Source organism: Cavia porcellus, unplaced genomic scaffold (genome assembly GCF_034190915.1).
Source record: "Cavia porcellus strain 051 isolate PalLab524CR breed Dunkin Hartley unplaced genomic scaffold, mCavPor4.1 scaffold_3, whole genome shotgun sequence".
Classification (NCBI taxonomy): Eukaryota; Metazoa; Chordata; class Mammalia; order Rodentia; family Caviidae; genus Cavia; species Cavia porcellus.
The window spans coordinates 102,103,780-102,164,054 of record NW_026947486.1 but is presented as its reverse complement, the minus strand read 5'-3'; the positions used below and the strand labels follow the sequence as shown (position 1 = coordinate 102,164,054).

The window sequence follows — 60,275 nt, the reverse complement described above, 5'->3', positions numbered from 1 at the left end:
AGCAGTCTACCGACTGTCTCCAGGTGAGTCCTGCTCACTCCCCTATCTCCAGTGGCTCCAACTCAGTCACAGTAGCATAGTCTGGGTCCCACATGTGACACGCTGAGTTCCTCCAAAGCGTTTCTGCCATGACGGGAGTTCAGTTTTATCTAAGAGATCATTACTGTGGAAATAGGCATTTGTTCCTTTTCACACAACTGGAAGGACGCTGGGCCAGAACACAAACCCAGGTCTGTCCCACCCCCACCCTAGTTTGGGAGCCACACAAGTGTGGCCTGTAAGGTAGGTCAGGCACCAGAAGAGTGTGTTCGGAGCTGGGGACAAAATCCTTGCCAATGTTGACTGAACGTTTTAAGACCCATTTGACAAGTGAAGAAACAATGTCAGAGAGGTTAGGAAACTTGCCCAAGGTCTCATTGCTAGAGAACGGCAGAGGAGCCAGGATTCAAACCTGGGCAGTCTGGTTCCAGACACTACCATGTTAGCCACGTGTTAATACGGTCTTGAGACTAATCTTTGAGGAGGAAAATGATTCTGACAATATGGTAAGGAAATCACTCTGCAAACACAAATACCCTTCTGTCCCGAGTACCTTGCGTGACAGCGTTCCGCAGTGACATGCACAAGGTGTGTGCCCGGGGTGCAGCTCGTCAGTTACTAGCTGTGTGAACTCCGGCAAACTTCTTAACCCCTTTGAACTTCCATCTCCTCACCCAGAAGAATGGGACCGCTGGCCCTCTCAGCTCGCTATGAGGATTAGAGCCCACGTGTCGCAAGGGCTGGCTTCTGAGGATGCTGAAGTGTTTAGGGCAAGCATCAGGCATCGAATGGCAGGTGATAGCTGGAGGCAGATGCCGGATGGGCCTGTTTCCTGGGCAGGAAGGTGGCAGCCACCACCTGTTGGAAACATGGGGTGGGCGGCAGAGTGGTAGTGCAGGAGATGTTAGCAGTGGGGCTTTCTTCAGCAGCCAGGGCAACTGCAAAAGGCACCCCAAGGGGTACCAAGGCAGAGGAAGAGTGGCGAGACACAGGGCAGATGTAGGGGAGGCCAGGAAGGAGTGGCTGAGAGGACGGTAGGGCGAGCTCTGGGAGAGGCCAGCACCGAGGTCAGAGCTCCCAGGAGGGAAGGTGCACCGCCTGCAGGAGGACATCTGGGTGAGGAAGAGGCCCAGGGCTGCTCCCAGGAGAGCAGCACAGAGTCTTAAGGTGCTGGCACAGGCTCTTTTGGCAAGAGCAGAAGCCAGGTGCCATCCCCTTTGGGGTCCTTTCCTAGCTGCCATCTCAGGAACCTGATCTCAGTACAGCGGCTCTCAGGATTGCAGCCACCCTGCTCCCGGCGCAGCCCAGAACACTGGCTAGACTCTTGTCTTCTCTAGAGGAACACATACAAGGGGCTGCCCGTGTTCTTAAACGTGCTCGTGGTGATGTGAGGCCCTGGATTCAATAATGGCAGGGGAGGGGGCGGATCCTGCGCTGTAGCTCATAGCTCCCAATTCCCCAATGACAGGCTTCAATTCCTTTCCAAGAAGGTAAACACTAGCATACGGGGCTCCGCCCTGGCCAAGGGCGCCCACTGAAGCCTAACACCTCCACTCTGATATCCATGCCTTCCAGCATGGCTCCTGTAGAGAGCAGGCAGCTCTACTACCACCTGTCACCCTGGGCCTCTGAGGCCATTTGGAAGTAACCAGTGGGGGTGGGTGGACGCCTGAAAACAAGAGCCGCAGGTGAGCTAATAAGGCTGTGTGACAGTCCAGAAGCTGCCACCAGCCCGGTTCCCTCTGCCTGCAGCTCCTCACCTTCTGCCTAACTGGAGACATGAGCCAAAAGCACAGGGGCAGCAAGGGTCCTCTAGGGCAGAGGGCACAGGCAGCCACAGCTGAGGGTATGGTAGTGCGCAGCACGAATGCAGAGCCCAGCAGGAGAGAGCCACGGGGAAGCTCGAAGCCAATAGCGCCCATGAGGACTTCTCAGTGAAGCGCTTCATCTGAGATTCCTCCCCCTGGCCTCACCATCCTGGCCAAATAAAATCAGTTTATCTCTTTTAAAGCAGATGCAAGTCTCAGAAACACTATCTTCGGTCAGAATGAGCTCCCAGTTTTTCCTTAACCTGGATCAAAACTGTGTTTTCGATCTGTCTTATGTATATATAGTTCCTCTGTTCCATGTGACTGCACTGAACTGAGTACTTCCTTGAATTAGGGGGAAAAGAGTGCCCAAGTTTCTGAGTCAGCAGTATCACCTATGGGGGTTATTCTGGGCAGAACACAAAGACAAGAGGCAAGTTATTTCTATGCTGCTTTATTTCTGTAAGGATACACTGAAACATTAGATGATAAGAGCTAATGACAAAATGTAGAAATGAGGCCTCGGCTTCTACAACCACTCCTACAGAACGTTAATATGTACTGAGTTACATGTTTACTTTGGATACTGGCTTGTGATACTGTGTAATATAATAATGGAGAGTACAGGAAGGAGGTGATCCCGCATCTCAGGGAAGCAGGAGGTGGAAATCTAGTTCCGCTTGTGAGGACGGTGGCCTCCCCGCTCCCCCAGGGAGCCCACTAAGCCCTTGAGGGGAAGTCCTAGGAATCACAACAGAAGGAACTCTGCAGCCCTCTTGAACACACAGAGGAAGAGCAGACAACTACTATGTTACAAGGGATGAGACTCATGACGGTTTCGAAATGTCAGATCCACATTAATGACAGCCCTGGTGCCTGCTCAGCTACCACCCCTCTAGTCACTTCCGAAGGATGACTCTCAAAACTGCAGGGCTGTCTGAGGGGCTCAAATATTGTCATGCAAGTTTCCAAACCCATAAACTATTACTATTAATGAAAACAAAAATATCATTAATTAAAAAAAAAATAAAAAAGACAGCAGGGTTAGTTTTGTTAAGCTTCCAGAAGAAGTATTCACTGTGACAATGCTGTTCTGAAACAGGCTCGTTTTCTCAGATCTGCTCACAGACTTGCAATCACCTGCGTGTCCCACGCTGGGAAGCGGGAACCCTCAGAACACACGCCACACAGGCAAAGCAAACGTCGGTGTAGGGGAACAGTCAGTTGAGAATTACAGCTAAGTCCAAATGTTAATTTTCCGAAAATTCTTGTTAGTCATATAAAAACACAAAAGAACAGAAAGAAGGTGAGCGTTCAACTAGGAAGCTAAACTATGCGTTCCAGCAAGTTCTTTTTCTGCCCACAGAAGAGGGTGAGCAGTGAGTTGGAGCAGCCGCTGCAACTCTTGCGTGTCTTCTGGTTACATGGTGGGGCCCAGCTGAGCCCTAAGAGGCGTCTCAGTGGGGCCTTTGTCGCTTATGCTCTTGCTTACATCATGAAGTGGCTACATGGTTAGCACTTTTCTGCTCTATGGTAAACATGCAGAAGAGTCAGTCTATCTAAATTTTCATTTCTTTGTTGCAGCGATAGAGAAATTAACTTTGCTGCAACTTTGCTTTTGGCTAAATACTAGTATGATTCACTGTGTGCCCTTATTTGAGTAATACTGTAAAATGGGAGAAAAGACAGAAGGAACAACTTTAAGAGGTAAAAGACCACTCTTGTCCTATTGATGGTGTAGGGCAGAGAGAGCAAGGACACGAAGAACATGATGCAAACTCCATTTTACAGGACAGGAGCCCCTGTCAGTTTACAGCTTTTTGGCACAGTCGGGACAATACACCTGCTCCTGGTGATAAACAAAGCGCTTGTTGGCCAGATTCACGGAGCATTTTTTGCAGTGGAAGCAGTAGTCGTGCCAGGATTGTCCTTCATAGGCCACCACACTGGAGCCTTTACCAAAGCCTGTGGAAAAACAAAAGAAAATGGAGGGAGACAGTTGAATGAACACAGGTGAGGAAGCTGTGATTCAGAGCTAAATGACGACTTGCCCCATTCAGAGCCAACAATGCAAGGAGCCAGTGTCTTTCTGGCTCCCAGTCCTCCCTCCACCACACACTGTCCCCCATGCTGCCACTGTGCCCCATGCTGCCACCAGCCTGCTACGGCTCTCAAGGACCTGAGAGGATGCCAGAGCTCAGCCGAGGGCGTCTCAAGGTTAAGGAACCCGCATTCCCATGCCACCGCTATCACCCTGTGACGCGCACAGACCTCCCACCATAACCACTTTCTTTGATTTAGGTCAAGGCCATGGCATCAAAGTGGCCACCAGGAGGCAAACTTGGGCTGTTCGTGAGGTCTGCACTTACCGGGCCTCGAGGAGCTGCTAAGCTTCGATTTTTTCTATAAAGAACCACCACCCATGAGGGACAAGTCCTTTCTCCACCCGGATGCCTGCCCCGGAGGTTGGCGCTGGGAAACAGGGTGAGAGGCAAGCGTTTCCCGTGGCACACTGGGGGCTTCCTAGCTTTAGAGACTGGGTGGCTCACTCTTGACACAGTCCTTTTCCCTGAGGATGGCAAAAGTCTTCTCAAATGTACATTTCAAGACTCCCCGGGGAAATGGGAAAGTTGGAGGCAGGGGAAGGGGCCCAGGGCACGTGGATCGCGGCCGCGAGATGAGGAATGAAGTGATTAGCTTTGCTTCTGATCGCAAAAAAGTAAATAAAAATAAAATAAAAAACCCCAAAACACTCCCTGCCAGCAGGCACCTCCACACTAGCCCTCAGTTATGGGTTGTTATGACAGCAGGTTATGGTTCTCCGGCCTCCCCGGCCCGCCCCCTCCCTCCCTCCCCTCTCCCCCCACCCTCCTCCCTTTCAGTCCCCTCCCCACCCCTCAATCCCCCCAGTCCCTCTTTCCAGTGCCTGCCTGTGGCCCAAAGGTCTCAGGCTTGTGAACTCCTGGCATTGTTAGTCAGTAGTAGTCATGAAGTGTTCTGTATTGCAAAAGCCAGACTGGCCTGCAGGAGAATCCAAACTACTGGGCGGGCCTTTAGGACCATATTGGCAGGGACAGTAGGGCATTCTCTGGGGGTCTTTGTGGATGAAACCGACGACACAGGAAAATGAGAGATGGTTATCATGCGCAACACCTAGCCTGGCAGACTTAGCAAGGACTCTTTAAGCCTACCAGTGATGGGGTTCTTGCATCCAGCACACTTCTTGGCCACAAAGTTCTTGTAGCAATCCACGCAGTAATACTGGTCCTCCACAGCGGTGAAACGCTGCCCAGCCAGCTTCTTAGAGCAGGTAACACACACAAAGCAATCGGCATGCCAGGGCTGATCCTGGTAAGTGATTCCTCCAGATGTGATGGCCTAGACCAGGGAGTGTAGCACCGGATTCAGATTCAACAACCATTTTGTTGAATGCCTACAACGTGCCAGGCACTGTGCTGGGCGCTTTGGTTTGCAGTATCTCATTTAATCTCCACCACGGCCATGGGAGGCAGGTGCCATTATTATCCCCAATTTACAGATGAAGACACCAAGGCCCGAGGAAGGTGAGACCCTCGGCAAGGTAACACAGCAACTGAGTGGCAGAGGCTGGCCTCAAGAGCCAGGGCTGCCCTCACTACCGCTATCAGACAGCCTGCTTTCTCATCCCATGTCTCCTCATCTGTAAAATAGGCATAATAATTCCCACGTCACAGGGCTGTCATGAGGACGTAATGGGATAGTGTGTGTGCAAGTGCTCTGCAAACTGTCCACACTTTTAGAAACAGCAGTCAATACGCAACTCCCTTGCCAAAGTACCTTGTTGCACTTGACACAGTGCTTGGCAAACTTGGTCTCGTGGCAAGTCACGCAGTAGAAGTCCTCCCCTTTCGGGAAGAAGCTTCCGGTCCCAATGACTTGCTTGCAGTTGCTGCAGGTGAAGCAGTCTTTGTGCCAGACGGTGCCCTTGTACTCCACATTCTGGTCTCCTGCAGGGGAAAGCAGGCCGATAGCCCCACTGACAGGCTCTGCAGGGGGCTGCATCCACTCAGCCCCTCCCGCAGGCCCTCCAGAGGTGAGGGATGCAGGCCCTGCAGTCACTGGCCTCACGCCTCCAACTAACCCTAACCGCGTGCTCCTTGCAGTGATGTCCACCCAGGACTCCTGGGGGTGGGGCCCCGCAGCAGGATTTCCTATGAGATGCTGAATCTCCACGCCCCCACCTCGACCCGCTGCCTGGACTAAGACAGTCACCTGGGGGTGCTGCTTGATCCCTGAGCCCCAATTACACCCGGAGGGGAAAGCATGCCTGGATCACTCACTACACCCAAATGAGAAAGCGCTACATACTGTTCACTTCATTCTCCTGCCACAGGCTCTTTTCACCAGTGTTCTTTAGTCTCCAAGTGTGTGCGTGTGTGCGAGCATATATGTGTACGATATATACGTGTATGTATATGTGTACATATATATGCTAAGTTTCAAAGCAGCTCACAGCAACATTAGCCCCTCAGTGACAAGCAAGCCCATGTCATGTCTGCCCTCAGGGCTCTACCCTGGCCGCCTGGGGTGGGAGGGGGACAGTACCTGCCACAATGGCCTTGAAGCACCCTTTGCACTTGGGGGAGTCCTCTCGAGTGGCACACTTGTTGCACAGTATCTTGTTGTCCTTGGACACAAAGGTCTCGCTGGCCAGGGGGTGAAGGCACTTGGCACAGCGGAAGCAGGTGTCGTGCCAGTAGCGGTTCTTGTAGTGCACCTCCTGGGGAGCGATAAGTGGGCAGCCCTGTGATGGGCACCGAGGTAGGGACAGCCGGCTTCCCTGGGCTCACTACCGAGTGACACACTGGCCCATACCTAGGGCACCCTGAGGCGAGTTTTCCTCAGCGTAGTAAGAGGGACAACTGGACCAAGGAGGAAACCTCACAATCCCCAGGGTAATGAGGACTGCGGGCTGGTAAGTCTCTAATCCCCAAATCCAAATCCAAAATCTGAAACTTTCTGAGTGGCACCATGGTGCCTATGTGGAAAATTCCACACCTGACCACAGCTAAAACCCATGCACACGAGACCCAGGTTACTCAGTGTCCCCCAAAGGGAAATAAAAGACTCTCCTAGCCCCTTCAGCTGTGATGCATAAACTTTACTTCAGGCACACAATTATTAAAACAGTGCTTAAAATTTCCTCCAGCCTATGTAGATAAGGTATACATATGACGTAAATGAATTTCCTGTTTAGTTTTGTATCTTTCCCCCAAAATGTCTCATTATGTGTATGTAAACTATTCCATAATATTTTTTTAAATCCAGAATCTGAAGCGCTTCTGCTCCCAAGCATTTCACATAAGGGAATTCAGCCAACACAACCAAAACAGCTGACCAAGGCGTGGCGGGCTATCTAGTCCAAGGCCCATATTAAACGGCAGAGAGAGGGCACCAGGAATGCCCTTTGGGAGCAGAGACTGCCTCCGGGCCTCCAGGTGGCTGCTGAGAGGAGCAGAACTCAAAAAGGTGCCTACTGCTGTCATGGCAGCAGAAAGCCTATACCCCGAAGCCCAGCCCACACTGCTCACACATGGGGACAACTAGTACCTTGGAGTCTGCGCCAATGGGCTTGCGGCACTCCACACAGGTGTTGGCGCAGAACTTGTCAAAGCACTTCAGGCAGCAGTGGTGGCCGTCCTTCTGCACATACTTCTTCCCCTGCAAAGGGTCCCTGCAGTAGTGGCAGTCGAACTTCTCAGCCATGGTGCCCACCTTATAACTGGAGGGACCTGAAGGCACAAGCAGAAAGAACAAATGACAACGGAAGCACCAGGGCACCCTGCCGCAGCAGACAGTGCCTCACATGGCCGAGGAAACACTCCGAGTCCATGGGCTCTGGGCACCAGGGTTCAGCTTGCACTCGACCCGGGCTGGCCGCCAGCCCCCCTCCCGTCCACCCGGCAACCGATACCCAGCAAGACACTGCCTCGGCACTGGGCTCCTCAAGGGCCAGAGGCCAAGGACCAGTGCCTCCCTGAAGAGATGGCCCAAGTCCCTGCCTGGATGCACCACTGAGCTGACTCACAAAGGACTCTGGGAGAGGCAAGGGGGCCAGAGCTCACAATGATTGGGTCACTACAGAGACTCTGGGGAGCAGATGATTGTGAGCAGTGACCTGATACAGTAGAGGGCTGGGGCAGCACAGGCAAGAGAGAGCAAACTGCTTTACACAAAAGAAGCCCTGGGCCGCAGGCAGGCTTCTCACAGGAACCAGGAGGGTGGCCCTCTGCTCTGAGGGCTGCCTGCCTGCCAGCTTTTGCCCCTTTCTGTCACTTCTGCAGGGGAAAAATTATTCTCTGGAGGCCTCACTTTCCTCCTACCTGAACAATTCTAGGCATCTGAACAAAACCTTATCAGCTGACCCTATACTGCCAGACACACAAACAATCCTCTCACTTATTAAAAATGCTTAAATTTACTTGAAATCAGTAAGAAACAAGTCTACTCCCTGGAGATCCCAAACAGTTTTGTTCCAGATAGTGCACTGACTTTTGAGGGCTGAGCAGTTGGGCCAAGGAGCATTTCTACGTAAATAGCCTTCTTGATTGGCACCAGCATATTTTGAAAATGGGTTATCTGTCATAGTGACACATAGTTCTGTGACGGATCAAAAACAAACCCTTGGATCAAGAGAGGAAGGATCAGTTAGATTCACTTTGGACATTTGTTGCTTTAAAACACTGCAAGTTTAAAGTACGCTCTGGAAACAAGTGACTGATAAAGGGTTAAGCTGACTGTTTCAAGCACCCCCAATTCTCTGCCTCTGTCTAACCCTGTCACTTCCCTACCCAAGACTGCTAAGGCCCTCCGAGGTCCCTCTGCCAAGTCACTGTCCACTGAACCTTGCCACCAACAAACGTGCCAAATGTGAGCTTCTAATAGCTCTCAACTTCTTTCCATGCTAATTCTATTAATTTTTCTCCTCTCTCTGAGAAAGAAAATTTACAAAAGTAGGTAGAAATGATTTAAACTGTGAAGGAAACACAAGAGCTGAGACTGCTGAATGCAAACCATCCCACAGCCAGGGTTCCCCAACACCCTGAGCGAGTGTCCCCTCAGAGAAAGGGTGAGGGGACATAACGAGCGGTTAGTTGCCTGCTACTCACCGGCACTGCAGCTCTTCCGCCAACGGAACAGCCCCAACTCCTGCTCTGGGTTCCATTCCCAGCTTTTTTATACAAGCACATGTCCAGGCTGTTTAGGCCCTGTTGCCCAAGCAACCAAACAGCAGAGTGTGAGCTAAGGAAACCACACCCTGTGTGTGGGAACCCGCCTGGGCCAGGGCTGCCGAAGCCTCACTCAAACCCACGCCAGTCTCTGCAGCCAACGCCAAACAGGTGAAACCAGGCCCCCAGTGCGCACACTTGCTGCCTCCCGCTGACACGCATGCAGACCCTTCCTCTCCAGAGAGCTGGCTCGAGAAGAAAGTGAGTGGCATTCTTCACGAGAACAGTTGCTGGAGACAGTTGTACCAGTCAGGAGACTAAGGAAGACCAGAGAATAGCTCTGACTTGACTTTTCCCTAAAGAAAAAACCGGGATGTTCCTTTACATGACACAGTCAGAAACCAACATACACAATGAACCCAGGGCCACGCTCCCTGGAACTCTGTGCAGTGTATGTGAAGCAGTTGTTCAGCCGTCCGTGGCCTCCACGCCAAGCACAAAGTACCTGTCACTGTGAGACTGTGGGGAAGCGCCTCTCCCCTGCAGCTCTTTCCCAGGTCAAGTATGAGCCTTGCCTTGCCTATGCCATATTGAAAGTGCGCCCTTTCCAATGATTTGCTTTCTTGTTAAGAGCTCAGTTAGGAAACCAAATAAATCTCCAGTAAGAGTAAATGCCAGGAACTCAAAGTATCAGTGGCCCCAAAATGCCATCTGGCAGGAAAACAGAATTTATAAGATTAGACAGCACTGGCTTGCTGTGTGGCTAGTAATCAGAAACAGTCTTCAGACCATATATGAATATTCCTGTTTCCTGCACTGAGATCTCTGTTTAAAACACAACTTTGAGCCTACTCACTTCAGTGTCGCTCTCTTTTGATGACTATCAAGGCAGAAATGGCTCCTAAATATTTCTGTATTCAAGTATTAGAATCTCACCTAAGGAGAGTCTCACTTTTTGATATTCTGAATCCTAGCTTTATTGTTAAAAAACAGGTATTAGTGTCATACACAAGAACAAATAATTCTAGAAAACACAATGAATTCCATTTAGAGCTAACCAGAGATATTGAAGAAAGGCAAAGTCTACCATGGGTCTCATACCAAACAGATCTTTTCTGCCATATCTTTCTGACTTCAAATGCACAGACCTGCAGAACTGTTAGCTTGTTTTCTTAGTCCTAGGACATGAATTGCTCAGTCTCTACACATCCAGATGATAAAATAATCCAGGGTTCACCAATGAGCATGGACATACCAAAGTGTAAAGAAATGAAGCCACATGTTACTATTCTGTTCCTGTAATACAGGATCCAAGCAAAAAGCACATTAACAACCCCAAGTTAGCGGTAAAGAAGGGTTCTTGGCATTTTGAGTCTTAGTTTTAGGACTATTCTCCAAGTTTATGAATTCCAGGGTCTCTTTATATTCCCCACGTCTGTATACCTACACCCAGACTGCATCTGGATGGAGAAACAGATTTCAAAGGCTTATTTTATAACTGATTTCGACAGTTGATGTAAATCATTTTTATGTATGTGGAAACACATATTAATCAAGATAGAATAGGCTGTTCTAGATCTGCTGGCTTTATTGCCTAATAAGTTAACAGGCTAGAAATACTTCAAGTATGTTAACAATGTCTGTCGAATTCATGAACTTTAGTACTTTTTTTTTTTTTTACAAGAAATCAAATTTGGTAGAACTTTGGGCAACCTGAACTACCCCACCTCCTATTTTTCTAACTTTATTTTTTTTTTTTTGTCTTTTTTTTTTTTTTTTTTTTTTTTTTAGACAGGGTCTCGCTATGCAGTTCAGGCTGGCCTTGAGCGCTCACTTTGAAGCCCAGGCTGGTCTTGAACTCGCAATGATCCTCCCACCTCAGCCTCCCCAGTGCTGGGATTAAACTTTGATTATTTGATATAAAACCTTTTAAATGCCTGGCAAATACAAGGTCCTGAGTTCAATTCCCAGTACCAAAAAAAATTTTTTTTAAATCCTCATGCCACGTGCTTTGGAAGTTAGAGCAATATATTCCTTCTGATGAGACATCATATCAAAACTGTGCATAAAATACAAATGATCTATATAAGATATTTTGCTAGTACTTATCTTCTAGGGAATAACAACACTAAGAACCCAGCTGATAAATGACAATGCTGACACAGAGTTTTGTGAAGGACAGCAAATATCGCAATGGTTGACACCCAGGAGAATAGGCCACAGCTCAAGTTTGGCTGCATGAGGGGAAGAAAAGCTTGCACTTTCGTCTCTCTCTTGCTCTTTGTTAGAAACAATTAGAGAAGAGAAAAAGTAGAAATGGTATTTGGCCCTTTTGGGGGCTCACTTTACTCTTACTGAATCATACTCTTAAGTATTTATCCCTTGATTAATATTTCATATTCCTTTTGTAAAGTCTAAGAGCATGAAACATGAAGGCTTTTAACATTTTAAACCTCTGTTTGCCTTGACTTACTGCTGTCATCCTCGACGGGATATGTCACCCATCATTACATGAAACATCTACCACATACAACTACATGCCACTTCCCCTATCACTTGTTTTTGTAGACAGCTTTGCCCTAGGCTGGCTTGTTTTAGCATCTTGCTGGGGCCCTCATCTGTACCTAGTAATGAGAATTTTCTATCATACAAAGTTCTGCCACTACACTTGGAGCCCCAGGTGTCCAATCCAGGATGATGTATAAAGGTGTTACTAAGCACATCCTGCTAACTGACAGATGGAGATAAGTCACCACCACCAAGTTTCTGAAACTTCAGTGTGGAAGGTCACTCAACATGGTTTGTGGTCAAAAGATCAAAGCTTCTATTTGAACTTTACAAAGCCCATTTCAGTGCAACACTGATTTTCCTTCTGTGATGTCTTCTCTCTTTTTAAGGGACCTGTTTTTTTGTGTGTGTTTTCATGAACCAGTGACTTAATACAAAACAATATACTACTTCCTGGTTTTAAAAATGAAATCATGTGATGCTAAGGTGCCAAATTCTAACCTATACATTACAGTTACCTCAGCTGTCCCCGGATTCTTTAAGACAGACATTTTTCACACAGATGTATTTAATAAAAGCATTCTAGAAGCTTAGTTAGATGCAGTTGAAATTGTGGCTGGTTGATCACATTTAGGTTATCTATTCTAACATGATAGCATGGCTTTTTATGCCTGCTTCAAAAGAAACATTTTTCATTTAACAATCTTCTTCTTTTGGAAGAAAATTTCCTGATTTACATCTGACATGCTAAGAGGTCCCTACAGAAACCTCAGTATCTCAATAAAAAGTTTTGGACCTCAATTTAATCATGTACACATACAAGTAACACAACCTTTGTTTTCTACTGTAAATCTTTCATTAGAGAAGATTCAATTTGTATGTAGTAAGTCTTGTTCATATTTTTATATGTACTTTCTCATGTGTTTCTTGATAATATTCCTTTTTTCTTTCTTCATGCCTACATGGCTCAAAATAAGAATATTCAAAGAGAAAGTGAACATTTTGACTAGTATTTTTCCAACCACGCACTTTCCCTGAGTACTATAAGGTATAGTATAAACAATGAACAGTAATCCAAATGAAAAGACAATTCCGATTTTTTTCTAGTCTACTAATTGCCAAGTCTAATATACCAGTACAATACTGACCCTATATATAAATGCTGTCTTCCAAAGAGAGGGTATGTTGCCTTCCTGAGAACATTTAACAAATGCAAGGAAGCACTGACTACTAACAAGAGGCTTGTGTCACAGACATGCTAATGCACCTAGAGGTGTCAACAGACATTTGGGAATAAACACCTAAATAGCTGCAATGAGACGGAGCTCATGAGTCACAGCTAAAATGCAGTCTTTCACAGAATTTCATACAAAAATCAACAAATGTTTCCTTTCCTTAAAATCAGACTGTACAGAATGATTCAATGTTATTAACAACTTCACTGGAATGCTGCATTTTAAAAAACCCATAAATCCCTTTTGATTGATAACACTATTTTAGACTATGCCTGGTATCAAAAGATTACTAAATGAAGAATTACATGCTTCTAAAGTCCCACTAGGGTAGACTCTACCCTAGTACCAGACAGTCCACATAGGAGGTTTTGCTTTATGTCCTACATACTACACATACCATGTCCTTTCATACTGGAAAGACACTTGGGACCTGACAGCAATCGAACATGTGTTCCTGGTTTCTCCAGTTGCAGACAGTCATTTGGCGGTTATTAAAAGTATGAAACATTCAGTTTTATTCTTGACCAAATTGTCAGAGTAGCATTTTGCAGTTATTTTAAGAAATCGATCCAGTTTGATTATGTCCCTTTCAACTCAGCCTCTCATATTCCACCCCTGATCTGAGATAGGACTGTCGAGCATTGGAGCTTACTGGATAGTAGCTCGTGAAAGGACTCACGGCAATACAATACACCAAATGGTCTTCCTTCCCCTACCAACTCATCCTGGCCTTTGACTCGAACAGCCAAGGAATAAAGGAACTGAGTTTATCTACTTTTGCCCACAATGTGTTCGATGTCAAAATTATACACTTTTGTCTTTGAAATGCCCTCTCAGTGTGTGGACAGTCACTAAAAAATGGATTCTGATCCAATGATCTGAAGCTCTTAAACCAATTCAGGGCAATACTGATTATCCTTCTGTGAGAACCTCTCTCTCTTTCATAGACCTAGTTATTATTCTCTAATTTAACAAACTAATGAGCCAAATGCAATACAAAATGCTATTTCTCAATTTTTAAAATCATCTGTAAGATATAGGTAAATTGTTTTAATTTAATCACAGTTACAGCTCTCATATTCAGAGATGCAAGAATAATCTAAAGATTTGATGTGATTTAAAATCTGAGGTTGGGTGCACCCATAAAAATTTCAACTTTTAAACATACTGTCTTATGTGTCAATTACTGAATAGGATGCAAAGTTACTCTACCGGTTAATGTGCATTCAAGGTTCATTAGGACAAACTGCATGGCTGACCAGTTCGCCTACACCCAGACTGTGTGTGTGTGTGTGTGTGTGTGTGTGTGTGTGTGTGTGTCTGCCAATAAGCACAATCACAGGCATGTGGTAGCATCTTTGTAGAACAGTTCTTGGAGGCTGCGGAAAAAATCAGGCAGCTTTCAAACACATACAAGTAAATAAAACATTACATACTAATTAATTAAAGTAGGGAATTTCATAGCAGCATATATGCTTCAAAACATCAAAAGAAAATTTTCCAAAAGTATTTCCACTGTGAAATATCGACAGGCAATTAAGTTTTCAAAAACCTACCAGCAATAATTACTTTGTCCCTTAACCTGAAAGCTGGCACACAGGACAGAGTGCTTGGTTTCTGTCTAATTTCTTACTTCACCAGCTCCAAGAAAGGAAACTGTTACTTGGGCAGAGGGCAACAGCGCACAGCCACATTCCTTGCTTCAGGGAGAGACACAGGCAGCAGGCTGACTTCAGAGATCGGGGCTTCCCTCCTTGTGCCCCTTTTCACAGGCTTCCTCAATGTCAGGTTACAAAGCAAGATCAGGACTGTCATAGTCATGACGATCTAGGACAGTGGTGGTGAATCTATGGCACGTGTGTCACAGCAGCATGTCTGTATCATTGAAAGCTCTAAAAAGTTCACCATCCCTGGTCTAGGGTATCCAAAACCTTGGCCCTTCTTCCAGTAAGAACATCTAATGCTGTACTTGTCATATCAAAAGTATCCATGATTGTATCTTCAGAGAAATAAAAAAAAATTGTTTAAAAAACGAAGCTATCATAAGTCATTATGGATTTCTTAATTATAAATTATTCCTCCCTCCTGTTCTATATCATTTTCGTTTGCAAACACTTTAAGTTAGATTTCTGGCATGATTAAAATGAAGAGTTATATTCTACAAGTATCCAAAACTTCCTAAGCAAAAAATCTATCTTTCTTCTCATAACTTTTTAAGTTTCATAAGACATCCTGAAAAATGTAATAAGTCATATATTTATATATGTATATGTATATATGTATGTATGCACATACAATCATTCAACTGCTAATTTTACTTGAGTAAAAATAGTCTTTTGCCTTTCAAAGAGCATTAGAGGACAAGAACAAAACAGAGACAAACTATGACTTATGTACTATTTAGACAAGACTAAAATCATTCAATCAAAAATTTTCTGTTGGTCAGGTCAAATGACAGACTGCCCCCAACAAAACTGTACTCAAGAGAAGGAACATAAAGGTTTTACCTGAGTGTCTATGAGAAGCCATGGCTCAGAGACCAAGTTCAGGAGCAGCACCTAGACCAGTGTTTCCTCAACCCCAGATGATAAGGCTATGGCTCATTTGTGAACATACATTTAAGGGGAAGCAGCTCACACAAAAATAACCAAGAGCAGATGTCTCACCCCTCCCCAGAGATCACAACCTTAATCCCACTAGAAAATTCTTAACCATTTTAGGTGATCCAAGGGAGAAGAATAGGACCCAGTAAAAATACCAAATGCTACATATAAATACCTGTGGGGCTACTCAGCATCCAAATTAGCTCCAGAGCCAGAGAGGCCACATAGAAAGTCATCCCTGTACCGGAATAAAATTTGGACTCAGCTCTCACATAGCTTAACGGTGAGCCAACCTTATTAATCCACTTTATGTGCCTCAAGAGCTTGCATTCAGTCCTATAAACAACACATTTTTATGCTATTAATGATAAAAGTAACTATAAGACATAGACTTTTGTTACCACAACTATGGAGATTAAGGGCATTACAGTGTCCTCCTTGGTATGTACCAGAGATCAGGAGAGTGCTGCAAACGAGAGCAATTCTAGCCACCCATTTCCCCAGCGTAAGATCAGAACAGGCACACATACACACCCCCAGAAGACATACAAGATGACACTTTGTCTCACCAACTCAACCACTTGCATTTTACCCTCTCGGATAACAAAAGTAAAAACATGAATGAAAACGAAGACAACAACCTTATATGTTCTAGCAGCTCCACAGGCCATCACTGGCTGGAGACTGACAACCAGCAAGTTCTAGGAAAAGCCTCCAGGACCCCGTAGGGCCGCACCCTTGTTCCTCCTCTGGCCTCACCCCTGGCCCTCTTGTCCTGGCTCCTGCCGCACTGGTCTCACTGTCCCGTGTACCCTCTCAGCACAGAGCCTTTCATGGTTGTTCCTCTATTCCCTTAAAGTCTCCGCTCCAACCACTTTGTCAGTGAAGCCTTCTCTGACCACCTACATGGCTCAAATGGCAGCCACAGTCCCCACACTACACTCTTCCTACCGCGCTCCCCCAATTTGTCATTCTCCACAGTACTTGGGCCCTTCTAACAAAGTAATCATCACACTGACTTCTCTTACTTTTCTAATTTTCTCTTCTGCTTCATGAGGGCAGGGACCAGCACCTAGAGTATAGCTCAGCTCCTAGGAGGAGCCCAAAAATCATGTGTTGAAAAATGAATTAAAAGGACATAAACATGTCGATTATGCCCCCAATAAAGTAGTTCTACCCAGAATCCTGAAACTGGCTTGGGGTACTGAACTTCAGGGAAGTCAGGCACCTTTCATACCGGGAGAGGCCCTGGGCCATGTAACTTTACAGCCACTGATTGTCTAATGGTGCGTGGCGCTGCTGTTGTCCTTACTCTTGCCTACCTGGCTGAAGGCTGGGATGATGCTTTGCGTGTCTTTGTGTTCTCACAGCACACCACGGTAAAAGCTTCACGGAAAAACGAATGAATGAGTTTTCTAATGTTATACTCTTTAAACAATGAAGCAAAAGTTATCCTAAAAAATATCTGATATTGTCCCTAACTCCTAGTGAGGTGGAGAATGGCATCACAATAAAAGCCAGGATATTTCAAGCAAATATATTACATTTTAGGGTCAAAAACAAAGCCTAGAAAAAAAGGAAGTGGCACCACGCACTTCCTCTTCACCTTTTTAGCCTTTTCCCTGTCCAGACTGATTACATTACAGCAGAGACATTGGCCAGTTACAATATTGCACCAGTAAAATAAACTTAAGACTTTTCACCCAGGAGAAATACTTTTATTTTATTATATGACTGACCTTTACAAACACTAACTTTGAGATTGTGATAAAGCATACTTTCAGGTAAAATATATTTTAAATGTCCCCTTATAGTTCTGCAAAAAATAAGCAAAGTGTACCAAATGCTTTTCCTTAGCATGTCAATTCTAGTTTCAAGTTATGCATCGGGAGGTAGACTCTTGTAGCAAAAATGTAGATTTTTTTATGTCTGAAAACCACAGATTATGGGTACCCATATAGCTTTTAAATGTCTGTTTTGCTTGAAATATAAGATAAAATTCAACGACAAGAGAACTACTCTCTGACCACTAATTAGTCAACTATGACAAATGAGTATGAGCTGGGAGTTTGGCTCCACAACTACTGTACTGTTCCAGCTGTAACTTGTATCATCTAGGTAACTCTGTCTTCCTAAAACTCCACGAAGCATGAAGCACTGTCTGCTCAGACACTGGTCCCCACTGTTGATACCCTCAAGTGACAAAACCAGAACTTCTCAAAAAATAAAAGGAAAGAAAAAGAAAATGCCCTCTGCAATGTGAAAGACACAATAATGATAGTTGGTAACTTTGTTCCATCCTGGGTCAGTGGTTCAGGAACCTTGATGTTATTAACAGACAACCCAACAGTCACTGGCTTCATTAGTGTCAGAGCTGATCCTGTTATGTGTTAACAGTATGGTTTCATAATATCCTCTATAATCATTGCACTGTTTACAAAGCGCTTTTATATACTATTGTGAGGCTGCCCGGTGTTTAGTGAAGCAAAGAGAAAAAGGACACATCTCAGAGGAAGAGTCTGGAGGCAGAGAAACAGTTCAGAAGAACACTGCATCTGTCTAGCTGAGGTGGAGGGGAAAGCTGAGGGGGTGATAAGCAGTGACAATGGGCACAGGAAGGAAATACTGGGTAGGAGGGACACTACAGGACCGGACTGGGAGGACAGCCTAAACAGAAAGGTGGAACGGAGCCAAAGATCCCTCTGTGGCTGAAATTCTGTGAATGTGGCAGGCAATGCCAGTGGCAAAGAATCCCCCTTATTTTGGACTTTACAATGCAGCTCTTCTCAGAGGTCCATAATGAATCCCCTTAAACAGGATCCTATTGTTGAGTAAAAGGAATAGTAAGATTATGGTGGATCCCATTTGTGGGGATTCACACACTTCAGTCTAATCCAAACTCGGCCTCCGAATCACCACTGGGAAGACCACACTTCGAAGTGGTGTATCAAAACACCCAAACGTGGTAAATTCAGTGACCCACTTGGCCCATACACATCCTCGAGAGTTCCTCCTTCACGGCATGCCTCACAATCTCCCTTCTCCTGAATTCTATTTTTCTTTAAAGACATTCCCAAATAGAATTACTAGCCATTAGTAAGGCCAGAAGCAAGTTTGGCAACAACCTGCAATGAATCTTCGCGGATTGATCAAAGATTTCATCTTCATTTTCTTGCATTACTCTTCTCCCTTTTCCTACCAGTAGGAAATTAATATGCTACAAGTCTTTTCTCAATATAATTTTGTCAGGTTGCTAGTCCCTACGCCAACAATTTCTCCTGAGTGACTCCAACTGCAAGATTAAGGCATCTAGTCATGTACTATGATATGATGTGATTCAATGCTGAACTCTCCAGAGTATGTCTTGTTCTATGTACTCTTGCCAGAAAAAGTCCAGGACATCTTTGCCCATCTCAGGTTCCTGTCAATCTTTAAGGCGGGAAGAGTACTTTTTCCTATTGACATGTCCAGTTTTGCAAAGTCACTGCTTAAATGTCGTGCTTATCAGAAAGCAGATGAGGGAGCACCTCTAGAAACTCAAGAGGGCTAATTTCATCGTGCAAGTGCCAAATTAAAGTATTGTGCTTCCCCAAACAGTATCTAAATCTCAGAGCAAAGGCAAAGGTGCTATGAAAAGGGGAAGAGCTGTTACAAAAAGAGGCACGTGGAATAAAAGACCCTGCAAACAGTGAGGTGCCATGAAAATGCTCATGAAATCCATTTCACAACTGACCAGGGTTTTTAGGTGGTTTCTTCATAATATTCATTCAGGGATTAGTAATTGCAACATGTGCCACATGGCCTCTGTCATTTGGTTTTTGGAAATGTCATTCCATGATTAGTAACAGTCTTAAATGTCTCCTGTCCCCAAAGTCTGCCCCTTCCTGTATTGTTACTAGACCCTCACCAAGATGTAGAAATTATCCCAATCATACCGTACATTTATTTTATGGACTTCTAACCAAAATCATTTCTTAGGACAACGCTGAACAAGTGACTTTCAAGGCAAGTCAATATGGTTTATCTTGGATTTTAAAAAATACAGGTGGCACTTAAAAGAGAAAAGTAGAACAAGAAAATAAATAGAAATCTTTAAGAATTTTAGAAGCAAATATATACTGCAAATACAGAATCTCTGATCGAGGGAAAATAAATGTTTCATGAAACCAAGAAGCGGGTAAGGATAAATCCTTGTCATATTTTTGGTGTTAAAATTCTCTTCCAGTCTATTTCTACCACCCACTTGTGATATATCTGTTTTATTTCCATGTTGCCATGTGCCATGACTCCAAACACCCTTTCAATCATGCTAAATCCTGGCGTTCACCAACCCCACCTGTTATGAACATTTCAAGCCTCTGATAGATGCTTGAGGGCTAAACATTCCATGAGCCCATTCTGTAATTCACCCAGCTGATTAAAATCCATAACAGGAAAGAACGGCACATCAAAATCGCTCCCATCCATACATGGACCCTTAATGCTGATAACTATGACTGACTGCATGATACAAAGAGATCATGATCCCTGATTCCTACTGTGAAATTGTAAGACTAGTAACATATAATCTGTCTTCACTTATGGTAGGACTATAAGAAATACATTACTTCATTCTGCAGTGGTGCTTTCAAACATTAGAAGACAGTCCAAGGTCAAGGTTGAAGAAACTCACAAGTAGTTGTGTGGGTTTTGCTTGGCAGAACATCTGAACTTAACGTGGTGCACAAAAGTGGGAGTGTGAACATGGCAAATTGGTAACCTCTATGTCACTTAGGCAGTCCATATTTTGTTAGGCACTTGAGTTGACTATTTGGATAGCATGGTGAATCTGGATTCTGGAGGACTGAACAAATACAGAAGGTGAAAGCTTCTTCCTTCTCTGAACAAATACAGAGGGTGAAAGCTTACTTGGCCATCTTCCTTGTTTCCCAGGGGTCCTTATTTGTCTGCTCCAGCAGTGTCTTAATCCAGATTCCACCCAGTAGTTCTTATGGACAGATCCAGGTGGGTGGTGGCCCACAATGATCGTGTTGAGATGGCAAACACAAAAAATTCCATGTAGAAAGAGCTCTTCTGTTATGCCAGGACAGACACTACAACATGAAAACTGCAAGACCACAATAATTGCAACCTGTGGCGTGCCAATAAATTACTGTCTCAAAGGTAGCTTGAATTTCCTGTTGGTCAGTCTGCATGGCAAGAACTATAGGTCCCTCCAAAAGCCAGAGATTCTAGGAAGACCTGAAGATGAAGTGAGCTGCTCTGCTCTGCATGTATTTCCACCTCTATTATGATTGCCTAATGATAAGAGCTGAAAATCATCTTCAATCCAGTATAGTCCAATTGTTTCATTTCAGAAATGTGAAAACTGCCACCCCAAATGAAGAGGTAACTTGCCTCCCTGAGTTAGGTGCAACTCATGTCTACTTCCTGGATGTCCACACTCTCAAAGCGCTGATCTTTGCTCCTTCTCATGCTTCTTCCAGCAAATGGTAATTACTTGTGACAATGCAAAATGCAGGAACATGGTGTATAGGAAATGAGATTCATGTTCCCTTGGTTTGGTAGTCATCAGCAGAAGCTGCTCCAGGTCACACACCCTGAGACTAAGAATAGTTACGTGACTTGTGGATGGAACCATATAGATTCCTTCATGCTACTGCAAAAGTCTAGTCAAAGAGAACATGAAATTTAGCTGTGATAACTTGGAAGTGACAGCTGAGACAAGCAAGGACTCATTTGAATAGAGTAGCAGAAATCCACCCAACACAACTGACACTTAAGAACAAGTGTGTGATTTCAAAGCTCTCCAAGTCAAGCAATATGTTCACTTTTCAGGCATCAAGTACGTGAAAGAGAATGAGATGAACCCAAAGATCAGTAAACAGGCCGTGTTAAAAGGAAGGTCTCGGCACTGAGGGTGTAGCTCAGTTTCACAGCAAGCATTCAGCATACACAAGGTCCTGGATTCAATTTCTAACATCAAAAGGCAGGGGCACTCTGTACCTAGAGCTAGAGTGGCAGTAACCACCAAAGAACACGCACATTATGTCACACTTACCTTATGTCACACTTATCTTAACCTCAGCCCTTCTTGTTAGCTTTCAAGCAGTGTGATAATCAGAGAGAACTAATACATGAACTATGTACCCAGTATAAATCAGACCAGACTGTCTAAGGTATAGAAAAGGAAACAGAAATAACAATGATTCTTCTATTGCATTCATGAACTTCAATAAACTGGTTTACACTGCATCCCAAGTTATTATCAGGAGCTAAAAGAAATTCAAGGCTTCATTTCTTATGAGATTGGCTGAACAATTAACATTGTTAGTTCTCACACAAATGATGTGGAATTTTCCCTGAGCTTCATATATTTATTTTATAGTTTCCAGACATGATAGTGCAGAGGCTAAATACTCTGGAGCCTTTCTGATTATAAGACATAAGTGAACTTCACTTCTCTGTGACTCAATCTACTCAACTGTAAAATGGAGCTAATAATAGTACTGATGTAATAGGGTCACTGTGAGAAATACAGTAGTATTAATAACATTTAGACCAGTGTCTGGCACACAGTAAGCACTACATATTATTAGTAAGCAACACTCTTTAAACTAGCTGTCCCGAGCAAAGCAGATTCTTGCAAATACAATTTATCTTCAAGTTTATCAGTTCACATGACATATGTGGAAAAGAGTTAAGAGTTCAAGGTCTTGGCCAAGAGCCCAACTGCAAGGGCCATGGGCCTGACAAAGGCAGGAGCCTCACAGAGCAAATCTTAAAGTTTTATAGGCTCAGAGGAATTGGCCTCTCCAGCAGCAGGATGATGCAGTAGGGAGAGATGTGTATCTAACATCAATAAGAAGTGTTTATGAACAGACGTTGGAGACCTAGAGAGAACAAACCTCTTTGATCCTCTAGTGAAAAGCCCAATAAATAGGCCTCAGCCATTTGTTGAGTCTTGAGGTAGGCAATTCTTTCCTACTGTTGCCTTATCAAGACAGGGCCCAGTTAGCCCAATGGATGATTAGACTTTTCTGGCTGGAGTTAACACTTTCCAACACACCAAAAAAAGTTTGCTTTCATGAGTGCTAATTAATAAGGCAAACTATCCTTGCTTGACATTTTAGAGTTTATGTTACTCCACAAAAACCAACATCAAAAAGAGGCTTCTTATATCTACTAGACAGCTCCAACTAGAATGCAGACTACTTTTGAATTTGGTATGTTTATCCTGCATAAATGTCAAAGGCCTAAATCTGAAAGAACCAGTCATGTCAGACTGCTTACAGCATGGACTCAACAGCTCAGAGGAAATATGGCTGCTTGTGTTGAGATATCACTTGGGTGAGTACAGCAATACCAAAGGTCTCAGGTCTGAGACTTTTGCACCATCCGCCCCACACTTGACCAACCATCCACTGCTCAGTCCCCCACGCCCACCCCACGATGAGTTCAGGTTAAAGCATCCAGAGTAGGGAAGAGTCTGGGAAGACTACTATCTAACTAACATGTGGGCAGGCCAGATGCTATGGTGCCACTTGTACCTCTGGACAACAATGCACAATGACCTAACACCTATGAACAAACAGTCACTGAGGAAAAGCTGTATTTTCTGAGCCACAGATCTCAAAGCAGACTCCAAATGATCCCCTCCTGTCAGGAAGGGCTGCTTAAACCTGTGACTCAGCTCACCCCAGCAGAATGCCATGTGGGGCCGCGCATACTCTGGCGCTTGGGAAGCAGTAGTACAGGGCAGGAACAGCTCTGGATTCAGCTATGAGGAAAGCACAGATGGACCCCAAAGACTCTCAAGCTCTTCTGAAAACTCCAGTGACCTCTTGTAGTGGCAGGGATTGGGGAGGACCTGCAGTCACAAGATCATAACCCTGTATCATTCCAAGTCATTTAGTCATGCTACTTAAAATTCTACCAGTCAGGGCTTCAACTGAGTTAACAGTACCATCCTATAAAGTGCAAAGATTACTGGTGAGTGCTTATGAAGGTAGCTAAATGACAAACTCTCCTGGCATGATCAGAGATAAGATGTGCAACATTTCAGAATGGAAATATTTCTTGGGTGGAAATTCCGAAAAGCTGCTCCCCACTTTATATGTTCACGGTGACTCTTGAAGTGTCCATGCTCCTCACTTTACCAGGCTGTTCCCTCAGTGATATCATTTATATACCACAAAACCCACCCTTTTAAAGTGTATGATTCAACGATTTTCATACAGTTAGAAAGTTGTACAATCACCACTAATTCCAGAACATTTTCACCCTCCTGAAAGAAATCCTAACCTTTCTTTTCAAATCCATTTTATGTCAAGTAGAAAAGGAAAAGAGAAGAAGAAAAAGAAATCCTAACCTTCTCTGCAGTCACCCTCCCCCTTCTCCATCCCTGCCCTCCTAATCCAGAACTCAGACACCAGTAATCCACTTTGTGTCTCCTTCGATTTGTTTATCCTAAATATTTCATATGAATACAATCATGCAATACATGGCCTTTCCTGCCTGAATTTTCCCATTTAGCATGGTTTCAAGGATAATTCATGTTATACCATTTATCTGTCATTCTCTTTTATGGCTGTGTAATACTCCATTTTATCAATATCCCACTTATTTTTTGTGCATTTATCAACTGAGGAGACTTCTGGGTTGTTCTGCTTTTTAGCTATTATGATAATGCTGCTGTGAATATTGTGTGTGTGTGTGTGTGTGTGTGTGTGTGTGTGTGTGTGTAAGTATGCACAGTATACATAGTGAAAAGTCTTCCTCCCCTTGTATGTCACCAGACATCCACTTCCCCTCATTCATAACCAATGATCCCGCTGTCTTCTTTATTTGTCCACAGGCACGGGGTATGTAACAAGTAGATAGCTCCATATATATTTGTATTCTCTTTTCTTTTAAAAAAAAAACATATAGTGGTACTTATATAATCGCCTCTGCACCTTGCCTTTTCTATTTATTTTCTACTGATATATGTATTTATTTGGAGAACTTTCCATGTCAGTACAGAAAGAGCTTCTACCTTTTTAATATGCACATAGTATTCATGTGCAGGCATACGATGATTTACTTGGTTCATTATTTTTTTCACTTGGTCCGTTATTGACAGATGTTTGTTCCCAGTCCTCTAGTGTAAGGAGTATGCACATATGTTTTAAAATCAGGTGCAGTGGCACACATCAGGAATCACAACTAATTGGGAGACTGAGGGAAAAGGATCACAAGTTCAAGGCCAGTCCCGGAACTTGGCAAGATCTTATGACAAAGTAAAAAAATGACAAGAGGATGTAGTTCAGAGATAGCATGCCTACCCGTGGGAGGGGGGAGAACCAAAGAGAAAGTGGGAGGAAAAGGGAAAACGAAATATCGTTGCTTTTAAAAGGTGGAGTGTAGCAATTTTAAAAAGTAATTTAATCAGAGTGCCTTCCTCTACAACTCGGACATTTAAATGAAGGTGAGTTCCGATTCACCAGGAGAGGGAGAGAAAAAGGAAGAGGATGAGAGATCTCAAGCGGGTCTGGGAGCACCCACTGAAGCTTACTGAAATGGCAGATTATTTCTGCTCATGCAGAGAAGATGCCATCTGGAAATCCCATGCCAACTACGCTAAGGTTACGTTTTAGCTAATAAGCTGCCCAGCGAGGAAGTGGCTTTGGATTCCAAGCCTAGTGTGCTTCGCACCAAATCACAATGCCTCGCCTGGGAATTTAAACACAATAAACTTAGTAAAACACTTACAGTGACAACGCACACATATTCATGACACACTGCGCCACAGTACTGTGTTCTATCAGTAGCAACGAAGGATCTACTTGTCAAAATTGAAGGGGTATCTCACTATTCCTCAAAGCTTCAGGTTAAAAAGCTGAAAAGCACATGTGGTAGTTGACTTTCAAATGTTCGTGTTGCCTTCATCTATTTTAAAAAATAAAAGGTGGCTGATTCCTCAGCTGGGGATTATAATGGAGCAATCTCAGCTGGGCGCAGGCCCTCTTGGATGCTCAGACTGGCAACATGTCACTGAGGCACAGGGCCCTGAGTCACAGGCTGACCTTAAAGCTGAATGCTGGGAAAACAAGACTACTATCGTGATACAAGTCTGTCAGGGATTTTTCAACGATATCTGTGTGAGGATGTTCAATTCACCCTTTAATTGTTCCTCCTTTGAGGCAGAAGAATAGTGCATGGCTTACAGCCTCAAAGGTCAGTGGTTTCTGAAATGGGCACTTGGATTTGTAAAGGTCACATAACTCACTGAAGCCAGGTGTCTTGTGCTCTGTGGCTATTTGTCACTGACTTACCAATTTAGATTATACCTGTCTGCTTCTACAAAAAAGAAAAAAAAAAGCACTCTCTTTCTAATCTCATTGTGAACATTTAAAAAAAATTAACTGGATTTCAGGAAAAGGGTTGATGTTTATAAATTGGGTTAAATATATGCAACACGTTTTTAAAGTATGTATTCGGGCTATTTGTTAGATGTTAACACGGGGTTCCCAAGTTGTGGTAGTGTGATAATTCAGTATGGCAAACCAGGAATATATACAAATGTCAAAACCTAATTTCTAATTCCCTTCAAACTGTCAATAATAATGTTAAAATTTTGACCAGGAAGTGTAGAGAAAAAGAGATGAATTCAGAAGTTGTTAAAAGAGGATATCTGACTTTCAAACACATTTAACAAGCTCAAAATCAAGTTAACTCTAATGTTAACCTAAGATAACAGTATAAACATTAAATTAATTCAAACGTTTCATTTAATCAAAAGCACAGTGAATGTTCTTGTGATGTTACCGTGTTGCAACTCAAGAAAAGAGCACTGGACTTGGAATCAGAAACCCTGGATACAGTCTCCGAGTACTGAATTGCTGACTAGCCAAATTAACTTTCTTTCTGCATCTATGAAATGGAGATACTAATACCTCTCCTTCTTTCCCTTAGAATCATTTTACGAACAAAATTGAGTAATATGTCTCCCAGTAATGTATAAACTGAAAATACTATAAAATACTTGGAAAAGAAAAAAATCTATAGCTAGGCATGATGGTGCCCACCTGTAATCGCAACACTTTGGGAGACTAAGAAGGAAGACCAAGTTTGAGGTCAGTCTGGGCAACTTAGCAATTTAAGTTGCCCAGACTGTCTGGGCAACTTAAGGAGACCCTGTCTCAAAATCAGGTTTTGTACATAGGGCAGTAGGGTCTTCCAATTTCTTAAGTGGACTTAATTTTTCACATGACTGATGTAATTTTCTCAATAAAAACACACACTTATCATGCATTTTAAAAATCTAAAGGCACATCATTGTGAAAAGATTGGCAATTCCTGTGACAGATTCTCTTTCACATTAACCTAAATTTGCAAGGATGTAAAATTTAGAAAATAGTAATATGGGTATTTTAGTTTTGCTTCATCAAGCTATTTAATCCCCTAGTGTTTAGTAATATTTAGTTCTTTGAGAAGGCACAAGTAGCTGGGAACAAATGCATAAGCAAGCTCTACCTAATCTTATTTCTTTGCTTTGATGTAAAAATCAAAAGCATACTCATCTACATATTTGTAAAGGGTATTTTTAGTTGTTCTAAGTAACCAACATGGTTCATCCTTCATTCTTTATATTGAAAATGACAAGTTCTTACCAAAATCCTGCTGTTTTTTAAGAAAAAGTAAAATGAGGAATACTTTGACTTCGTGTTGTTTAAAGGGATGGAACTTTAGTAACGACTTGAAGAAGTGAGTTAATCCCTTTGTAACACAGCCAGGATAGGGTTTATTTTCCTACTGTTATGATGGTAACTTAGAACACACAGCACAACAATATCAAATATCAATTCCCTCCCGAGTTGTAACTTTCTAAATGTAGTAATTAGTAATTTGTCAAGATTATCATTCAACATAAAAAAATACTCTCTACATAGTAATTTGGACATTCATGACACTTTCTGCATCAAGTCTTTAAATGCTATCAGATTTAAACCGGGTACTGTTTCCATGAAATAAGATTATAGGTGTTATAGGTAGATAAATGAAACATTAAAAGACTGTGTGTCTTGCCTTAAGAGAAGGAGGGGGCAAGGTCAAACTAAGAATAGAAGCTCAAGTACTGTCAGTTGTCCTGTGCATAAATCTAGAGAACGTTCCGCCTTCCTACTAGCCATAAGACATAGTGATCAATGTTTATGTATTTTAAAGATGTTACACTTAAGAAAATTAATCTTTTCTCTTTAAAATAAAAAAGAAAACTAATATTCTCAATTGATTTGTGGAAACATTTAATTAAGGGTGATACTATACACAGGAACTACACAACATAGAGTATTACTACACAAATTACCTTTTCCTAAAGAAAGTTAACTCTGATCTGAAAGCTCATTGTTCCTAAATCTTCCTAATTCATCATCTTGAGCTATAACACAAAGTAGATACAATTTTAAACTCACTTATACAATATACAGTAAATCAGTTTTATTATGAATGATTATGAAATAATTGCAAGGTAAGTCATATATTTTGAGATCAAAGAGAAAGTCAGTGGTAGAGGAATCAAGAAGTTTGCAACCTAATAGTCTCTTCCCAGACCAAAGTGCATGTTATCCCATCATGCCAAGGGTTTTTTATGGGCTTTAAAGGATCAGGTGTCTGTCTGAATAAGTTAGTGAATTATTATAACTCCCTATACGTTTTTTTTAATTTACCCTCTGCTGATATATTGAAAATATATATCATTACCAAGTTCTCAACCTGTGTCCATCACCTAATCTCCACCCCAAAGATTTTCTGTCCTAACTTTTTGTTCTTATATATTGTTCTCTTGGACTGTCAAGACACGGGACTATACCAGAGGTCTGTTTCTACCCAAACAACAGCAACTGGAGCTGAAGTGAAAAGTAGAGGATTAGCTCTTAGAAAGAGTGAGAAAAACTGCTTGGACACACTTTTAAGGGAACCTCCTGCCAGCCAGCTCAAGGGGGATAGTGAGGATTCCAAGAAGGGAATATATTCAGCCAACCTCCCGAGCCAAGAGTGTTTGGACACAATTTGGGGAACTGAAAATAAAAGGAACAAAGCAGTGTTGCAAGAATACAGGGAATGCTTTCCACACGAAGAGAGGGCAAGATCTTTCTACTGAAACTTTTCATCTCCATCCTCATCCTTCCTTCGAACCAGAGTGTTGCTTTAATAATTTGTACTTAACACCTTGACACCAGAGCTTGGGACTGGATCCAGAATGGACCGATTTAGCCCTCAGTTAACTGCTCCTCTACTTTCCAAATGCAATAGATTTGGTGGGAGGAACTAACACTCAGTGTTTTAAAATGCTTTTAAAGATGATCCTGCCTCTTTATAAGAACTGCAAGTTGCTTGGCTTCTGCCTCTGATGAAACCAAAATTTGCAAGTATACTCTCCCTTACTAGAGGTACCCAATATCTGAGTCACAAAAAAGTTGATTTAAAAAATAAGCCAGTATGTTTTCCCTGACTCTATGTCAGAATTCCAGAAACCTGTTACTTTTAAAATAAGGTTCCTGTATGTTTTCCCAATAACAAAAGTGCATTTTACACCTTTTATTTCACAGAAATCTATGCATACTTAGGCAAATCAATGAAATGTTCAAAATGTTAGACTTTGGGTACGTAAAATATGTGAAGTTAGCTGATGAAGAAATCTACTACATTTGGAACTACATCCCCCAATAAGATGGACTGCAGATCAACAGGTACGTAATAAAATAAGTAAAGTGTAGTATTAATGGCAAAGTATAGCTAATGGTTATATGGGTGGCCACTGCAAAAATCATTTCCACTTTGAAAATCTGCATAGTAAAATGTTATGGTAAAATAAGATACAGGTAAGCAAAACCCTGCAAAACGGACTGCAGTTACACAGAAGTAGGACTGGCTTCCAAAGAATAAATTTAATAAGACTATGGGCACAGAACTTGGTACAGTCTGATATGACAAGGGCAAATAAATACCCGTGCCTCCGAAGAAGAGCAATCTGTCCAACTCATTTTCAAGTCACAGTCAGAGCAGCCGTGAAAATCTCCCAACAAACTATGATTCTCACACAGACACTTTCAGACTGTCTTGAGGAGCTTGATTTAACAAGGTTCCCAACCCACTCGTTCAGCTCCATCTGAGAGATGCCACTGTGGCCAGCCTCCAGCTTCCTAAGTGTCTCTCCCCTTTTATGGTCATTTCAAGTTTAAAGCATATACTCATCTGCTTCCAGATTCCTAAAGATACTAGAAAAAAAAATCTAAATATAACAGATCGGTAAGTGCTCATGGTAACTGGAAACCCAAATGTAACTTCAGCTTTCACAGGCCAGAGCCTTAACACCCATGGCTTTAGTGTAATGGTCCTGCCATAGACCTTTTGTCTTTATTCCCCCAAGAGAAATATTACCCTGACTTTGATGGATGACAGATAAGTGCTATTCAAAATTTTATTTTAGGCTGACATTAATAGCCTTTACTTATTTTAAAGTCAATCACTGAGTATTCTCCAGCACGTTAAAAGTTACTTATAAAACTCAGTTGAGTATGTCTGTCATTTTTATTAGCTTTTTAAACAGCTCTACACACTTCTAAAAATCTAATTCAAATGTTGGTCAAACCTCTGAAACACATCTACAGGATGAATTCTAGGGTTCTATAAAATATAATGTGAAAACCACTAGGCTAAAAGAGCTCTTTTTTTACTCTTAGTATTTATTAAATTCATGATCTTAGGTAATATAAGCAGCCATTAAACTCTCCCTAAAATTAATAGAAAGGAGAGTTATCACACGAGTGACTTTCTGATTCTGAATCTGTTCCTCCCTCCCACTGCCCCTGCCATAGTATTTATCCCCTGCTACACAGTATCATTTCCTTTACTATTCTGAATCCCAATTCTCCCATTTCATTCATATAAATAAGATCTCAATTGCATTTCTTAGGCTAGCTTTCCAAGTTTCAAGAGTACAAATAATGTGACCATGTAACACAAAGGAAAGGGGCAGTGACATGTATGTGTTTGTACACTTGATGGTGGAAACAGACATACTCTTTCCAGAAACTGAAAACTGAGCAGATTTCACATTTAAGTTAACACCTCTTCTTACTACCACCAAAATAAATGTCAATCTCAGCAAATCTGATAGCAGCACTAGTAATATCAAAATTGAGGCCACCTAATAAGAAACAGGCGGAATTTATTAGGGTGTGAAGTGTGTAAGAGGCCTGTAGCTTTTTATAAAATGCATCCAAAAATTAAGACAGACTAATGGGTGGATGGACATGTGATAAAGGTAATATGGTCAAATGGTGAACTGTAGAAGCTAGGTGGTAGGAATGTGAGTATTCACTGCGTAAGCTCAAATTTTCTGTGATAAACATTCAATGTTGAAAAAAAAGATACCATGCTATAATGAGGTAGGAAGGACTGTTCCATTTGAGGACATGGCCTCAAATGTCAGGAATATGACTATGAGAGAAACAGCAAGTCAAAAAAAGATCCTGAGATGGCCCTGCACACTATCAGGCAATGCTACGGTTTGTAATTTATTCAATGCCTATCATCAGACTCACTGTTTCTCTAGTCATTGCCTACTAATCCCATGGCACTAAATAATAAATGACACAGAGGTCCAAAGGGGAAGTATCAGGATTTTTGCTTCTGAGAAGCTTCCAGTTTCCTGCAGAAAGAAGGGTACAATGGGAGACAGGAACCTCAAACCAAGTCCTTTATTCTTTATGCCTTACATTGTCCCAGTAGAAAAAACAGGAAATACCCTTGAAAGGGTCAAAGAGTCAGATCCAGATCTGGTACAAAGTTTATGAAGACTGACAGCACAGAAGGCAGAGCTGGAAACATAAAAATAGGCTAAAAATATGAGAGCATGCTGTATTGTCTCCCAAACGAAATCTATCACATGCCCCCAACACAAAGGGTGGAACTCATACTCCCCGTTTAGTCGTGGAATGAAGAAACCACTTGAAGGAAAAAAGGAGATACAGACTGAATGCCCTCGCCCAAGTACACTGGCAACTAAGGTATGTACATGAACTTTCACAGTTATCTACTGAAAAAGCTCTGCTGGTTCTGGGAAAGGAAAATGTGCAGTACCTTAAGTAAATTATGAATTCATAGCCTTAAATCTATATAGAAATGAACATGTCACATACATATATCCCATGGTTTATGGGATGTTCACAGATTCAATAAAGATCACAAACTCTCACCAAACTAACTATGGACCAACCCTTCTCTCTTAAGGTGATGATCTTTTTAAAGAAACTGCTTATCAGTAAGTGGATATCCTCAGTGAGAGATGCTCTATAAACATATAGCTTATCTGGGTGACAGAAGAGAATACTCTCCTCTAACACACATTTATATATTTCATGCATTTCTATTTAAATTGGTTTTGATCCCTACTGCTGTGTACATAAAACCAAAACATTAATAATGAAAGAAACAATAAAATGCATAAATTTTAACGATTCTTAGCATAGTTCTCCAGACAGGCTTTCAGTATGTGATAATACAAGACTGATACGATAATGACAATGATAAAAGTTCTGTTCAATCTCAAGCATTACTAAGGGCTTCAGTAGAAAAGGCTTTTAACACTGCAATTTCTATAAAAGCTCTGACTTCAGCTATGCTTCTCATGCTGGCCAGAACAAAATTCATACGATTTAATGATGACCTTAATCTAATAAATTTTCTAAGTTCAGAGTTTTCTGAGACATGTGAGTCGTAGATAACTTCTCAGAAATTAAGGAGCATCTAACATTCACCTCACAAATATGGCTCTCTTTAACAAGTGAGCATCTGTCATTGGCTTCTCAAGATTTTGTCCTATTAATAGAAGAGGTGACGATGGGCAAGATCTTAAAACTACTTCCACATCCACTGAGCTTCTCTCATGTTCAAAAATCTTAGTGAAAGCATTAAGTATCCTCAGGGTCATATCAGACCGAAGCAAACTTGATGACAGATCTGACTGTAACATTTCAAGCTTGTGGAGTAAGAATGGAAGGACGCTCTTCACTTCCCTTGATCCCAGTCTTTTTTTTTTTTTTTTTTTTTTTTTTAACCAGTACCGGGGATTGAACTCACGACTGTCTGCTTGCAAGGCAGGCACTTATGCCGCTGAGCTAAATCCCCAGCCCCCGTTCCCAGTCTTTGTGGAATCTTTATTAATCATTTTCTGGTTCCTCTATTTTGGTTTTAAGGAAAATTCACAATGTGAATTTGTTGCTAGCGATGGTGAAAGGACATGCAAATAGATAAATTATCTATGAGTGAAGCAATATGCTATGCGCTACCCTTAAACTAAAACGTTCTGACTTGATTTTAGACAGATGATTAAATTTCTGAAAACTGGAGTATCTTTGGGAGTCTCAAGGCACGATGAGAGAATAACAAGAGCTATATGGTCATCTGAAGAACTGACGTTCAGGATGGTTTGACTCTAGCTACCTTAGAGATCAGACATCCGTATCTGCTTTTCCCATTAACTCGACATAGACAAAACACTGCATTTGAATTTCATTGTCTAAATGTGACTTTTTTCATGGACATCCTGCTCAAACTCAACCTTTATTATGGACTTCATGGCATAGTTTAATACATTTGATCTCTGAAATATGGTCCAAACTTTGTATGTACATAAATTTATAATCATGTAATAGATAAAAGGGATACTTTTTTTTTAAAAAATGCAGTCCAATCAATACTCCCATTAATTTAATATCCTTTCAAAAGGTTATCTTATAGAAAGTTCATACAGGTATTTCATCTACATTAATTCAACAATACTTTATTTCACTAAAAAGAAAATCATTTCCTTAAAATGTTTTCCTTGGGACATTAGGGGTGTGTGTGTGTGTGATTAGCTTTCAAGTGTGATGTACAACATGATGGAAAACTGTAAGAAATGAAGACTCTAGTGAGTCCATATTTTGAAAGTCTAATGAAGGACCCCTTTTATAAGTAAGGCGGTCCTTAAGTGAAAATGAATTCCTTCTGAATCAGAGGCTGGGAAAAGTTAGGAGATGTTACAGGAGGTCAGAATTAATTCCGTTAAATTCCAGACCCAGATTTAGTTGCCATAGAGACAAGGGAGATAAATAAACCAGTAACCTTAACAAATGTGCTGCACCTTTGCCAGACATATCTGTGACTTACCATTATTTTTATTTAAGTATCATTCAATCCAAACATAACTGACTCTGAAAACTACAAAACCAAACAGAACTAGGCCCAAAAGAAATATGAATGTTCATTCAAGCAAAGGGCAAGCAAAAGAGTCAAGAGCCACCTCCCCCTCGCAATGTGCTCTCTGCTCCCCATGAAAGATTGCAACATGAAGCTCAAGAGGCAATGACATATGGGGAAAATATGTGGTGCCAAAGCCAGAGGAAACCATGTCAAATAAGAAAAACAGACATGAAGTAACTGACCTAATTAAGAGAGAAAAGTGTCCGTAGAGCAGGGAAACAAGTGTATCTGAAACAGGGAGTGTAACTGAAGGGAAGGGGGCCACTGTGACAAGGCGTACAACCTGAGAGTGAATTTCTATGCCTCTTTTAAAGAAACTCAGAAGGCAAGACAGGCACTGCCCTCAAATTACAGGTTTATTAAGATTCTCAAGTGTACACTGGATTTAGACATGAAGGTTCATTCCCTGCCTGGCACAGTTACACATCCATTAAAAGCTTTGCACTTTGTCACACGGGTCATCCACCAATGATGAAAAGAAGAAAGTTGGATGGAGGCTTGAGATGATAAAACAAAATAATCAAGAAGGAACTGTATCACTGGACCTTCATGTTCAAGCTCTGGGCTGGAATCTACATCATGTTTCTGTGGTTACTAAGAGCTAACTGTATGATAAAAAAGAATATCCACTTGCAAATAGGTTCAAACAGGAGATTCCCAACCTTTAAGTATACAAAAAGCTATAGTAAAATGTAAAAACAACATGAAAAAAAAATCCTCAAAGTGATACTTACATTTGTCCACATGCCTTCTAGATCATGTACACTTCGTTTTGCATGGTTACAATCTCAACCCATCTATAACTTTGTTTCCCACATTCCAGTAAGGCTACTTTATACAAACTCTTTCACATTTCTAAGCATCAAATGGTAATTTTGAATGAATTCATGGAATTCCACTGCAAAGAAGTACCTCAATTTACTTACCCAAAACTATGTGTTCAATAAATGAACCATTTCTCTAATGTTGGATATTTAAATTTGTTCTAATTTTGAATTCTCACAAACAACAAACACATATAGATAGTCATTTTATTTTTCCTTGGGGTAATTTATTTCTTAGAACATATTTTCCAAAACAGGATTACTATATTAAAGGGTATCAAACTATGACTTTTGCCAAAAATGTTTCAAAGGGCTTTGGACCAACTTAAACTGCTACCAGTAAGAAGTGAATGTCTGTCTCCAGGTAATCACATTAGCATCAAGTTTCCTTTTCAATTTATTGATGTAATAGGCAGAAAGTGTACCTTGTAGATGTCCGAATACGCTTGTCTCTACATACTAGTGAGGCTAGACGTTTTCCATGCATTAATTTACTGTGTGACATAATGTAAATGCCTTTTACCCATCTACCTGCTGGACTGTTCATCCAGCTATCTTATACCAGGCTGCGTGTGCCTTTCTTACAATCTATGGGTTCTGTGCACAATACAGAATTTAATTGTCTTTTCATATATGCAGCAAATTTTTCCAGGTATACTTTCCTTTTTCATTTTAATTATACTTAAATTTTTTTCCACAGTAGGGTTGTATGTATTAGAATCTGTAGATCCTTTCCTTTCTGATTTTTATCATTTCACACCTTATCAGGTTATTATAGATCCAAGAATCTGATAACTACCCTATTTTCTGTGGCCTTATTTATAAGCTTTCTAAAAGGCCCATATTCTCCTATATTAAAATTAACAAGTTTAATGCCTACTTCATGATTCTTCATCATGAACATTATCTATTTTTTGTAGTACAAGCATATAATTTAGAAGAAAAACTCAAACAGAAGTTTATCTTCTAACATGTGCTATGCTGTATCCAAATACCATTTATTTTTCACTTATTCTGCTACATGTAGATGTGAACTCAAGTTTATCCAGGAAGATTCAACCTGAACTAGCCTACATAAAACCTTTTTCTCGAGCCACAGAACCACTGTTGCCCATTTTTTCTGGAGATTCCCTTGAGTTAAAGTCCTCTTGCTATTTGAACAAAGACAGGTCCTCAAACTAGTGGCAGTGTAACCTGCTGTTCACTGGAATTTCAGACTCCCCATTCCAGATGTGCTATATCAGAATCTGCATATTAAAGACTGGAGAAGGATGAGGTAGGAATGTTTCAGAGTGAAATAAAACACTGTTGATGCCCCTTCTCTTAATCAGCTACCATCAGAATGCATCCTTGTCCCAAGTTGTCTACAGACACTTTAAAGTGTCGCCTTAAAATGAACACCATTCAACACTGAACCTGCAAATCATCAAGCTGACCTTCTAAGAAAAAGGATGACCTTCTGTTACAACCTTGGTTTTACCTAAACCCATGGTTGAGCTCACATCCCTACAAAAGTAAAACACCCCAGTAATGACATGCACCCCTTGTCACTAGTGTCAAAGAGATAGCAGAGCGTCTTGGAGACTGTGAAATCCTGAAGTTTATGCTCCATCTAAGGGAACAGAGGCCATTTGGCTCCAGCCTAGTATAACCAAACAGGAATTCAGGCTCAGTGCTGCCAGATCTTCTCCTATTTCAAAAGAAGCTTGAAAATGTGGATTGTTAAAAATGTGAAATCTTTCAATTTTTAAATGCTGGCAATTCACTGGAAATCTTAAAACACCCCTGCATGCCAGATCCAGCCCACCAGTTTGAGACGCTGGCACGAGAGGGAAGAATTTGGAACTCTTCAAGCCTGGGTAACCCATCTGTGTTGATATGTATGCCTACAGCTAGTGCTCTGAGAAGAGAGGTCACATCAATACCAATGGCACACACATCAAATCATTATGACTACTGTCTTTTATAATGTTGTTTTGTGAATATTAAAAACTGCCAAATTAATAGTGAAAATGACCATATGCCACCGATACAAATATTTCCTAACTGCAAAATACGTGTTTAATTAATTAACGATATTGTCATTACTGGAATACAGAGAACTCCTACTTAGCCCAGCTCATATGTATGTTAAAGATTATGTTGTGGTCAAGTCTATGATCCAAATAATTTCATAAACTAAAAGAAGAACAAATGGAATAATTTCAAGTTTCTGAATTATAAAGTTTATCTATGGTAAGTGCAATATTAAACTTAAAATGAGATACAGTATTATCTTTTAAAAACCTAAGTATCTTTGTATGGAAACTGTACGGTCCAATTTCTTACACTATTCAATTATTCTAAGCAAACTTTTACAACCTAGAGTGTAAGTCAGGCATGGTCATGCATGCACACCTGTAATCTCAGCACTCAGGAGACTGATGCAGGAGGATCGCCTGAAGTTTGAGGCCAGCCTGGGTTAAACAGTAAGTTCAAGGCTAGCCTGAACTACACAGTGAAACTGTGTCTCAAAAACTTTTTTTAAAAACCCTGTAAAATGCATAATTTATATTTGTCTTCATTTGGGCCCCAGGCACATCTCAAGCCCCAGTCATTATCACATAGTTTACTATTCTTAAATGCTTATGTGGAGATGGCATAAATCACAGGCTCAAAGAGCAGAGTAAAGATGGGAACTTAGAATAGTCTACTTAACACTGGGCAATGTAATTTTTTAAAAAAATTAAAGTCAGCTTCTTTATCTGCCGAAAAGAAAATAATCTAGGGATCTCCTACACTTTAAGAATATCATACTCAAACATATTACTCTTTTGTTTTGCATACTACTACATTCCTAGACTGAGACACAGTAGGGCTGAATGAAGAGAAGAAACACAAGATACTAGCTGTCATTTCCAACTAAGCTGATGGGAGGACGTTTAACTTAAATAATCTCATCCCTGTTTCTGTGGGAAAATAAAAAATAGGAGCTGTAAAAATACACAGAGCTAAAATCTTTGCTCTTTAGATGGAACACTGTAGGACTCCTCAGGGGAGGGTGACAGAGTCACAGCCTCCTGCTTGAGTCAAAGTGGTTCTGCCTTGATTTTCTTTACTGAGGTTAGATCTATGATCTTTTGAAGACAGCTTTCTACAATTTTTTTAAAGTTTAGAAATAACCACAGTAGGTAAAGGCTATCTATGATTGAGAGCTATGGCAAGGTTTAGAGCAAAGATATAGTCTACCTCAGCTGCTAAAGCTTTTAGCATCAGCCGGTTTAAAGCCCTGGCTTTTGGAGGGATTCCAACTACCACCATAAATTGAGAAAAGAAACAAAAGGCAGGTTAAATATTTCTAAAATTTTGTGCTGTGATTTTTTACCCTTTGAGGTTTCAAATATTTATGTGTGTAAAGAGGTATCATCCTTAATTTAATAATCTAAAAAATCCACAGCGCTCCAAAATCTGAAACTTTTTGAGCACTGACATGATGCCACAAGTAGAAAATTCCACACCTGACCTTACAGAATGAAAGGTCAGGTCAAACACAGGTGCCTGGCCAATGAAAGTAAAGGTCTGGACCATTGGCTGCTCACACCAATGCAGCACGTCTGCTCTGAACTGGAGGGGAAGTTTATTACGTGTGCTGGCACATGCTAATGTGACCCAAGAGAAGCACTCTTTGGCATTCCTATCACCATATTTTATAGTGAAAACGGCATACCTTGGCCCCTTCTACCCAGGGCAGAAAGATTCCTGCTGTTTGTCTGGTCCCCACAGCCTCTCTGGTCACCAGCAGGGGTCTCACCTTTCTCTGTCCTAGGATCAGCTCCATGCAGCTTTCCTGCTCCCTACTGTTCATGCTGTGACATGAGCAGGTCCTCATTTTCATTCAAACCACCTGATGGTTCCATTGTGCCTGCCAGATTCACTTTTCATGCCCCAAGTTCAAAGAAAATGAGGTTTTCCCTTGCAAAGGTATTCCCAAGAGAGCTAGTATTTAGGGAAAGCAGTGATATTGGTTGGGTCAATTAAAATAAACCCTTTTAAGAGTCTCATGCTCTACCAACTGCGCTAGCCAGGGAACCATAAAATAAACCCTTTTAAAACCTCCTATGCAAATAAAGCTCTCTATACAAGGGTGCCCCTAACATGACAAATTGGAAGGTTAGAGATCAGCATAAGAATTTTGTGGCAATTAGTAAAACTTACCACACTGGATGTGTGGAGAGCTGGATATATTCGGCACGGGTTGAATACAGTTGAGAACAGCTTCCAGTTGCCTAAGTTAGGAAAAAAATGAGAACCAAGAGTCAAAGTTACCATTTTAGAAGAAAAGTCATAAATTCTTTTTTAAAAAAGTCAACTTTCTTTGAAATGGCTCATGGTAACACATTCTACTTTATTTACAACCCTTAGAGTTAACAGAAAAGTGCCAAGATGTTCTGCATATTTCTCCAAATGTCTGTTTATCATATAACATTAGCACTGGCAGTGGGATCTGGCTCCCTCATTATCAAGCTGTATTAGCTCAAACACTCAGCATTGTTAAGGGAGTGAGCTCATGGCCTATTTCAGTTTTAAATTAACATTTGGCAATCACCCGGGTAATCAAAACAAATGACTCAGTCGTTTAGAATAGATTTATTAGTTGAGCTTTTTTTCCTCTTTTAACATCTTTAGAATATTTTGCCACAGGAGGGCTCAGATCCAGCTAGAAGGTGGAACACAAGTCACCAGAGGAATATTTAGAGTTGTTGCCATGGAGATGAGGTTGCCTTGTGACCACTGAAGTTATCTCCAATCAACAACAGATCAGGATGCAGGCGAGCGAGCAGGCTTGCTCATCCCAGAGTAGATGGTTGTGCAGCACTAGGAAACAGGTGCACCCTGTGCTGTTCCCATCCCTGCCACAGTCTGCCACAACACGCTGCCCTCCCCAAGCCCCACGTCCCCAGGGGTCCATATACATCACTGCCTCATGCCACCTGAGGAAAAGACAGCTTCCCTCAGCTTGTCCACTGCTCTGTTCCATCGCTAGAACAGTGCATGGCAGACAGGTGGCTCTTAAGAAGTACTGATGGAGATTGGCCAAATAAGGATTATAATGAGATTTGGAACGCCCCACTTCCACCAACCATTTACAGACTGCTCACCAAACACGCAGTGGCCAGAGATTTAAGAAATATGAAGGTACTGGACAATAAAGTGCAAGATCCATTATTCAAACAAACTAATGGTGTCATCTAAGAGATCTAAGTGACAACTGTCAGAGTTGAGGACAATTCTCAACTCAAAACGGACAAAGCTCCATTAGGGACAGGGTTCTCATGAGCCAGGTCAAAATGCCAGTGAAAGGCCAATCTGCAGCAGTGGTGAGGCGCTAACATTAGGAAAATATTTAAAGTAATTGAATTAAAAGGAACACCTTCAATTCCTCCTCCCACTATTGCTTAAGTAGAGACAATATTTTCATGTTCTATTGAGTAAATAAGTATTTTATATTTCATGTTATATTTTGGCTGCCCTACAGGACTTTTAAATTTCCTGGTAATGGGGATAAACATCTCTCGGAACTTAGCATGGTATGTGTGTGTGTGTGCCTGTTCCTGTTCATCTCCTGCCACCCATACCCCACTCAAATGGAACTCATCCTTTCTAGAAAGTGCTATACCCTTGAATGCAGCTACAGCACAAACACAGCATGGCAGAGCCACTGTCACATCCAGGCTACTGGGAGTCAGATTGCCTGAGTACAAATACTGGCTCCACCTCATATTACCTGCCCAACTCCTCTGAGCCTTACAATGGCAACCTACCTCATAAAAAGGTTAAGTGCATGCAAGGCACTCACTGACCAGCAGAAACATAATTACCACTGACGGTATGGCAGGGAAAGAGGCACAATGTTACCAAACTTGTGTAATAAATTCTTACACTGCCAAAAACACTTGGCACCAAATATACTTCTCTTTGGATTCAACCTCATTTGAACTTGCAACCTGAATCGCTCATGATCTCGCCTTAATATCCTATTTCATCTTACCCTTCTGGAATTGATTTTTCCTGGAGATGGACACAATTCATATTGGTTTCTACATGAAGGAATCTGGGTCTCTGATTTAAAGAGGCATAATAGCTTCCTTCCTAAGACCCCAGCCCTGCCAATGCCCTCTCTGCCCTCTCTCTGTTCCACCTCTGTAAATTCTGGTATGGAGGGCTACAGCTTGAAAAGGGACTGGGAAAGTCTCTTCTAGTAACCAAACCAGGACTCTAGCTATCCCTTTCAGACGATGTGCTTGCATTTCCTGTTCCCTGACATCCTGGGGGCAGAAGAGGAAAAGGCCCAAAAGCAGAGGAGGCAAAACTCTCACACTGGGTCCCACTGGGAGCCCTGGGAGCGTTCCATTCTGTACTTCATAGGTCCCCATCGCGAATGAGTCCACAAAGGAGAAAGCCCTACAGGGATATGTAATCTGCATGTCTGCCTCCTTCCGTCTTTATTTTCTGTACTAATGAGTAACACTGCTCGGGGATCTGAGCAGGGAGACATTCACGGTGGGTATACTTGAGTGTACTTTTCAAACTGCAGCAGATAACTGTGGCTCTGACTAGACATAATACAAATTGTGTTGACAATGTTGCGCAAGTCACAGAAAAAAAAAATGGAGCAGCAGCCAAACGCACTGGGTAAAATGTGATGACAGCAAAGTAATCCAAAATAAAACCCAAACACTCCAACTTCAGTCATACTTTACAATAAATCATGTTAATCTTATCCCACCCAGACAGAATTAATGTTTAATTAGACAAACCACTTATATTATTCCTGAATAGGCCAACATACTGTTTAGTGATATTTAATACACACCACCACTCTCCTTCAGGTTCAACAGAAGTATTCTGGTCATATACACTGATGACCTTATCAGTACTTAAAGCCATGCTTAAACGATCCCCAAATCACCAATCAATTGGGTGAATTATGCGGAGAAATAAAATCCAGAGACAACAGCTGTTTGAATGAATTTAAAAGACCAGTTGAATCAATCAAAATGGATGATCCCCAGGGCTTCATTGTCTCCTGTAGATCCTTTGAATGTGATTGCCATAGCAACCGTTCCTTAATCTGTCCTTCAGAATATTCTCTCCCACCTAAGAAATCAGAGTGGGTAAACCCCAAACATCATCTTAATTAGGGACACTTGTGATGGTAATGGGCCGCACAGAATTCTCATTTACCCTACTTTCATTCACTTACCTATGTGGGCTCCTATGGGAGTCTCAAACAACAGTATATGCACGACTAAAAAAAATTTTTAGTGCTACCATAAAACACAATAATAAATACAGCTGAGATGGTCACTGGCTCATTTTCCTTAGTAAAAGAACTGATAAACTGGCTCTCAGCAAAATAATTTATTCAAAATAAACAGTTCAGATGAAACATCTCATTTTTAGTAATTCCAACATAACCAAGTCATTAATCATCTGCAACATAACCAAATCGTTAATGACATTAATTTAATAAGTAAACAACAAAGCAAAAGATGGAGCTGGAGGTGTAGCTCAGAGGGAAAGCACTTGCTTAGCACACACAAGCCTTGGGTTCAAGCCTCCGCACAACATACACACGTACTCACACACATCCACAGAGAAGGATACTGCCAATTAAAGAAGTGTAATAAATTCCAATTTAATGTCCTTATAATAAGATTTGGTACAGTGTAGCTGGTGATACACTATTTTCTGAAAAATCATTTGTTTCACTATAAGCATCTACATTTATTTTATATGATATGATCACTATATTCTTCACAATTTGAAGAGAGAACTTTCAATCTTATTCAGTTTGGGAAAAGATAAACTATTTTTAAAAGGTGTCTACTAGACGTACTGTACTACACATTTGAAGTTGTCATTAGTCCAGATTTTCACAGACTTTTGCAGTTCCTTCAAAAGCCTGAAAACTGCAACCATTTTTAACTTTGCACTAGCGTATATGTACCTTTAAAAACACAGAATCTGCTTTTATAGGTTTTCAAACTAGTATCCTTACTGACCTATCTACTAAACAGAAGGTGGAAGAGAGTAGTGCCCTCCGTTATTCCTCAAATAAATACCAAGAAGGCCTTTCCATGTGCCATTACTGGAGGCAAATTTAAAGAATTTTGGGGCAAGATTTCTGAGACTATACCTCAGTGTTGGAATGTGCATAGCATGCACGAGGTCCTAGAATCCATCCCCAGCACCACACACACACACACACACACACACAAAGAATATTTTTGGTCTTAAAGAGAAAAGAATACACATTCTTATTTCCTGAAAGATATAATAAAACGTTAAGAATATTAGTTTAAAAACTGGCAAAAGTAGAACAGAGAAAAGTAAAAGCATCAGGCATTATGGACAAAGCAAAAACAAGTCAAATGGTGAAATCATTAAAAAAAGTGACAAACATTTGCTAAAGTCAAAAGGTAAAACCTTGAAATTCTTGTCCTTTACCCTAATGTTCAATATTTTTGTTTTGTTTTAGAAATAAGGAGATTGATGCCCTTCAATGACTATTATAGCAGCTCCCAAATAAAACAAATGACAAAAATTAATTTAACTGACTGAGAGGCTTGACTTAGTCATTGCCAAGTTTACAACTGTCCCACAATTCCAAGCATTCCTTCCTTAAGAAAAATCACATTTTTCCCACATGATAATCAGGAGGACCTTGTTATCCAACGATAATTCTCTATGTTTATGTAACTTGCTGTGGACTACTCCCCAAATCAGAACATCAAATCAAAGAGGGACAGAATTGATACTGATCCACATGTGTTTGCCTGTACCCCAAAGCCTGATGTGGTCCTGGGGGAGGCCTTTGGAAGGCGGCCGAATCTAGCATCTCGGATTGGTTTATCGTGTAGCACTGGGACTAGCAGTGTGAGTGCTGAACCCACGGTGGGAGGGGTAGTCTGCATGCGACATAAAGGAGGGACCCAAGCGGGCTTTCCCATTTTGCCCTTTCACTCTTGTGGCTTGTGACCATCATGAACAGTTGCCCCTTAGCCACATCATCCTGCCTGGGAGTCAGCTGACGATGGACTGAAATCTCCAAAACTGTAAGATAAATAAACCTTTCCTTCATTTTGGGCATCAAGTATTTTGTCTCAGCAATGGGAGAAAAGTCACCATGACAGAATTTGGTACCAGAGAAGTAGAGCCATTGCTGTGACTATTCCTGAATGTGTGGTTCAACAGCCTTTGGGAATGGCCTGTGGGAAGAGTTTGGAAAGGTTTGGAGATGTTGCCTGAAAGGGTAGAGCTGGAATTGCCTTAGACTGTTCTTTATAGGGCATTCTGGTCAGAGCTCAGAAGACTAGAAAACCAGTAAAGACCAGGCGTGGGAGGTTTCTCTTGGGAAGAAGGACTACACTGGCTGTTGGACTCCAGATGATGCATGTTATGGCCTGGCAGAAAATTTATCTGTGCTTTATTCATGTTCAGAGACTTTGCCTGAGACTGGGATTAAGGGCAGCAGACTAATTAATCTGACAAAAGAAATTTAAAGGCAGTCAGTGTTGAGGCAGTGACATGGCTATTGTTGGGGGCTTTTAGCCAGATTTCTGTTGTGAATCAAGAGCAAAGAGCCCAGCAGGGTAATATGAAATGTGAATTTGGCCGGGGGAAAAAGTAAAGCTGTGAACTGTAAAGACACAGCTGAGATATCAATTGCTGAGAAGGAACAGCTGAATAGATAAGATGGCCTGGGGCATCATGGGAAGTGGTGGCAAGTCTCCATCCTTTGCAGCCTCAAAACTGCAGAAGTGAAAGATTTTGCTTTGAGGAGAAAGCCTTAGAGCACCACTTTCCAGAATGGCAGCAGCCACACTATGTTCCAGAATGAACATAAGGCCACATAAGGTACCAAATTAGCAGCAGCTGCACCAGGTTCCACAATGGTGGCAGCAAAGAGAATCTGTTCCTCACAATCGGGTTCATAATGCTCAGTGGATGGTACTCAACCCCTACAACCAAGAGAGAGGAAAGCCAGGCTACTGGTCCAACTGGCAGCACACCTCGGTATCATTCACATGGCACTGGTTTTATGCACATACAGAATGCAAGCATTCTTGAATTGAAAATGCTTCTACCCAGATTTCAGAGAGCCTAGGAGGTCAGGCAATGCGCCCCTGAAAGGACAGTATGCAAAGCTGTGTATGTGAAATCAAAGGTGCAATGGAGAATCCAGAAGCTTGGAAAAGCAAGGAGCATGGATCGACTAAGGAAACATGTAAGGAGGTAGCAGCGGCAGCCCAAGATCAAAGCCATGAGAGCTACAGTCACCTAAACTGCTGTAGGAGTGGATTCATTCAAGCCTTTTGGAGCTCACAACCAGATTGCTTCAGATTCTGAACTTGGAACTCCAGGGCTTAATGCTTCGACTGCTGGATTCTGGACTTCCTTTGGTACCATTCCTTTGTATTCCTGTTTTTACTCTTTGGAATTGGTAATATTTATCCTGTGCCATTATATGTTAGAAGTATTTAACTTTGTTTTCTTTTGTACGGGGGGTTATAGCAAAGAGTTTGCCTTAGATTTTGAAAGAGACTTGGGATTTGGACTTTTCAGCAACACTGAAACTGCTGGGACTTTGGCAACTGTTCAAGATGGACAAAATGCCTTTTACATAAAGGATGCACATAAGTCTTTGGTGGGGCTAGAGAGTGGAATGTTACAGTTTGTGTTTGGATGTTTCCCCAAAGCATCATATGGTCATGGGCGGCAGGCCTTTTGAAGATGGCTGAGTCTAGTGTTTGTTATTGGTTCATTTTCTAGTGCCAGGCCTGGCAGTGTAAGTGTTGCACCAGCTCAGGGAGTGGGTAGCTGACATATAAGGGAGGGAAGGAGAAATGCTCTTCCTTTTTTTGCCCTTGTTGCCTTTGGTACTTGCTGCTATGATGAACGGCTGCCGCTGTGCCATGGCACTCTGCCTTGGAATCAGGTGATTATGGAGTTAATAAACATTTCCTTACTTAATTTTGGTTGTTGGGCATTTTATCCCAGCAACAAGAGAAAAGTAACTAAGACAGTGACAATTCTGGTAAGTGTAGCTAGACAAGCCTAGCACCTCCAAAAGTCTGAGAAGGACTCTCCAACTGAAGACTGAGACCTTTCACCTCATGATCCTCAGCAAATCCTGCCCATTTTTCTGCAAAAGAGCTTTCATGGTTTTTCTTCTTTGTGATTTAATTTCTATAGTTCCAGTTTGGTCCACTATCACTTCACACCTGGACTACTTAATCAGATTTAAGGAAGAGCATGCACTCTTCTTCATACAGGTGTTAGAACAATCTCTCCAATGTACCACCTTAAAAGTATCACTCCATTTCCCCAACATTTTCCTCCACTAAAAGGACTAAATTTCTTAGCTTGAGATTCAAAAAATGTAGCTCAGTATCGCCTCCTCCCATATTCAGCAATGGCTTTGGCTGACTCCTTGACTCTGAAATTCACCAGTCCTATAGACTGAAAGGTGCTTTGGTTCATACTGTTTTCCTCTAACCAATGATTCTCAAAACTGGTATACTAGGGGAGCCATGGCCATGATTGATGTCTAGGTGACTGTTATAGTTTGAATGTGAGCCCTATAAAATTCAGGTGTTGATCAACATATTGTTTTAAGAGATGGGCCCTTAAAGAGGTGATTAGGCCATGAAGGTTCCTCCCTCCTGAATGGGATTAAGGCCCTAATAGAAGAGGCTTTACTCAGCATTTAGCCCTCCTGCCTTTCAAATCTTTTTACCACAGGTGATCTCTTCTCCACTTATCTCCCCAGATCTCCCCAGTGATAAACCTGAGCCTGGATATACTTTCAAGGATGGCTCTGAGCCAGAAACTCTAAAACCAGGATGTCAAGGCAGGATGACCACTGATGGCTCCCCAGGCCTGCTTAGACTGCACGGTAGAGTCCGTGATGCCCCACCGAATGTTTCCTCTTTCTTTTCTTCCAACAGCTCTCCCTTCCTTCCTTCCTTAAATAGTCTGAATGCTCTTGTACCCTCCTAAATTCAATTTGAAACTTAATCCCCAATATACTCTTAAGTGGTAGGGCCCTGAAAAGGTGATTAAGTCATGGAGGATGGAGCCCACAGGACAGTGATTAGGTCCCCTTCTAAAAGATGCCTTTTGCCCTTCTACCTTCTTTCTCTGAGGACACAAAATTCCTCCACTCCTGAGCACACACCAACAAGGTGCCATCTTGGAAGCACAGAACACCCTCACCAGACAATGGAACCTGCCAGTGCCTTGATTTTGGATTTCTGGCCTGAAGAACTGAGAGATATAAATTTCCGGTGTTTATAAATCACCCAGTATCAGGCATTTTATTATAGCAGCACAGACTAAGACAATGCTGTAACCCCAACAAAGTTTCCACAAATGAATCTAATACAGCCAAAGTTGAGAACCACTACCCCAAATTCCTACAGCTCATATTTATCAAATTTTAGTGGGCACTAGGTCTCCTGATGGAGGGGATATCTTGTTAAAACTCAGAGTCTTGGGACCTATCTCTAGGATTTGTAACTCACCAGGTCTGGACTTATAAATTGGCAAATTCACAGGTTATATTCATGCTAGTGATCCATGAACTCCATTCTGAGAAACACTGATCTATACATAATCACAATTAGTATTATTATATAGCATAAATAAATGTGTCCATATCCATATAAAGGCAATTATATGTAGAGGTTGAGTGTCCCTTACCTGAAATCAGGATCAGAAATGTTTCAGAACTAGAAATTCTTTCAGATTTTGGTATATTTGCACTTTACCATTTGAGTATCCATAATCTGAAAATAAAAAGTCTGAACACTTAGGGATGTTTAACCTGTATGACTCATTTGGCAAAAGACAATGTGCCACCTTCTAGAATCTCTCCCACATTTGTTTATGAGCCAATCCACACATGGTCTTAGGGGCTATCCAATCCCCTTCAACAAACTAAAACCATGAATAGCGAAGTGATTTTCCCAGAGGATCTGGATCGTGGAAGAACTCCAGCTAGGATTCAAAATTCCTGACTATCCCTGCTCCCCACCACACCCAATTCAATCCTCTTTCCACCACACCCTTAACTTGTCTATACCAGATTCTCCAATTAGAATGCACATTCCTTGTTTGAAAAGATCATTCTTGATATTCTCCACAGCATCTGGCATGCTAGCGCAGTGCTTTGTACATTAGAGTAAGCGCTCAATTAACACTTGTTGATTTTCCTTTTATGAATTACTCGACCACATATTCATCAAAAGCTGGGGTTGGCACTCCATGTGAACTGTTTCCTTACACTAAGCAAATGCACAGCTCTGCTTCAACCAATTAGCCACAGAGTAAATTCTTCACATCAACATGCATCCTGCCATTATCTGATATGGAGAAAATTATAAAATAAACAGATAAAAATGACACAAGTTTCAAAGGGAATAAGTAAACTACATAGTAATTTATAAGGTAAAACAATTCAATTTCAAGTTGTATGTCAGAAAACCTTTACAAAGTATCTAAGTTCCCACTATATATAGCAAACAAATCATTATGGCAGTTAAAAAAATCTTGAGTGTTAAAAATTATCAAGTACATTGTTCTGGTAGTTTGAATACTTTGGGCAAATTTTTATTTATGCTGAGGCTATTCCTTTCCCTCTAACAGAATAATTAAAAAATAGACTAAGAGTAAACAGACGAGCAAACGAACAGGAATCAAAGGACACTAAGAAATAGATGGGTGAGCAGCAAAAGCAAGGACACTGTACATACTTGCCCCCCAAACCCCTGGTATATCTGTAGGTTCCACATCTTCACAAGTATGGATAGAAAATGTTCAAAAACAAAAAACCATTTATGAGCCACACAACAGTCTTTGGGCCCAAAGCAATTACACTCTGACCTCAGTATTGGCTCAGAAAGCTGACATAAACTCACCAACTGCCACTATTACTAGTGATGCTACAAATGCAACGGTCAAAACAGGGCTCACTGGGAGACAGGGCGGGGAACTGGTCAAGTCTGGGATTCTACCACTGGATGGCGTGATGCACCAGTGAATGGCAGACAAGGGAAGTTAGTGCTCACAGCAACGTCTCCTGCCTACTGCGCAGTTAGGCTAGGCATTTGGCACTACTGCCAGCTTGCAAGGAGGGATCCTGCACCTCCTCTTTTCAGAGGACCCTGCCACAAGTTATGTCACTTAAGGTGAAGAATTTATCTTATTTTCCTCGCACTAAAGAACAAACAGCAGACTTTAATATATGAGGTAGTAACAAAAAGTATCTTATATCTTGTTTTTCTAAAACTCAAACGTATAAAGGGTAGTTTTTAGTTGACAGACTATTTTTGAGCAGTTTTTGGTTTACAGAAAAATTGAGTGGAAAGTGCTCAGCTTCTACATACCTTCCCAAAGCCTTCCTTGTAATTTACCATCATTAATTTCTTGCATTAATGTGGTATGCCTGCCACAACTGATGGGCCAATATTAATATGTTATTACGAGCTAAAGTCTTACTTTGCATTAAGGTCCATCCTTTGTAGCATGCTTTTTCTGGTTTTTTACCAGTGTTGAAAGGGTTTTTAATATCTTTATAGAGTTTGAAAAACTGTAAATTTCCCTCCATCAAGACCATTCTGATTGCTTTAGTTTTGTCAAAGAAAGTTTCATAAGAATTATAATATGAATCATTCATTTATTTTTAATGATTAATGGTCTTAAGACTCTCATAGCATAGCCCAACAAATAAATTCAACTTTGAATACCCAAAATCATCCTTTCACAACTGTCCAACATCCAGTAGCGCTCCAAACTTGAAGGGAGTTAGAAGAAGTTATTGGGTCACAAAATAAAAAAAAAATAAGAAATATAGCTCTCAATACATTTCCAACATGTTGGAATTAGTTTGCTGCCTATTTAGTCTGGAAATGTTTATGAAAATGGGTCTGTCCTGACAAATCATAGCAATACAAGAAAAGTAGTATCAGGAGACAGGAAAGACACAGATTAAGGAAAATCAGGGAAGGAAGACAGAGAGGGCAGAAATGGTAGAAATCGGGAATGGTAGAAACACACTAGACACAGGCCAAAGCAACAGCTACTGAACAGAGAGAGACATTTTCTGACATCTGCATTTTTCTGAAGGAATGAGAAAGGGACAAATTGTATCTCAGTATAGTACCTCTTAAAACTGTCCAACTTAATATCTTGCTAAGAAAGTATTATCTGGCATACTAAAAGTTTGCTCTGCACATAAACATATGTAAAGATGGTAAACTTTCTATGCACAGAAAATGCACTCTATAGCCTGCTTCAAATCTTTTGGAGGACTCAACATAGTGTTATTCCTACAAAATGATTGTGTGTGTGTGTGTGTGTGTGTGTGTGTGTGCGCGCGTGTGCGTGCGCGCGCATGCCTATACATATGTGCCGCTGGGAGTATAGACATACTATCACATGCTACATTAGCATTTCAGTCTGGGTGCTGGGGATTTAGCTCAATGGTGTAAGTGCCTACCTGGCAAGAGCTAGGTTGCAAATTCAAAAAAAAAAAAAAAACATTTCAGTCAATAATGGACTATATATTTTGAGTGGTCCCAAAATCACCTAACACATTTCTCAGAAAATAAACCCATCCTGTTTAAATGCACGACTATATACAAATGTAAATGCCTTTTTTTTTTTTTTTTTTTTTTTTTTTGCTTTACAAATAGATGAAGTGGGACTAGGGATTTAGCTCAGTGGCACAAGTGCCTGCTTGGCATGCGTGATGTCATGAGTTCGATTCCTGGTACCCTATCAAAAAAAAAACAGATGAAGCAAAACTGAAATTATTTTTTCTGTCCTCCCAGGATTTGCAGTTCACTGTTCCTATTTAAGAACATACACTGTTCTCTTGTTTATCAGAATTGTTTCTCTCTTGGCTATAATTTTCCTTTAATCCAACTATGCAGCAGGACTAATTGCTAAGCAAGTTACTTGCAGACAATGAGAAAAAGATTCTAGAAAATCAATGTCTAGAATTCCTCTGTAATATTGTTTTACCTTAAATGCACAGAACTGCATTTGGGACATAAACCTGATAGTTGTATAGAGGATCCACAAAGTTTCAAAGCTAACTTGGAATGTGGCTCTCATGCAAAAGCAGATCAGAGGCTGCTTAGAAACGGGGCAAAGAAAAAATGTACTGAGAAAGGGACATAGTGAAACCTGGGGGAGGAAAACTACGCAAATCCTGACTGTGGCTACATTTTCCAAAACTTATCAAATTAGAGGCTTTAAGTGGACTCAGTTTGTTGTATTTAAATGGTCAATAAAGTAGATATATTAAAAGCAGTTCTAATAAAGCTCAACTGCTTTATCTACAGATGTAAGTACGAACTTTCGCTTCCTTGTATTAGTTTGGCAGCTTAGTTTCTTTCTTTACTGTGATTAGGTGTGCTTGTAACGTCAGAAAATCCCTTCCCAGTTCGTTCTTTAAGAAAAGCATGGCTTTTTACTGCCCAAAAGGGAATGCACAGGCTAAGGGTTCAAAAACCTGTATCAATCCTGGCATCTGGAGGTGCAGAATCTTTGACAAAGAGTGTATAAGACTTATGTACCTTCTAGAAGCTGTCTTACTGAGGACTTTAATTATTTTATCATTTTCAGTGTTGCAAACTACAATCATTTGCAAGATAGTTCTTAGAAAGTATTAAAAATTTATTTTAATTCTCTAAATCCACTACTATTGTTTACTATTACAAAATATGCATTACAACTTGCACCTCTGCCTGTGTGTGTGTGTGTGTGTGTACTCCTTAGTGTCTAAGAAATCAGGGGAAGGGAGACTCATTCTTCAGCTCCCTGGCCACATCAAAGTGCAGATTATTGATTACACTTATAGGCAGATGCTAACGATCAGCTTTGCAAACAAGAATAGCACATAAAACTAGGTCTGGCAGATTAAACTGAAACACCAATGCTTAAAGTTCTTAATACATCACAGATTTTAAACCTGGCAGGAGTCAATCGGAGCCTTAACCACATTCTAAAGTTGAAAATGAGACAAGGCTTATTAACTAATCAAATATACAGATTTAGTTTTGTAAAATCCTCATCAAAACAACAAGAGTATGCAATCTCTAAATTTCCAGCTATTATTTCTTTTGTATGAAAGTAAATCTAAAACCTTGTGGATATTACTAATTATTGTGATTTTTTTTATCAGTACCAGGGATCGAACTCACGACTGCCTGCTTGCAAGGCAGGTGCTTACACTGCTGAGCTAAATCCCCAGCCCCTAATTATTGTGATTACAGTGTCTATGGAACAATCTACATCTTGAAATATGTATAATATACTTTATATGGGTAAATAAAATACAAATTCTACAAACAGTAAAGCGCAGAAGAGGGAGACTTACTTTGTTCTTTTCTCTGGAAATACTCTATTAAAAAAACATAATCCACTTATATCTCCTTTCTTTGCAATTTCTATAGTAGTTCAAAAATGAGACACAATTACACCAGTGTTTAAATCCAGAGGAAAATAATCCATTTTTGGAAGAGAAATACAGTGGATTATAGGGAGCTAGGGAAATTGATGATGCGACGTTCATCAGCAGGACACGATGATGAACAGGGGAAATACTGCTTAAAAACACACGCCTAGAAAAGGGTAAAATTTTCTTACTCATTCTCATATTAAACCATTGGCACTGTGCATCCATATTCATCATTTCTTCTAAGTTTGGCATTTTCGGAGGCCCTGGGTATAAAGAAAAAATATTGTGATTCTGTGCTCAGATTTAAGAGTATGCAAAGCCTGTGTAATCTCTGCATGTATTTTAACCTATCCTCTCAGTACCATTTCTGTGTAGAATGACACCAGCTTCCCACTTGATACTTGCCCTGAAGATCAGCTGAGAACCAGCCCTGGCCGAATCCAGATAGAGTAACTCTAACATTGGCAAGTGAGGGAAAGAGAGATGCCATAGCAGATGAATGTGCCGTAAGGATCTGAGTATAGCAAGAGCCTGGAAAAAGGAAAGTGGGTGGTCAGATGGGCTGGAAAAAAATCACCATGAGAGCAAAATATATAAGCAATGGAAGCCACAGAGAGGGACCCACACAGCTACAGAAATAAATAATGGCAGGGATAAAAGGGAAGAAAAGCTAAAGAACTTATTTTGTCTAAGAACAAGTATTTGTGTGCCTATATTTTACTGATGCTGCCTGTCTGCATTTGCTATAACTTAACTTTTGACCTAGGTTTGGAAACAAATGAAATCTTTAAAATGTCATCCTACAATTTCCACAGACATTTCATTTCTTAGAGGAAAAACTACTTTTCAAGGAGTAATAGCTCTAAGTGTGGTCTTCCAGGCTACCATACCTAAAGATTCTTCAAGTCATTTTTTATTCTTGTACTTACAGACATACTTGATATGCTTTGGTACTTGCCCGACAGTCCAGGGAAAATTAAACTGAGAACTAGATAGACTATTACTAATGTTTAACTCAACAAGGAATAAAATCCTTACATTGCTCACAAATATTTTTATCATTTTTCAAAAATTAAGAAATTCTTGGGCTTGTAGTAGCCTTTAGAACAGTTAGAATATTTCTACCATAAAAGTTGTTCTTTTCAGAAATAGCCCATCTCTGAAAAGTTCTTGACTGTGACGTCTTTAATTTAGGCAATACAAATTTACCTGTGTATGGAAAAAACAAAAATGCAAACTGGAAAATAATTCGAACTGGAACTCTGGTGTTAACTGTTGAATCAGCTGTTTTATCTTGAGTCTCAGCTTTGTCATCAATAAAATGAAGGGAAGGATGGGTAGACAGTCCCACCTAATACTGAAGTTCTACTAGTAGGGTGGAGGAGGAGACATTTGTAGGAGCCTTCGTTTCTTTAGAGACCTGACATGAGGAAGCCTTAATGGTTCTCTAACTCACTGGCAGCTTTCCCATTTCACTTGTATTACGATCGTAACTCTATGTACAGATGCAGCAATAATTCAGAAAATCTTTTGGTGGCTTAAAAAAACTTAATACATTTACAAGGGAGATTTTGCAGTGAATCAATCATTAAAATCTGCTGCATTTTTAAAGACACAGAAAATACTGTCACTAATTTCTATGCCTGATCTTTATTTTCTTCTTGAGGCTTTTCTCTACTTTCTACATTCTCCCACCATGTTAAGAACTACTTTTTCTTATCATTTAAAAAGCATATTTTTCAAAAAGGATTATGCTTTCTGCAAATTTTAACACCTATCTGGCATCTACTCTAAGATCAGGGGAGTAGAACTGGGGAATAAGTCAGAGGTAGAGCACTTGCCCTCAATTCATCCCCAGGACCACAAAAAAATTAAATAAAATCATTTCGGAGGGGGACAAAATCAGACAGCATGACCTATCTGCACAAAGTGAGCTTATTATCCAAGTGACTGATTGCGGTAGTCAGAATCAAGGTATTATTATAATCAGAAACTATGGCTCACAGTCCTATGTGGAAATCAAAACATGCATTTTATCTAAATAATAGTTCTTTTTTTTCCAGTATCCTGGCCCATGAGAATCATGGTTAAAATTCCTTTCTAATTTAAAGTAAATGAAATGAAATATGAGGTTCTTTTCTGCCCACGCACACAAAAACTGCTTTCCAGACAAAATATGATTGTTACTGGGCTGTTTTTCTTTAAATCCTTTTTATGTCCTAAAACAAAACACATCAAAAGTTAAAATAAATATTTAGCTGTCAAAAGAAAACACCCCCATATGGAAAACACAAGTATGAATTTGATGATGTTTATTATAAAAAACAACATCCGTAAAAAGCACAAATGTTTTAAATGTGAGAAAAGACGACAAACCCAAATGCTATCATTATAGAGTTTTACAGGACAGTCCTAAAGGAAGGCTGAAGGTAAACTGCTGAGCGGCTACAAACACAGGTGACCTCCAGCTTCATGGGTATAAAAGTACCACCTGAAAAATTCAGGTAAGATGCAAACTGAATGAAATTCTCCAAACTGACAGTAACAGTGGCATTTAAGGTAGACCTCTGGTAAACCTCTGTGTTGACTTCAGTTCCCATCAGTTGAGTAATGTACAGAAATTCACATTTCTATTCTCTACCTGAATACAGTGAAGTCCTCTGTGAATTAAGTTACCTTTGAAATTACGTTTACTCCTGACCAGGTACTCTCCTCCCTCCAGCAGACTTCTCAACTCATCAACATTTACAGCAAGCAACAAGGACAGTAGCTGAGTCTTGGGACATCAATTCAGACTGTAACTCTGTAACTCAGAAACTGCACAGTCCAAGCAAATTACTTCACTAACTTCTCTCATGCTCATCTGCAAAATGTGCATCCTAACTGTCCTGCAGAGTGCTGTGAACATCAAATTAGATAATAGGTGTAGATCCAACTAGTGAACTTCCTGGGGCTGTAGTAGGTATTCAGTTTGTACTGGCTTCCCCTTTCCCCCACCCACTGACACTCCAAGTATGATCAAGTTTAACATTCGTGGTTTTAATTACTTTCAAGCAAGTTCAATGGTATATAGGACATGCAGTAATTTTCACTGTGTTAAGTAAGATCTTGAATGATTTATGCCTCAAGGGAGACAGTACAAAGTTGTGCTCAAAACCATAAACTTCAGAGGAATAAGATGATCTTAATTTTGATTTCTATTTCCAACCTTTACCAGCTATGGAGACCTAGGGCAAGTTAACTACCTCTCTAAGCTTCATTCCTCCATTATAAAATGAAGAGACTATATAATATATACAAGTGTCTAACAGAATACAATAAATGGTAGCTGTTAATCCTAATTACTTAGGAACTAGTCACTTTTAAGACCACTCAAGTGAGTTCAGTCTACTGTCCAGTGGCAGGAATGCACTGCCACTGTTCTCTACTCTCTTAGAGCTACCCTTCACAGCATTTTGTAGAGGAAATTCTACCACTGGCATCACTGACAGTTCAGGCTGCCCTGTACATTCCAGAATGTTTAAACAACATCCCTGGCCACTATACTGGATAACAGCAAGTGCATCTAGCAAAATATCTGGACACTGCCCAACGACCCATGTGGCAAACTCCCTCTGGCTGAAAAGCACGTCTAACACAATCCGCAAATATTGGGATTCTCCAAGATCTCAGGACTAGCTCTCCAGAAGAGCAAAGGCTTAATGGAGCCACTAGTTAGTACTATTCAGTCTTCTGGCCTCCATTATCCTTTGTTCTCCATAATTCAAAGTTGATCACGCACAAATAATCTAGGAGCCTAAGTTGTCATCAGAAGATACTCTGAATTACATGGATGGATGCTGGCCAGCCACTTCCCACTGCTCCACAGAGTGACTCAAAGCTGAAACTGAGCATCGAGAAACCTGCTATTTCCATTTGCTTTACACAAAATTTATCTTTACACACTGCATTCGTGTACCAAACTATCACACTGTACCCCAGAAATACGTACAACTATTTGTTAATATTTTTAAAAGGAAGAAGAGACTACAGACTCTAAGACAAGTAATAAACCATATTACATCATGGAGGACTGATTTTAGGAAATTTCTGTGGATACCAAAATCCACAGGTGCTCAAAAGGCATACTGTTTTTATATAACTTCTACATATCCTCTTAGTTAAGTGACTTCTAAATGACTTATAATTGCTAACACAATGTAAATACTATATAGTTTTAGACCATTGTGTAGGGGAAAACAACAAGGAAAAAAGAGGTTTGTAAATGTTCAAAAAAGATGCAACTTTTCCCGGAATATTTTCCCCGAATATTGGTTCACTGAATCCAAGAATACAGAGAAGTGACTGCATCACAAAAAATGAAGAAGTATATCTTAGCTGGGAACATGAGGTCAAATTTATGCAGTGACTAAGTCACTGGAAGAAATGACTCTACTGTGCCCGGTTGAAGCATGTATATGGTGACTATGTTAGTGTCCAAAAGATTCCAGATAGCTCTTCATTATCCACTACCGATTCACTATTTTTCTTTTTTATAACCATGCTACAAAGGCAGGAGCCATTTCTTATCTACTTTGTACCCCCGAGCCTGGCACAAGAGCCTCCAACAGAGGCGTAACTCAGTAAATGCTTGTTGAATAAACACATAGTCATAAACTCTGTTTAATTAAGTACTTTGGCAGCAAAGAGAACTTCTCTTTGCTCTTGCCCAACAGGAGCTGAAAGAAAAGATCTCTTAAGAGAAAATAATTATGATCTACTCCCTTTTACCCCACATCCAAACAACTCGGTAGTTCAATTAATGAAGAAAAAAATGTGTAGGCAAAAGTTAGGGAAAGCAGCCAAACAGATAAGGCCTAAAGTTCAAGCAAGCAGGAACATTTGTTCAACTCCCACTAGGTTATAAAAGCCAATATTACTGGCACCACAGGGGGAAAAGGGAGGGATGTGGGGACAAGGGAACTGAGAGGTGGAGAGCAGGAAAACAGGGATCAGGAGTCTCAGGAGATTTGCTGCTGTTCTTGGCCAAAGGGCTATTTTTTTTTAAATGTCCACACTTTAGAGGCAAAGGTGCATTGCTCACAAAAGGCTTCATTTACAAATTAGCTTTTGAATGGCTATGGAAAAATCTTCAGGAATATTCAGAAAGATAAATTGATCATTACTTCTGTTAACTTTTGAAATTTCTTCATCTTTTTGTCTCTCCTGTCCCATGGGATCAACAGGGTCTCAAAAAGGCATGTAAAAAGACACTCCTTTTACCTACAGAAAAGCTTTCGGGCCTCCAACCACCAACAGGCTTGCTCTTCATGAAAGATTTTATCCCTTTCAGCATTCTATCCCTCAGAGAAAAATAGGCTGAGGCTGCATTGTAAAAGTATGCTGTTTTTCATTGTTAAGGACACACAGAAAACACAGCATATAAATTTCAGACATGGTACATATGGTCACGTGAATAATCACATTTTCATCAGTATTCCAGACTCAAACTCAATTTCCACTTGAACATGTCCAGTAAACAAAGTGCTTATCTCATTCAAGTAATTCTTTAGTTTAACATATATTAAATTGGTTCCAATACACTGATATTACACAAGAGAAATTCTATCCATTTAAATCTTACAGAGTCTCTCAAAAGTTTCACTGGAAAATCTCAACTTGCCTGAAAAACTAGTTTCTTTCTCTGAAAATTAAACATGGGAATGGCATCCTGGAATTTCAAAAACCATATATGGTTACAGAATCTATATGGTAGTCTTAGACTATGTACTTATAATGAAATGGCTTGCACAAATCATGGCCCAACTATCCGACCAATTTCCCTTGGCATAAAGATTACATTTGCCCTTTACAATGTTAAATATGTAGTTTTTAAAGACCGAAAGAAAAGCCTAGATTGGAACCGTATAGAACTAAAATGAAAGCATTATAGCTCTACGATATGGAAGGCTGATGCCTATTTACCATGTATTCTTCTTAAGCAAATATGAGTTTCTACAGGCAAAGCTACCATTCCAGAAAGCCCTTGCTTTGGGGATGGGTTTGTTTCTGCGGATGAGCTGGAATGCAAGGTTTTATAAAAGTTCAAGGGACCCATAATTGAAACTGGTGCTATTCTGCAAATGTTCACATTTTCAAAGAACAACATAACATTTACAATAAAACGGACTTAATCAAGATAACAAAAAATTGTTCCTGGTGTGCCATAAGCTTGCCATACATTTGATAACCCAGAGAAGCATTACAAGCAATTACAAAATGATGGTCCAATTAGGAAAACTGGATCTATTCCAAATTCAAATCAAAGGGCAGTCAGTCCCAATGGAATAATTTAAATAAATACTACAAGGGATTTCCAGCAAAGATATATGTTTCTCCTACCACTTTTCCTCTTTTGAAATCCACACAAAATGCTACAACGGTGCATCTTTTACTCTTCAGCAGTTCCCAAAATCAAACTTGGAATCTCATTAATAGACCTGGTTCTCTCCTTTTCCCAAAGGGTCTGCTGAGCACAGGAATTTTATTGTAAAAGGCAATCAAAACAAACCTGAGAAACTTACAAATTCTCAAATCCAGAAAATAACACGAACCACACACAGTGTTTCCATTAGCCTTGCTGATTTGCAAACCTCTATCTAGTCCTGCAAGATCAAGGACGGAGGAATAGAAGGGAAACTTCGAAAGCACAAACCTCTAAGAGCCCAGTACAGGGGGGTGCACCTAGTAGGATTTCAAGCTTTTTGAAACAGAAAGGTCACACCCTGCAATTCTGAAACCCACCTTCTAAGGCTCAACCTGAGTGACAATCTCGTAGTTCCACACTTAGAGCAGAAATCCCCCACGCTCCCCATCCCCATTCCCCAAACACCTGCCACCTTCTAGGAGAGCACAACCACAGGGTGGGGGGAGCTCCTCAATCTCTCCGCAGCCCACCCCCACTACCCCCCTGATGCAAACCATGGAGAGCTCCCTCCCTCACCTCTACTCTCCATCCCTGCCATCTCTGTAGACCAAACCAAGACAGGTTCCCTTTCCTCTCCCTTCCCCAATAGCCGCCATCCTAGATTGGAAAACCAAGGGAGCCCCCTACCTCGTCTTCACCTGCTCCCCACAATCCCTTTAGCTACCTCTGAAAAAACCACTAGGTGCCCCCACCTCGCCCAACCCCCACTGCCCGCCATCCCTTGTGCAAAACCCAAAGCGCTCCTTGACTCCCTCCCACTCCCCACCATTCCCCAAGAGGGAAACAGGGAGCGCCCCCATTTCACTCCTGCACCCCCGCGCCTCCCCACTCCCTCCTCACCCTCCCCGCGGCAAAAGCCCCGGGGAGGCCGAGGCACGCACCCGCGGGGATCTTCCCGTCCCTCGTCCCGCACCCCTCGGCCGGCAGCCCTAGGAGCCCCCGCCGCCGCGCAGGCGCCCAGGCCAGAGGCCGCAGGTACCCTGCCCCGGAAGTGCCAGGAGCTGGGCGGCGGGGCAGGAGGGTAGACGCTCCCCGAGGACGCGCGCGGGCGGGCGGGCGGCCGGGAAGCGCACACGCACGCCCTCGCGGAGAGAAAGCGGGCTTACTGCCTGGGGATGCTCGCCCGCGCAGCTGTCTCCGCGGCGGCGGCCGCTGCCTGCACCCAAGCCAAGCGCGGCGGCGGCGGCGACTGCGGACTGAGCCCCCGTGGCGGGGAGGTGGATGTAGGGCGCGGGGGGAGGGGCGCAGGGGAGGTGGGGGAGCGCGCGCGCGGGGGCGTGCGCGGCCCGCTTCAGCCGAGGCGAGGCGGGGCAAGGGGAGGAGGGGCGGGGCGGGGTGGGGTGGGGCGCGGTGGGGCGCGCGCCGTTTGGGGCTGTGCCCCGGCCAGGGGACTGCGGGGCGTGGCGCGCGCGTGGGGGCCGGCCTGACGGGCGGGGAGGGGTGCTCGTCGTGCACGCATGGGGCGCGGCCGCCGGCCCCCTCCTCTGGAGAGGCCCGTCGCCTGCGAAGCGCGCGTGCGGGAAAGGTGGCCGAACCTGCGCCGTCTGAAGTGGGAGGAGGGCGCGCTGGGGGCCCTGGGGACCCCCTCCCTCAAGCCGCAGGCCTTCGCGGACGGCAGTGGGGTCACGAGTCACTGCAGGCAGCCGCGACCAGCACGTGGGAGGTGGGAGCAACAAAGAGTCAGCGAGGGAGGCAGCCAGCCTCAGGGCCGCAGACTAACCTGCGCACCCCCTGCAATGAGGCGCACCCCCTGCAATGAGGCGCAGAGCACACTGGTTTTG

At 41.6% G+C, this 60,275-nt stretch overlaps 1 protein-coding gene across 5 annotated transcripts; it reads right to left on the bottom strand.

Annotated features, from left to right (window-relative positions):
* Positions 1–2,285: 2,285 nt before the first annotated feature.
* Fhl1 (four and a half LIM domains 1) lies at positions 2,286–59,737 on the bottom strand. Of its 5 annotated transcripts, none has more exons than XM_023562848.2 (8): positions 59,601–59,737; positions 38,711–38,781; positions 7,437–7,618; positions 6,432–6,606; positions 5,664–5,833; positions 5,039–5,225; positions 4,217–4,416; positions 2,286–3,812 (listed from the first exon to the last, which is right to left on the bottom strand). In XM_023562848.2, exons 3-8 carry the CDS (start codon positions 7,590–7,592, stop codon positions 3,729–3,731), a joined length of 972 nt encoding a protein of 323 aa, XP_023418616.2. In that variant the 5' UTR covers positions 7,593–7,618; positions 38,711–38,781; positions 59,601–59,737; the 3' UTR covers positions 2,286–3,728. The 5 variants fall into 5 exon arrangements, with proteins under 5 accessions (XP_023418616.2, XP_063102522.1, XP_005001420.2 ...); XM_063246452.1 differs by lacking the exon at positions 59,601–59,737 and adding an exon at positions 59,376–59,488; XM_005001363.4 differs by lacking the exons at positions 38,711–38,781; positions 59,601–59,737 and adding an exon at positions 15,306–15,494.
* Positions 59,738–60,275: the final 538 nt, after the last annotated feature.

Coding starts and splice junctions, on each gene's coding strand:
- Fhl1 (XM_005001363.4), bottom strand. CDS start 15,327: ATGGCTTCTCATAGACACTCAG. Junction 7,619..15,305: donor GGCTTCTCATAGACACTCAG/GTAAAACCTTTA, acceptor TTGTGCCTTCAG/GTCCCTCCAGTTATAAGGTG. Junction 5,226..5,663: donor ACTGTGTCAAGTGCAACAAG/GTACTTTGGCAA, acceptor TCCCTGGTCTAG/GCCATCACATCTGGAGGAAT.